General features: G+C 30.9%; 2 protein-coding genes across 3 annotated transcripts; one reads left to right on the forward strand and one right to left on the reverse strand.

The window, feature by feature from the left end:
• Window positions 1–2192: 2192 nt before the first annotated feature.
• LOC132747506 (nuclear receptor subfamily 1 group D member 2-like) lies at window positions 2193–6866 on the reverse strand. 2 transcript variants are annotated; one of them, XM_060736906.1, is made up of 2 exons: window positions 6669–6866; window positions 2193–4972 (listed from the first exon to the last, which is right to left on the reverse strand). In XM_060736906.1, the coding sequence occupies exon 2, from the start codon at window positions 4959–4961 to the stop codon at window positions 3075–3077; it is 1887 nt and encodes a 628-aa protein (XP_060592889.1). In that variant the 5' UTR covers window positions 4962–4972; window positions 6669–6866; the 3' UTR covers window positions 2193–3074. The 2 variants fall into 2 exon arrangements, with proteins under 2 accessions (XP_060592889.1, XP_060592888.1); XM_060736905.1 differs by having other exon boundaries at window positions 6659–6863.
• A 26152-nt stretch (window positions 6867–33018) lies between these two features.
• LOC132747507 (ficolin-2-like) lies at window positions 33019–42604 on the forward strand. The gene is made up of 5 exons (XM_060736908.1): window positions 33019–33354; window positions 36298–36431; window positions 37228–37324; window positions 37908–38066; window positions 42366–42604. Exons 1-5 carry the CDS (start codon window positions 33045–33047, stop codon window positions 42602–42604), a joined length of 939 nt encoding a protein of 312 aa, XP_060592891.1. The 5' UTR covers window positions 33019–33044.
• Window positions 42605–72089: the final 29485 nt, after the last annotated feature.

Genomic DNA, 72089 nt, shown 5'->3' on the forward strand with positions numbered 1-72089 from the left:
CATTTTTTTTCTTTCCGGTATTTAGGATGGGGGGAAATCACGGGATCAGGGACCCGGGACGCCCGGGATCCGGGATATATATATAGTATTAGATATATAGGGAAAAGGAATACATTATATTTGTGTTGATTATTGTCGTTTAATCTTTATACAGGAGATGATCATTATACCAAGCCCTCTTACAATATAATTCCCTTTTATGCTCACTATGAGCAAGTTGTGCTCTGGTGAGCATAAACAGGAATTGGGATCACTATTTATCTGTTGTCCCTAATGTGTAATTTTGCTTCTCTTTAAATGATATATCTGAAATCAAAGCACATAAACAACACTACAGGGGTCCTCTTTCATAGTTGTTTATATTGTTCTATACATAGGTCAATGACACGTCTTATATAGAAATACATACGCACACCTTTATACCTTATTAATGCATCAACCTTAAATATTTGGCATGTGGTATTGCCTTGTTTACCACTTTAAAATTTTGTTCATGTATCTACATCATATCGATTTGTTATACCAAGATGAAGTGGACATAATTTTTATTAAAATGCTTAGGGAAAATATGTGTAAGTCTTATTGATATAAACTTCAATGCCTCCAGCTTTAATATTGAGTATGTACCAATGCCTTGAGAACTTGTACAAATCTTTGTCTGTCACTCATTCCAATACTAAATAACATATTACAACTTAACTTCGTATAAGAGACTACCTATCTAAAAATATTTTGGTCAATGTCAACAGGCCATATATTAAATGTGCATAGACATAGGGACTTCATTCTATCTGTTTCCATGCATCTTCATATATACTCATATTCCTCTTTGTTAAACTGAGATAACTGACTTCCATAACTTTATATGTCACTTAAAGATTATCTTGATGTTCGCTGAAGTCTCTTCAGCTACCAGAACTGTCATTTTTACATTTAAACACACCCCTGGAAAACAATTACGAAGCGAGTCGCTACTAGCTTTTTTAAAAGCTAACTTTGTTCAAGACTCTACGATAAGTGATCAATGATATTATGAGCAGAATACGTTATCAACGAATGAATCACACATAACGCAGATAACTGCTTCGTTGTTTGGCGTGTCTCTAATTTGAGACATCCCTTGATATATAAACTATAAGTAGATCTACAATTTTAGATATTGTTATAGTATTTTGTATACTTCATAAAGTACATGGAAATGATACTTCTATTTTTCCATTACATTAAATGTTGAACATTGAATAACTGCTTAAGCCGATGCTAAACATGTGTGAGAGATGTCGTACTTTTCGTGATATTTCATAAACTGACCAACAAAAAGCTAGTCTATAATGCTAACCATTTATTATTGTTTTATTGCACGTGAGGAAACAATCTTCACTTTCCAGGAAAATTTTATTTCCGTTAGACCTTCAGGCCAGATTTTAACGTATTTATCTCAATATGTAAATAGAATTTGATCAGTCGCAATGATAGAGTTTCATTTAGTGTATCAGTCTTACGATGAATATCTTGTTTATTTTCTGTTTTGCTCCAACGAAAATATACTATTTATTCCCGTTACACTCCATTCAGCAAAATAAACAACAACAAATAATTTAGTATTCAATTTGACCAATTCCATTACTATTTTCATAGCGAAAACAAATTTTCAAAAAAAATAATCATCGCGCAATACGGAAATGAGCTTTGCTATTTCTCATTCCATAATACTTGAATGAAAACATGTTTAATATTACATATTTCAGAAAATTGGATATTTTCATCACCATAAAGAATCTTTAAAAAAAGATAACATTTTGATAAATCTTGCCTCTTATGAATCATTATACTCAACAATAAAAAACCATATGGGAGTGATGGGAAAATTCACGTCTGCGTGTAAGCGATACAATTCGAATCATTTTCAATATTTTATATAAGAATCTGATTTTCTATGTTGATGTACGAAAATATCGTGCAAGGCATTCACCATAACAGTAACTATAACACATCTAAATAGCTCTAAAAATATTAATTACGCAATCAGATATTTGGTTTCTCTAAATATTAATTACGCAATCAGATATTTGGTTTCTCGTGGTTCTATTTCGTAGAATTATATTATTTCTTTTTATATGTCAACTCAAATTACTGGAAATAGACAAACGAGTTATATAAATTTGGTTTTATCACAAATGATATTAATCAGATTCGCGGTTGTATCTTTTATTGACTTTATACGTGTTTTGAATAATATTAATATTCTAGTGCGATTCGCTAGACATTCGAAACGTTAATGTGTATCGATATATTTCTTAACGTTGATTAAAATAACTCAAATGCAATTATAGGAACCACAAAATAGATTTATTTATTCAGTAAGCACAACCGTTGATTTATTGCAAGCGAAACAAAATTGGAAACTTAACACATGTGATTAAATTGCGTCAGAAATAATTGAATTCATTTACTGTAATATTCTTATTTATACCAGAAAACTAGAAAATTAATGTTTTAAAGAATTTTTATAAACTATTTATATGAATTGATGATAGGTAAGAAAAAACTGTCAGTAAGTCTTTATAGTTTATTTAAAAAAACTTACTTTCTTCATTTAACAAAATAAAAATAAACCAATTTGCTTTACTTAATTAGAATTCAATCCGATTTTCGATAAGTTATCATACATTTATTCTTACATAAAATAAAGCGATACATGGAATATGAATCAAAATCATCATTCAAAGCTGTTTCAAAAATAACTTGACAGTTCAACGTTTAAAAATGTAATTAAACAACACAGCTAAACTCTCAATTTCTCGCTGCCGTATCCCCAAGCAAATGAAAAGTTCAACGCGTACTTTTTCCATTTCTCGATAAATACATCTAACTCGCGTTTGTCGATACTTTCTTTCCGATATTGCGGTAATTGTCTCTTGTGGAACTTTTGGGATAAAATACTTTTACTTATTAATGTTTTGGAAAAGTTCATTTGTACAATAAAACACAAAACGCCTCGTATATACCTACGATCGCACACTCTTACTAAATCAGTCACGTTGATAATCTTGACTTTACATTGGCAAAATTTTCTAGTCTTCGAATAAGAGTTCCGTCATAATTGGCACTTCTTCAATAACCATTTCATCCTGGCACAGTTCGCTGTATTCTTTCAGATACAGTTCGGAACTCTCTCGCATAATTGTCAGACAATCAATTATCTTGGTAAATCTTCTTAAAGCCGAACTAGGGCAAGTTCTTTGAAGTTGTTTTTGAAGAAGCTGTGTCAGCGAAAATTGTATCTGTTCAACAAGACTGGGGTTTTCTAGACTACATCGATCAGTAAATACCAGAGATATAGCGATTAGGAGAGCGTTTTCTTCTTTACTCAGTTTCAATTTTTGTAAACGGTGATACATATCACATACATTAATCACAAGCTTACGAGAGAAGAATTTGTCAGCAACTTCCTCCATATGAAAAGCAGCTCCATTATGTGCAAGAAAAACCTGTTTTTCATGTAAATATCCATCATGCATAAGAATCATGAAGAAATCGTAACGCGACGATTTCAGCAAGTTAGTTTGATCTCTGTTAGACAGACATGTAAAATTTGGAATTTGTTTCGCAAAATTGCAATATCGCTCAATGATATCCATCATTTCGTTGGCAGATTGTTTCAGGAACATCATTCTTTTGTCAATTTCTATTCCGAAACCTTTTAGAAGATTAAAATATTCGTCTCTTGGCACGCTTCTTAGATTACCGAAGATGTCTATTTTCAGCTTATATGATTCGTAATGGGAAAGCAGCGTCTGCATTATTTGCTCTTTAGACGTAATGTCCTCGCCGTAAGGTTTAATTCTTTCCATATATTCTACCAAAGTCTTCACAAGTTTATATGAAAACCCAGAGGGAGCTTTTAATTTAAATGAAGCAGAATGAGTATTCCTCACAGGTTCCGCTTGTTCTTGGTGATCAGTTTGAATCTTTCCCGAGTTTCTACTTTCAATGTCAGTGTCAATGATTGGCATTTCATTCATATGTTTACCATTAAAATCTTGCATGAGTGTCTGATTAACTTGATCGTCGTTTTGTTTTTCTAATTCATTTACTTGCATAATTGTTTCCATTCGTCTAGAAAGACTATACCGACCAAGTCTTGAATTCTTCCTTGCCATGCCAAGAGCTAAGCATTTTTTCAACCGACACGCACTACAATTCCCCCTCAAACGATTAGTTATCGGACAATTATTATCTTTTGCACATTTGTAAACCTCTTTCTTCCGTAGGTATCTTGTGAAGAATCCCTTACATGGCTCACAACTATTAACGCCGTAGTGTAGCCCTGATGCTGTTCCACCACATACACTGCAAGGGGGGAATCGTAGAGCAGTTTTTGATGTACATTTCTCATATTTACCTGCTTCATCAGAAAACTTATTGTCAACAACTCTTCTTTCAGCGGATGAATAATTATGAATTGCCGATGAAGGTGTGGAATGTTCGTTGGGTACGGACGCTGATAAATTATTCTGTTTCTTCTGGCGCGACATAAGAACGCATTTTAGTCGCGATGTAACTGATATACCATCTGTCACTGTTTCTGGCGACTCAGTTGGAGAGTAGGAGGAAGATAAAGCTTCTGGAGAAGAAATGCCACTACTTGTATATCCAGAATTGTCGTTTGACGCAACAGAATATCCGTCCAATGATGTAATGACATAATCATCGTCAGCCTGGAGAGTGACCTGCGGAGAATATGTTGGAATTGAATAAGCGCCATTATCTATTGTAGTTGTACTTGATATATCATGCCATTCATTGAGGTCGTCATTTATTTGTGTGCATGATGACAGCAGCAGTGGAGAAAGTAGGGATGTTGACGGCATTTCTTCTGTGTAATCTTCATTGAAAGCGGGAAAGGGCCTGAACAATTGGAATCCGGTTTCTCCAACATCACTTCCGTCCGTGTGCATGTTTTTGAGTCCTGAAAAAGAAATAAATTAGTAGGACCTTCAGTAAAATTTGAAATATTATTTTGGAATCGTTCCTTAAATAATAGAAAGTTAATACATGGTAGATGTTAAATATAACATGCATGAATGTACATGATTTTGATGCAGTATCAGCATATTTGTATGATCAACAATTTAGGAGAGAGATCTAAATAAATACGTTATTGACTCCATTCTGAATTCCGTTTCTAAATTGTAGTGTGACTTGTTTAAAAAATATTGTTTAAACTTTAACAATTCAAGTTCTAATGTTGCAGTAATTTTAACCACAAACTCGTTGTGATAATTCGGATATTCACTTCTACATTCGCAAAAACAATGATATGTTGAAAATCTTATTGCAAACGTTTTTGCGATGACAAAATTCCGTTGCCATTTTCACCCAACCAGTTTTGCAATAAAATACGTGTTTTGCAATACAAGCATAAAAGCTGTGATTGTTTGAATATTTTATTGCATTTTACGATCGTTTCGAGGAAATTGTAACCAAATTATATCACCGCAACGAACTTTGCAATCCAATCAATTTTCTACATTTTTCTATATTTTATTTTAATTATTTTTTATCATGACATGATTATGTATGTGTCACAGCGGGTTAAGCAGCAAAATGTTAGTGCAATGAAATACACGGATTTAGTGTTTACTAGCACGAATAGAAATGTTGAGTAATACATGTTTTCTGAATGAAATCACTGTAATAATAGTTAATGTTTGGAGTATAATCTTAACCCCAAACTTGTAATTTGGCTTTTTTAACTAGCGTTTCTGCAAAACTGGCTTCGAAAGAAAAGCTGTAACACAATCAAGATTTTTTTTCCAAAACTCGTTTTATTGTAAAAAACTTTGTAACATACATTAGCATGTCGCAATAACATTATAATATGCTCTGTGGAATGTTTTTGATTACTGTTATCACACAACTATTGTTACAATAATAACTTGTGATGTTATTTCACTGTAATAAAAATACTTTTGATGGCGTTTTATTCTCTCAGTGCAATAACATCCAACTAATGTTGGTTCTTCTGCATGTTTATTCTTTATTTTATTAAATCAGGCTTTCTATGGCAGTGTAACGGGACAATTAGTAGAAATCAGCTGTTCCTATGTGCATTGCGTTCAGAACAAGCTAGATATTTATAATATTAATAATAATAATAATAATGATGAAAATAATGATGATGATAATGATGATGATAATAATAATAATAAAATAATAATGATGATGATGATTATAATAATAATTGATATGTTAAAGCGGCGTGGTCTACAATGGGCACATTTATTGTAAAACTTTAAAATACTGATATAAACAATATAAATTAATTATTGTGATATTATTCTTATAAAAAATTTATAGAAAAAAAATGGTCTCAGTGAACTAGTTTGAAAGTTTATATTTGATGAATGTATTACATTTACCTTAAACTTCATTCAAACATATTAAAAACATATCGTTGTAAAACATTGCTACTGAAACGTGTTCGCAAATATTCAATAAGCATTTAAAATACCAGAATATCCGCTTGTAAAGGGCAAACAGTTACCAAATACTTATCAAACAGTTACCGAACAGTCACTCATTCTAAATTTTGCGCAATAAATGCGTTCACCATATATTATTATAGCTAAAGTAAATGTAGAAAATAACTTACCTTTTCTTACTTTATAAAAGAAAAAGGTATTCCTATGTCACTCAGCAGAAAACTGTATGTTGATACAGTTTACTTTGTACAATTTAAGTATAAAGATAATAGGGAGACACTGTTAGCGGTAAAGTCGTGTAACTTTAAACAAATTTCAGCGTTAGATAGTTCACTATAGCCAGTGATTGTACTATCAATGTAGGTCAGTCTGTGTCAACATGGTGTGTGTGTGTAAATAAGATTAAAACCCTCTCAAGATACGATGATTTAGCGGGTTATCAGTTTTCACACAATCATACGTCACAAGTTGTAATGACATTGAATACAATGTAGGGTAGAACAATATAAAAATTGATAGCTACTTTAATTCTTTATAAAAAAAACAATGTTTTTTTTTCTATTCATATATGTAATTAATGAAAGTAAAACACTTTATATAAGTGTGCATGATTGCTAGCCGTGGTTGGCTAGATATAAGTGTGATTTAAATCACGTGACTATGCAAATAAGTTAAAGTTTATGAACAGTACTAGTAGTTAAAAGGAAATGTAGCCGTTTTGAATATTTTAATGAAATTTCAAAAAAGAAACTATTCAGATTATGATGTTATTATTATTATTATCATTATTATTATTATTATTTTTATTATTATCATTATTATTATTATTATTATTATTATTATTATTATTATTATTATTATTGGGGAACATTTCAAAATATGACTGTCAAGCGAACAGTGCTGTTCATGTTCAGACGACACGGGTTTTTTATTAGCACATAAATCTTCCCTTTTCACATTGATTTATTATATTTTCCGTTTTAAGTGGTTGACCATCTTGAGAAAAATATATATTTATAGTTTAAAACATGCATAAATATTCACAATTCATGTGGAATGTTAAATGTATAATATGCGTAATATGACCGAGTTTATTATTTTTGTCACTACAATTCTTCAACGTTACTAACGGGAAAAAAGAGAAGTTTTCCCAAGTAAAGTCTTAGGTTAGCTTAAATCACGTATTACATTACACAAGAAAGATATTTTCATAAACATAACATAGCATAAACACTAAAACAAAGCTGAAGGATTGCTGTTTTATTACACAACATTTCCGGTTAGGTTTACAGACTACGTATGCCAACCGGCGCATGATTTTCGGCGGCACGTGCATAGAATATTGCGCTCCTGTAACGTCGACTTAAGCTTTCAACCATACATATTGAGAAAGAAAGTTATCAAATTATATCAATATAAATTTAAATTATAACTGACGATGACGTTAAACAATCAAATCTTCTAGTTATGAAAGGGTTGTCATTATTGTATCAATATCATTCACACCAATATCATTAATATAAGCATACACAGGTTTAACATACTGAATAAAATAACTAATTTTATACAACAAACATTTATTTGAAATAAATTTGTGTGTGTTTTTTATAAAGGAAATATCTCCTTAATTTGTTTTGATTTAATATGACTACATTTTTTTGTTTATTTCATATTTAAGGTACCTTGTAATATTTTAATTTATTTTTCAATAAGTAGTTTCCTTTTAACACATATTCGCAACTCGTGTAGTTTTTTTGTGTTTTTTTTTGTGTGTTTCTACTTTTTAGTCTCTTATCAATCTTACAGATTGGCAATGTGCATCCATATTGTATTTTATATGTATTTTAATTGTGAACACTGGTAAATGACTCTTATAAACAAATGTAAATACACACAGTGACTTCTAAACCTATATTTTCGACAACCCTATATGTTAATATCAGTAATGCTGCGCAGTTTCTAAAATATGTTATTTTTAACAAACACGCATATCTTTTATCATCATCAATATATTTGCAGAGAGGAAAAAAGGACAGAAACATTTCATGTTGTAGTTTTCTTTATCATTTCCTTCGAAGCCTTCTGAGAAATCTGCGGGAAAATGAATTTCCGATGAGAACTTATTGAATGAGAAAAATCGAAATTAACTCAGAATGAGGAGTGTGCTTGTTGCTGGAATTAAATTTCTCATGGAATAAGAGTTGGTAGCTTCAAGGCAAAAATATTTGTTCATAAGAATTCCCAGTCATTTTGGTGCAAGAATTTTTTTTTTTGTCATTGAATGTAATAGTTCCAGGTTGAGAGGAAATAGCGAGTAGTTCTTTGACCATTATGACATAATGAGCAGGCAGTTTTTAGTATTAGATATTTAAGATATCGAATAAATCTATTCAAACGGGATAAATTTGACAACACTTTGTTTTTATTGGTAATTAGATTCTTGGATTCGACCAGTTTGTGCTAGTCGTAGACATTTTTTTTAAATCACTATGGAAGCAATTAAAAAATAACTATCTATGCCAACCTCCAACGTTTCGAGACGTTATACTCAACATAGTATCAGATAAGACTGAAGATAAATATATGCTGTATATACTAAACAGCAAAGTTCTTGAAAATGAGGGGTTTAACCCCTCGAAACGTCGGAGGTTGATATATATAGATAGTAAAATAGTTTATTTTTATAAAGTTTCGAAAGGTAAAAAGGTGATCATTTGCATGTTTGTATTTAGATAATAAAGCTGACTTATGTATTCTGTTATTATATTATATGTTATAAAGATATTTTATAGGACCCTATATAAAAGTTCTTTGCTACTATTACACGAGCCGTTAGTCGATGGTAATATTGCAAACAACGGTTTATATACGACATATATATAGAACCATATAACCGCTTAAGAATATTTTAACGAATTTAAAATATAGCAAACTTTCTTTATTATCGGGAGAGAGGAATATAGAGGATGAAAGAAGTTACTTATTTTATTGACAGCTGCCGTGTATAAAGTTTATATCATAGCCAAAATTCCTCTAACGACGTAACAAATTTGCAGTATTATAAATTTATGTGTTTTATATGTATAAGATATCCACCTCACTGCACTGTAATAAAACGACACATAATGTACTCAGTCTAAATTTATCGTCATCGATTATAACAGTATATTATACAAAAGAGAAATGTCTTGGGAAAAGTCTATAGTAAGCAGATTTTGCTTCCTTTCTGCTTGAAGTCCACTTTTGATGATTGTGTTCTGGCGTTTCTATTATCTAACTTATATAGAGAATGTCACCTTGTCATGATGTATAGTTCGATTAGATGATGCCATTCATGCTCCGTTTGTCAGTTGTCAGAAAATGTCTTTGACCAAATCATTTGACTGACAAAACGTCCTTGAGAAAAGGCCGCTTAATGTCTCTGTATTTAAAGCTGCATTTCTGCAGGTGGACCAAAATATTTTAGAAATTGCCTTGAGAAAAATGTACTAAAATGCTGAAAAATGTAAAAAATATTTTCACAATTCAAAAAATTATTTATGTTTTATGTAATTAATGACTGATTTCTCAGTTTTTCATCAACAATTTTCTGCCGCGTGATTTGATTCGCAGTAAGGGCTACTTTTGCATATTCTGGCATATTTTTGGAAATTTTTGTAGTAATTTTCTAATGCCGATTGCAATATGTAAATTACTTTCTCAGGCAACTTGACAATGTTTACTCTTAAATATATTTTAAAAATCACGAAAATTAGCATGAATCTGGAGGTATTCTGCTTAAAAATTATTTTCATACAAATTGATTACAAGAAAAGCATTGATGCAAAGCATCAAAAGGCGTCCAAGCATGCATGAACTAGTAGACATCTGATGACCAGATATTCTTATAAACTTTTCAATGGTTAATTGGTTTTTACCAGAATTGTATATCATTTATGAATGGGCAGAAAACGACATTGTTTATCATGAACTTTGGTAGGCATGCTAGAGATTAGAATATTAAATGTTTTTTTCCACAGGAACTTGAAATTCTATCAATATTAACCATAATATCCAAATATATACGTATATATTATCCAAAATATACCCCCTATATGGTATAAGTTTATTTATATTGTAGAGAGGGTATTTTTAGATATTATTAATATTGGTTATTTGACAGAATTTCAAGTTCACGTGGTATTTTCTTTGGAACATACAAAATAGTAGTCAAAATGAACAAAGTCTGTTAATTGATTTATTGGGAGGTCAATTTACTATTTTAATGAATTACTTCAGAAACCTCGTCTGACCCACCTGGGTGTTTACATTGCTATCAATCAACCCAAAACAACTCATGTTAAAATTGCAGAACAAAATTTCTGTAGTTAAAATGCCACAATATTCGGCGAATGAACATTCCACTCAAACTACAATAAAATCGATAGCCTTCAAACGAAATATAGAATAGTTACCTAATAAAGAGACTTGAACAGCGAATAGGTTTTATATTATACTACTGCTAGACCTGTTAACTGTCGCACAATGTCAACATAAAAGCGGCATTTAAAGTTATGAACTAGGTCTTTTTAAATATTCACGGTAAAAATGTCATAAGTGCAATCTAGGCCTTAAAAAAGAAAACCGGAGAGACCTATGGAGACGACAATTTCAAAATATAACATTTCGTAAAAATGGCCTACGTAGATATTTTCTATAGATTTAAAAAGAGTGCAAGTAATTGCTTGAATATGTTTCTCCAAATTCTCTTGTTCGTTATTTATTACTATAGCGCGACACGAATGACCGTTTCGTTAAACTAAAACTACTTCTATAAATAGACAATGTTAAGGTCATCATTCTATTCATAGGTACAGCAGTAACATACACAATTCCCCAAATTTATTGACGGATAAGATAACTTCAAATATGTTTGCATTGCGAAATTCTCCAGTTTGCTATTGTACATATCGCGACATTTCACTTTTCCTCATACCAGTCGGAATGATCGGCTATTATTAAAAGGCCCGAGAAGTTGCAATTGCCCTTTCACAATCGCGAATTTGAATTTTTTAAATTACGAGCAGAACGAAACACGCTATCAATTGACGGTTAAGAACGACACTAGTAAGGTTTATGATATACACATTTTATTACAGTAACTGTAGTTAATTTATGATTATGTTACATGTATAAACCATATATCACATTTGTAGCTTAAAGCAAGTAAAATTATTTTATTTAAGATGTGAATGGCATCTTATAAGTAAATGAACAACAAATGGCAAATATTATGTCGTACATTCAACTGATTTTAGCTGTTAACTCCTGCCAATTACATAATTGGAATTCATTTTAATTACAATTACTATCTCTGAGACAAACCTTACAGATCTTAAATCTTTATTACCAATTATTGTTTTTAATAATACAAGTTATTTCTATAAAAAAATTAACATTACTTTATTATTATCGTATTGTTTTGACACTTATATGATTCTAATGTTGAGAAATTTTCCACAAGTTCGTATCACTTTGTCTAGTATAAAACCAGAATTATAAATTATTGGAAGGATTTACGGGTATGTGAAAACTGTAGTGGATTTGTTGTACTATAATTTGCCACTAGAAAATTCGCTAAGGATTTTAATGTAATTGAATTGAACAATGTATAAAAACCCGGGTATATTTTACCCGATGATGTATGCATTGTTATCCTGAAAATATGACTGTAGAACAATTTTTATATGATAATCTTGAATAAACAAATTGTATAGAAGCAATTATGCCACAAATTAGAAGCTCGGCTTCAGTAACGTCCTTTTTCTTTCCTTTTCGTTTTTTAAATGGCGGTGCAGTCTGATTTTGCATATTTTCAATATTTATGAGTAATATGTGCTTTTCATAACTTATGATGTTGTGAATGATTTCATTTGAACATCAAAATTGTCATATAATGCTATTAAATTGTTGAAGCTGACAAGTATCTGTAGTATTAATTTCAATGAACAATAAAACAAGAAAACTAATATATATTAACTAATGAGCGCATTTGCGAATATTCTAGATTCAAAATTGCACCATTTTTTGTTTAAATGTTGGGTTTTGCTTAAGCAGGTGCTTGAGCCGTGGACGGTAACTTGCACTTTCCAGTACCGTCCATGAACAGGCTCAATCAAACAAAGCCTGCAACAATGTCAATTTTGCCGTGTTAGACTTCCTTTAGGAATGCTGTTTTATTGTTTTTTATTTAATATTCACAATTTAAGCCGACGTTACAAATTATATAAATATGTTCTTAGCATCTGTTTTATCATCTACGTATATGCTATTACTTTATAAATTAGACTGGATAAAAACCTACTTGTAAAGCTTAAGACAAGCCTAATTGCTAATTTGCCTATATTTTCTGCAAGAGAAGCGGCTTATGTCTTACTTACGTGTTGTTGAGACAGTAAGAATGCATACACTATATTTTTTTAAAGGAATTACGTAATTTGTTATGATTTCAGCTTCCCTCCAGACATTGGCTAAATACATCGTCGATCTTTCTGGCAAGGCTAACGAAATTCAGATAACCCTGATGTTTATTCATATGATCAATTGCACTTTGTTTAGTTTTTTATTCAAATAAAAGAAGAACATATATTCGAAACAAATATATTGTACGATGTTTTATTTTCAAAACAAATATTATACAAGAAAGGTATGTGAAGTCATTTGTACGACAAATTTGTGCAGTGGTGTAATCTAAATACATTACAACTATATGTTTGGGAATTCCATGGCTAAGTGGTTAAAAGTCGTTGGCTTCATACTTTTCGCACCTCACCGCTGAGGGTTCAAATCCCGTCTGAGTCTTTGGAGAAGCTATCCTGCTACATGAAACGTCAATGGTTCTACGCAGGGGCCAGTTCTTGTCTGATATAAAGCACAAAAGGGCACTTGAGGTCTTACTCCGCCAGAAAAGCTGAAAAATCGCTATTAACCTTTACTGCATTGGTGCGATGTAAAACCCAAACAAGAAAGAATTGTGATATATAAAAATGATAGTAAGAAAATTGTCTCTTACAGCATGTTAAGATTTTAACTATCAACACTATAATAAAAGTCATACGTCTGCTAAGTCTATCGGATGGCCTTTTTAGACAGTTATCCGCTTTGCTTTTTATTGATTTTCGATTACGTTTAGTGATGTATGTATAGTGATGTAATATATCACTTAGCTGTTGTAGAAAGCTTCTTTATCTGGCTTATAAAGAGTGTTATTTTTTGAGATGTTGTAATGTTTTACTAATAAAGTGTTATGGTTTATAATGCTTTATTCGTGTTTTTTTATCCCGTGAGAAGAAGAAGAACGCAAATTCACTTTTGATTACACCTCTAGAAATAGTAAAAACTGTAGTTGAATATTAGAAAAAATGCAAGTTAGGTTAAAGAAAGCAAGCACATTTCTATAATAAATATACAGCAGGTTTCATTTACTATGCAAAGTCGGTCTTGTTGTTGCTGCTTTCTGATTTTACGTCGCACGATCACGTTATAGGTGATGTGACGCCTTCTCAGCTTAACTGGTGGAGGAAAACCTCATGTGCCCCTTTGTGCATTATTTCAGTCAAGAACGGACACCTGAGTAGAACCACCGACGTTCCGTTAGCTAGCTGGATAGCTTTATCACATGAAAGAATCCAAAGTCCCTATCGGGATTCGAACCCGCAGCGTTGAGGGGCAAGTGATTTGAAGTGCAGTTCTTTTATGAGAACACAAATACAGTTTTATTTCACATATTTTTCAGCAGGTTACAATGGTTCAAAAATGGTAATGACGAATGAAAAGCCGGAACAAATGACAGACCCGCACCGGAAAAGTCTCTTTTTTACTTTATAACTAGAAAGAAAGTAAATGTTTTAGACAAGGCCAAAGAGGATACTTATTTAATGGACAGTTTGACCTCATAAATTTTAGGTACTATAAATCAGGAATGTATTATTGACTGATTCTACAATGTTGTACAAGAGTACACTAATTAATGTCAAGTACATCGTATAAAAGAATCATTTGTACGGCTTTGATACGTATAACAGTAAGGAGATCTCTAATTCGTGAAACCTATAATTACGTTGAACATTGTAATTTTTTATATTTAAGACATGTATCGGTTACTTATATTGACCATTTCAAAAATTTAGACAACTTATCAAATTTTCCATGACTTGTTTCTGCTTTCAATTGAATATCAAATTGCCTTTCTGAATTTATTTATTTTATTATAATTATTTATTTATTTTGTTCATGTTAGTGGTTATTAGTGTTGTTCCTCTTATAATTATTCAAATGGTTGAGAAAAAAATCACATTGAATAGTTCTACGCGCGGGTGCAAAGTCTCCGCCAATATCGCATAAATCAAAAGATGTCTTTTTCTTAATAGGTGGCATCACCTCTAAACATGTCAGATTGGCCTAAATGTTATTGTCATTAGCAGAAAACAGAACCGCGGTACCCTAGGGCCCAACCTATATAATCATCTATGAAGGATTGTCCTGTAAAATGATTTTTATAACTATTAAACATTTCATTAAACACCAGTTTTTGGCATTCATGATCAATTTGCCAATTATTTACAACTGTAACAAGACGCGATAGTTTTTTTTGTTTTTATTTTTGTCATATGGCAACGTTTCAGCTTTACATGTGGAGGAATACCTCAGGTGCCCTTCCGTGCATTATTTCAGGCATGAACGGGTATCTGAGTAGAACAACCGACGTTCCGTAAGCTAGCTGGATAGCTTCCTCACATGAAAGAATCCAAAGTCCCTATCGGGATTCGAACCCACAGCGGTGAGGGGCAAGTGGTTTGAAGTCAACGACTTTAACCGCTCGGCCACGCAGGTCCCATATGCTTTATGTACAGATTAAAGAACGAATGGTTGTCAAATGTACCACTCCAATGAATGTTATCGGGCAATCATTTGCTTATTCTAAACCTTATAACATTGCAATGTATACAATAAGTGTGAATGATTGCTGGCCGCTGGTGGCTAGATATAAGTGAGATCTAAATCATTGACTATGCAAATAAGTAAAAGTTTATGAACAGTAGTTAAAGAAAATGTAGCCGTTTTGAATATTTTCATGAAACGGCACAAATGTATTTAAAATGAAATTTAAAAAAAAAACACTAAAACTAAACTGTATTATTGAATGTATTTTAACAACAAGGGTATTAAGACGACTTACCCTTAAACGTGTCAAGTATCTTAGATGGACTTGTTCATCTTTTATCGCTAGACTTCACAGAATTGTTTATTGTTTATAATTTTTAGGGATTTTTTAAAAATATAAATAGATGTTCATGAACAGACGTAACGGCTTTTTATCAACACATAAATCTTTCTTTTTCATATTATTATTATTATTATTATTATCAATATGCTGACCTGCAAACGATTAAGATGCATATTAAAAAAGCACAATCATGAGACAATGCATTTATAGATTAAAAAATTGAATTAATAAATCACAAACGTGTGAAATGTTGAATATATGATATGAATATACTGTTTTTGTCACTACAATTCTACACCATTACTAACGGAAAAGTGAAGTTTCTGCAAGGTGTTGGTAATTTATGTGCCTTAGGCTAGCTCAAATCACGATATTTATACACTGCATAATAAACTCTTTTGTTTTCTTCTTTTTCCTTAAATAATGTTTTATTACCCAGCTTGCCGTTTAGGTTTACAGGGCTTCATTTCAGACAGTCTACGCATGTCCATTCGCGCATGATTTTTGGCTAGTGCGTAGAAACATGCACTCCTTACATAATGAGAAAGTTATTAATATTAGTTTAAATTTCATCTGACAAAGAAATTAACAAATAAAAACTATTTGTGATGAATGTGTTACCATGACTGTTTCAATTATTATGAATTATCATTTACATTCGTATAATCAAACATGCAGTTATTACATTTAGTTTATATTCTTGACAACCTCTTAGAAATGCTGCGAATTTTCTGCTTTTTTACCCTTTAAATATGTTATTTTCAACAAACACGCCTATCTTTTATTATATTTAATATATTTGCAGAGAGGAAAAAAGGACGGGAAACATTTCATGTTGTAGTTTTCTTTATCATTTCCTTCGAAGCCTTCTGAGAAATCTGCGGGAAAATGAATTTCCGATGAGAACTTATTAAATGAGAAAAATCGAAATTAACTCAGATTGAGGAGTGTGCTTGTTGCTGGAATTAAATTTCTCATGGAATAAGAGTTGGTTGCTTCAGGGCAAAAATATTTGTTAATAAGAATTCCCTGTTAGTTCAGTGCAAGATTTTTTTTTTTTTTTTTTTTTTTTTTTTTTTGTCATTGAATGTTCCAGGTTAACAGAAAATAGCGAGTTCTTTAACCATTATGACATAATGAGCAGGCAGTTTGTGGTATTAGATATTTAAGATATCGAATAAATCTATTCAAACGGGATTGATTTGACAACACTTTGTTTTTATTGGTAATAAGATTCTTGGATTCGACTATTGAGTTAGTGCTAGTACTAGACATTATTTCTGTTTTTAAAATTACTCTGGAAATAATTTAAAAAAAATATCAATGCCAACCTCCAACGTTTCGAGACGTTATGCTCAACATAGTATATGATAAGCCTGAAGGTAAAGAGTCGCGTCAAGACAAAACCAACATAGTGCGTTTGCGACCAGCATGGATTCAGATCAGCCTGCGCATCCGCGCAGTCTGATCTGGATCCATGCTGTTCGCTTACCAACCCTATTACAAGTAGAGAAACTGATAGCTAACAGCATGGATCCAGACCAGACTGCGCGGATGCGCAGGCTGGTCTGGATCCATGCTGGACACAAACTCACTATGTTAGTTTTTCGTGACGCGGCTCATTAATATGTGATTTATATACTAAACAGCAAAGTTCTTGATAATTAGGGGTTTAACCCCTCGAAACGTCGGAAGTTGATATATATAGTAAAATAGTTAATTTTAATAATGTTTCGAAAGGTTAATAGGTTATTATAAGGCTGCATGTTTGTATTTAGATAATAAAGCTGACTAGTGTATTCTGTTATTATATTACACACATGTATGTTATAAAGATATTTTATATGACCCTATATAAAAGTTCTTTGCTTTTATAACTCGCGTTTATATACGATATATATATACGGTCATACAAACGGTCAAAAACATTTTAGCGAATTTAAAATATAGCAAACTTTCTTTATTATGGGAAGATAGAGAGAGATAAAGGGTAAAAAAGAAGTTACTTATTTTATTCAAAGTTGCCGTGTATAAAGTTTATATCATAGCCAAAATTGCTCTAACGACGTAACAAATTTGCAGTATTATAAATTTATGAGTTTTATATGTATAAGATATCCACCTCACTGCACTGTAATAAAACGGCACATAATGTATTTAGTCTGATTTATCTTCATCGATTACAACAGTACATTATGCAAAAGAGAAATGTCTTGGGAAAAGTCTATAGTAAGCTGATTTTGCTTCCTTTCTGCTTGAAGTCCACTTATGATGATTGTATTCTGGCGTTTCTATTATCTAAGTTATATAGAGAATGTCACCTTGTCATGATGTATAGTTCGATTAGATGATGCCATTCATGCTCCGTTTGTCAGTTGTCAGAAAATGTCTTTGACCAAATCATTTGACTGACAAAAAGTCCTTGAAATAAGGCCGCTACTTCTACAGTCAAATAAATGTCTCTGTATTTAAAGCTGCATTTCTTCAGGTGAGCAGAAAATTACCTTGATAAAAATGTACTAAAATAATGAGAAATGTAAAAATATTCACAATTCAAGAAATTATGTATAATAGGTTATATGCAATTAATGATTGATTTCGCAGTTTTTAATCAAACTTTTTTCTGCGTCGTGACTTTATTCGCAGTAAGGGCTACTTTTGCATATTCTGGCATATTTTTGGTAATTTTTGTAGTAATTTTCTAATGCCAATTACAATTTGTATGTAAATTACTTTCTCTGTGAACTTGACAATGTTTACTTTTAAATATATTTTAAAAATCACGAAAATTAGCATGAATCTGGAGGAATTCTGCTGAAAATTATTTCATACAAATTGATTACAAGAAAAGCATTGATGCAAAGCATCAAAGGGCGTCCAAGCATGCACTATGAGAAGATGAACTAGTAGACATCTGATGACGAGATATTTTTATAAAGTTTTCATTGGTTAATTGGTTTTTATCAGAATTGTATATCATTTTAGAATAGGCAGACCAAAGACATTGTTCATCATGAACTTGGTAGGCATGCTAGAGATTAGAATATTGAATGTTTTTTTGGGTTTTTTTATTCACAGGAACTTGAAATTCTATTAATATTAACGATAATATCTAAATACATAGGTTTATAATATCCAAAATATACCCCTTATATGGTATAATTTTATTTATATTATATAGAGGGTATTTTTAGATATTATCATTAATATTGTTTATTTGATAGAATTTCAAGTTCTTTGGAACATACAAAATAGTAGTCAAAATGAACAAAGTCTGTTAATTGATTTATTGGGAGGTCAATTTTCTATTTTAATGAATTACTTCAGAAACCTCGTCTGACCCACCAGTGTGTTTACATTCCTATCAATAAACCCATAACAGCTCATATTAAAATTGCAGAACAAAGTTTCTGTAGTTAAAATGCCACAATATTCGGCAAATAATTCCACTCAAACTACCATAAAATCGAAAGCCTTAAAACAAAATATAGAACAGTTACCTAATAAAGAGACTTGAACAGCGAATAGGTTTTATATTATACTACTGCTAGACCTGTTAACTGTCGCACAACGTCAAAATAAAAGCGACATTTAAAGTTATGAACTAGGTATATTTAAATATTCACGGTAAAAATGTCATAAGTGCAATGAGGGCCGTAAAAAAGAAAACCGGAGAGACCTACGGAAAAGACAATTTCAAAATCATAATACTATGAAATAACATTTCGTAAAAATGGCCTATATATTTTCTGTAGATTTAGAAAGAGTGCAAGTAATTGCATGAATATGTTTCTGCAAAATTGTCTTGTTCGTTATTTATTACCATAGCGCGACACGAATGACCGTTTCGTTAAACTAAAACTACTGCTATAAATAGACGATGTTAAGGTCATCATTCTATTTATAGGTACAGCAGTAACATACATAATACCCCAAATGAGCGCCATTAATTGACGGATAAGATAACTTCAAAATATGTTTGCATTTCAAAATTCTACAGTTCGCTATTCATTGTACATATCACGACATTTCACTTTTCCTCATACCATTCGGAATGATCGGCTATTATGACAGACGAAAAGGCCAGAGAAGCTGCAATTGCCCTTTCATAAAATTCTGATTTCATTTCATAAAGGGCGTCGCGCTTCGGCGAATTTGAACTTTTTGAATTACGAGCAAAATGAAACACGCTATCAATTGACAGTTAAGAACGACACTAGTAATATAAGGTTTATGATATACACATATATATACATATTTTATTACATTAACTGTAGTTAATTTATGATTATGTTACATGTGTAAACCATATATCACATTTATAGCTTAAAACAAGTAAAATGATTTTATTTAAGATGTGAATGGTCTCTTATAAGTAAATGAACAACAAATGGCAAATAATATGTCGTACGTTCAACTGATTTTAGCTGTTAACTCCTGCCAATTACATAATTGGAATTCATTTTAATTACAATTACTATCTCTGAGACAAACCTTACAGAGTTTGAATCTTTATTACAAATTATTGTATTTAATAATACAAGTTATTTCTATAAAAAAATTAACATTACTTTATTATTAACGTCTTGTTTTGACACTTATATGATTCTAATTTTGAGAAATTTTCCACAAGTTCGTATCACTTTGTCTAGTATAAAACCAGAATTATAAATTATTGGAAGGATTTACGGGTATGTGAAAACTGTAGTGGATTTGTTGTGCTATAATTTGCCACTAGAAAATTCGTTAAGGATTTTAATGTACACCAACAAATCAAACTTAGGTTAATGATATATATCAATAAAACGATAGTTCGAAATTATGGTTCTAAATCATGTTGACAACAATTCCACAAACATGAAGTTAAACTATAAATGATGACTTTCATGGCAATTTTGGTAAATCAAATTAATAATTTATGTCAAAAGTCAGAGTGATAGTGATATAGTTATACAACCCTGTTTCGAATAACTGCTTGACGCCCTACCCAGGGCCGATGGAGTGGCTGAACTATGCTCTAAAAAAATCCAATATATGTAGCTTACTTTAGCGATCCGGAGAGTAAACTACAAGCTGAACAATTTCATATTCATAGCAAGTGATGGTTTTCAGTACCATTTTTCGTTTTTCATGAAATATGAAAAATACGTCACATAATACAATTCAACATATATTCATTCACTCGCCGTTTCGGTTGAAATATATAAACTTCATTGTGTTACGCGAAAATTTATGAAACATTTCATTCAAACGAAAACTGGAACCTCGTCCTCTATAGGTTTGACAGCTGTTAACTCGTCCAATAGAATTCAATATTGAATTGAACAATGTATAATAACATCATAACATTAATCATTCATGGTATAAATCGCTAAAGTCAGCATAAAATTATGTATCCCCTGAGAAAATTACGCCCGTGTCATTTCGTTTCTTAGATTAAGAGACAACGCTCCCAACGTCAAAGTATTATCGGTAAAGCAACCATTATATATTGAAACCAACTTGATTACAAATATCATGAATAAAACATTTTTGTCGTGATAACACAGACACTTTCAATAATGTAACGATTTTCTTAGTTATAAATTTGCTTATTTAAAGATGACGTATAAAGTGTATATCAGAACGGACTTTGCAAATATTTATATCTGGTTATTTTACCCGATGATGTATGCATTGTTATCCGTAGAACGATTTTTATATGATGAGCTTGAATGAATAAAATGTATAGAAGCAATTATGCCACAAATTAGAAGCTGGGCTTCAGTAACGTCTTTTTTCTTTTCTTTTCTTTTTTTAAATGGTCATGCAGTCTGATTTTGCCAAATAAGGTAAATGCTAATTCGTATAGCTGAAATCAGAGTACGATAAATATGCTTGAATAAATTAAGTTGAAATTCAGAATGTTAAGTACAGTTTACTGAAATTATATACACGAATATCAGTTCACATTAATTATTACTTACATGTAACATACAAGAATTTGTTATGTTTATGGTGCACATTCTTATTATAGATTACGTTATACAAATTATATTTAAATTTAAATGAAAACTTGGCATAGACTTTACCAAAATATATTCATAATTACCTCCCTTTATTTTAATCAGCTTATAATTTCTGTCAAATCTTAGTTAATCTTAGTAAGATATGCTTTTCATAACTCATGATGTTGTGAATTATTTCATTTGAACATCAAGTTTGTCATATAAGGCTTTTAAATTGTTGAAGTACAAAAGCTGACAAGTATCTGTAGTATTAATTTCAATAAACAATAAAACAAGAATACTAATATATACTAACTTATGAGCGCATTTGCGGATGATCTAGATTCAAAATTTCACCATATTTTGTTTAAATGATGAGTTCTGCTTAAGCAGGTACCTGAGCCGTGGACGGTAACTTGAACTTTCCAGTACCGTCCATGAACAGGTTCAATCAAACAAAGCCTGCAACATTGTCAATTTTGCCGTGTTAGACTTCCTATAGGAATTCTGTTTATTTTTTTATTTTTTCTATTTTATATCCGCATTTTAAGCCGACGTTACAAATTATACAAGTACAAATGTTGCTGCAATGCAGCAATTGAGAAGCTCCGCGCAAAAAAATGTGTTCATTACAGATACCTTACCAAATTATTCCTACGCACAGGTCATGTTATATTCAGATTAAGTACTATTGTAGATTTTTTCCGAATGTTTTATAAACCATTTTTTTTGCATAATTATACTGTTCATAATTAAAAAGAGGGGAAAGATATTTAATATAAAAAATGCTTTCACTGACTCCTACCTGGTAATGAAAGTATTTCCATTGAATACAAACAAGACTTACAAGAGTTGTAAATGTTATGTGACATGACTGTACTGTGTTCTGTTTGTGTCACTTCTGTAGTCAGTAACAGAAGATGATAAAAATATCAAAGTCTGTTATAATTGTAACAAATATACAAATAGTAACAAAAGGGACTAATATTATAACATAGTAATATTACATGCATTTTTTTATGTCAAATTAAAAAAATGGTTTCTTTCAATACTGAAAGTAGAACACACATTGGAATGAAAAAAAATAGGATGTATTTCAAAAAAAACGAATTCATGTTTTTTTTTTTGTTTGTTATACACGCGTTACATGGTGATACAGTATTTATCAATATAATAGAAGACTGTTACCTGAATTTTAGGTAGGTATGAGGAAATTCACTAACGTCATATTCGTGCGAGACAAAGATATGAAAGCTATTTGACATTGGTAATATATATATATATATATATATATATATATATATATATATATATATATATATATATATATATATATATAAAACTATTGTTAATTAAATTATTGGGAGATCAATATATATTTTTTGTTGAATTGCTTTAAAACCATTCATAAAAAACATTACACTTCATGTTCAAACTGCAAATCAAAGTTTCTGTTGTTGTTATGATATCTATCTATAGCCTATGCTTAAGGTGATTCCGCTTTGCCAGCCATGTTTGTTTTCACTACAGTCTGTCCAAAGTGAAAGTAGGCCAAAATTCATATAACAAGAAAGCTCTTATTGTAAAATGACGAACCATTTGAAAATACACTTCCAGGTTTATATTTTAAGGACAATTATAAACAAAAATAAAAATGATAACAATAAGAATATTTACCTTGAATGTGCTACATTTCTGAAGACCAAAAACATTCTGATGCAAAGTTTTATTTCATGAATGGCAAAATCCTTTTTAAAGTCTGTTTTAGTGCCAACAAAAGCTTTTTTTGCAGCAAATACAAAATCTTTCAAAACTTAACGCCAAATAAATCAGTATCTCATGTCCTTCTAAGCACATGGCTGCCATTATTTTTTGTAAAAAGTAGTGCCAGAAAACAATCATCAATTATAGCCTTATGAACTACAATTAAAATGAAAACACAATCAAACTTTAAAATCTAACCTTTTTTATGTGTAACAGTGAAGTGTGTCTGTTTGTCATGTACACAAGAAATAAGGTAAATGATGTTTATTTTCATGGTACTACGTTTTTACACATGTCATGGAGGCCATGTTTTTTTAAGGTCAGATAAACTACTTTACTAAGATTTATGTTTTTTAAAGATTTTTTTGTATTTTCTGCAAAAAATAGCATTTGTTGGCACTAAAAAAGACTTTAAACTGGATTTTGCCATTCATGAAATGTGCATAAAACTTTGCAACAGAATGTTTTTGGTCTTCAGAAATGTAGCCTATTCAAGGTAAATTTCTTAATGTTATCATTTTTATTTTTGTTTAAAATAGTTTTTAAAACATTGCAAATGGCTCATCATATAACAATGTGAGCTTTGTTGTTACATGAATCTTGGCCTACATTCACTTTGGACAGACTTTGTGAAAACAAACATGTCTGACAAAGCGGAATCACCTTAATGAGGGTCCATCCGCTCGTAAGGCTTCAAAACTGCAGCTTTCGCTGTCGAGTACGGACCCCCAACTAGTCACCAGTCATACCATTTTTCACAAAGTGGTATGCTGCACTATCTACGTATATGCTATTACTTTATAAATTAGACTGGATAAAAACGTACTTGTAAGCTTCGGCATCCCTAATTGCTAATGTGCCTATATTTTCTGCAAGGTAGCGGTTTATGTCTTATTTACGTGTTGTTGAGACAGTAAGAATGCATACACGATAATTTTTTTAAGGAATTATGAAATGTGTTATGATTTCAGCTTCTCTGCAGACATTGGCTGAATACATCGTCGATCTTTCTGGCAAGAATAACAAAATACAGATAACCTTTATGTTTATTCATATGATCAATTGCACTTTATTGAGCTTTTTATTCAAATAAAAGAAGAACATATATATTCGAAAGAAATATATTGTACGATGTTTAATTTTCAAAGGCTGGAATTTTGATTAAATATTATACAAAAAAGGTAATTGAAGTCATTTGTAATGCAAATTTGTGCAGTGGTGTAATCTAAATACTTTACAACTATATATTTTGGAAGCCCATGGCTGGGTGGTTAAAGGTCGTTGGCTTCAAACTTCTCGCACCTCACCGCTTAGGGTTCAAATCCCGTCTGAGTCTTTGGAGAAAGCAATCCTGCTACATGAAACGTCAATGGTTCTACGCAGGGGCCAGTTCTTGTCTGATATAAAGCACAAAAGGGCACTTGAGGTCTTACTCCGCCAGTAAAGCTGAAAAAATCGCAATTAACCTCTACTGCATTGGTGCGATGGGAAACCTAAACAAGAAAGAATAATGATATATAAATGATAGTAAGAAAAAATGTCTCTTACAGCATGATGCGATTTTAACTAACAACACTATAATGAATGTCATACGTCTGCTCAGTCTAACAAATGGCATTTTTAGACAGTTATCCGCTTTGCTTTCTATTGATTTTCGATTATGTTTAGTGATGTATGTATAGTGATGTAATACATCACATAGCAGTTTTAGAAAGCTTCTTTTCTAGCTTATAAAGAGTGTTATTTTTTGAGATGTTGTAATGTTTTACTACATTAATAAAGTGTTATGGTTTATAATGCTTTCTTCTTGCATTTTGGGGTGTTTTTTGTTGTGTTATCCCGTTTTATCCCGTGAGAACGATGAAGAACGCAAATTCACTTTTGATTACACCTCCAGAAAGAGTACAAACTGGAGCTGAATATAAGAAAAAATGAAAGTTAGGAAAAGATAGCAATCATATTTCTATAAAAATATACAGCAGGTTTCATTTAATATGCAAAGTCGGGCTTTTTGTTGCTGCTTTCTGATTTTACGTCGCTCGATCGCGTTATAGGTGATGTGACGCCTTCCCAGCTTTACTGGTGGAGGAAAACCTCGGGTGCCCCTTTGTGCATTTTTTCAGTCAAGAACGGACACCTGAGTAGAACACCCGACGTTCAGTAACTGTAACTGCAGTTCTTTTATGAGAACACAAATACAGTTTTATTTCACATATTTTTCAGAAGGTTACAATGGTTCAAAAACGGTAATGACGAATAAAAAGCCGGAACAAATGACAGATCCGCACTAGAAAAGTCTCTTTTTTACTTTATAACTAGACAGAAAGTAAATTTTTAGACAAGGCCAAAGAGAATACTTATTTAATGGACACTTTGACCTCATACATTTAAGTTACTATAAATCAGGAATGTGTTATTGACTGATGTACACTAATTTAGGTCAAGTATATCGTATAAAATAATCACTTGTATGGCTTTGATACGTATAACAGTAAAGAGATCTCTAATTCGTGAAACATATAATTACATTGAACATTGTATTTTTTCATATTTAAGACATGTACCGGTTACTTATATTGACCATTTCAAAAATTTAGACAACTTATCAAATTTTCCATGACTTGTTTGTGCTTTGAATATCAAATTGCCTTTCTGAATTTATTTATTTTATTATAATTATGTATTTATTTTGTTCATGTTAGTGGTTATTAGTGTTGTTCCTCTTATATAATTATTCAAATGGTTGAGAAATCACATTGAATAGTTCTACGCGCGGGTGCAAAGTCTCCGCCAATATCGCATAAATCAAACGATGTCTTTTTCTTAATAGGTGGCGTCACCTCTAAACATGTCAGATTGACCTAAATGTTATTGTTTCTAGACATTTTCATTATCAGAAAACAGTACCGCCGTACCCTAGGGCCCAACCTATATAATTATCTATGAAGGATTGTCATGTGAATTCGAAAATGATTTTTAAAACTATTAACCATTATGAAGTTATTAATTTTACTTTCCATTAAACACCAGTTTCTGACATTCAAATTCAATATGCAAATTATTTACAACTGTTACAAGACGATAGTATATGTTTTTTTTTTTTTGTTTTTGTTTTTTTTTGTTTTTTTTTTGGGGGGGGGGGGGGTGGGGGTTGTGCTCTTCCGTGCATTATTTCAGGCACGAACGGGTACCTAAGATGAACCACCGACGTTCCGTAAGTTAGCTGGATAGGTTCGGCACATGAAAGAATCCAAAGTCCCTGTCGGGATTCGAACCCAGAGTGGTGAGGGGCAAGTGGTTTGAAGTCAACGACCTTAACCACTCGGCAACGCACGCCCCATATGCTTTATATAAAGATTAAAGGACGAATGGTTGTCAATTATACAACACTAATGAATGTTATCGTGCAATCATTTGCTTATTTCAAACCTTATAACATTAAAATAAATGAAGTAAAATGATTTTTTGTTGAATTGTATTACTTTATTTGAAACGTACGTTTATTAGGTGTATAGTCATAAACCTATATTTTTATACAAAACTTGTTTAGCATAATATCAACATTTACACAGCGATATATTTACTTTTTTAATTTGATTGATATTCATTAAGGTCTAAGTAATTTAAAATATAGTCTGATAATGCTTACATGTGAAAATAATTTAGCATTTTAAATATAAAAGATTCGCAATTCTTGATGTTTTTGCATTGTTAGCAGTGTATCCATAATAAGTTTCAAACACAATACTCTAAACAATTTTCAGATATGTAAATGTTCAAGATGTTTTTCAGACGGTGCTTTCAGGCCTTGACGATTTTAAGGGTTTCATTTTTAACATTATTATAATTGAAATTTCACATCAATATTTCATACGTTATAATTTATGTGCATAAACATGTATTAACAATCCGATGTTTCCCAATGTTTTGTTTTTGTAGAGAGGCGAGTCTATAATGCTGAACTATCATTTAATAGCTTATTTGAAACAGAGATAAAGTTAGTAGGCTGGGCTTATAAGTAATGCAACTTCACTCAGGAGTAGCTACTCTATCTACATAAATATTTATTTGACTTCAAAGTGAAACAGCATAAAAACAAGGTTCTGGTTAAGTTGTATCAAAACAATGTTTCTTTTATATGCATGCAAATTATACTTGATAACAGATAATTATTTTATTTAAGATCAGATCAGATCGGATAAATTCAAAGAAAATTACTGTGAAACATAAATATGCAAAATAATCATATTTCAGACGCAATTTCCATTTAAAGTTCAATAATCAAATTAGTATTTTGATTTCTACTCGAATAATGTAATATGAGTGCACTTGAATATTTGTGTTTGATTTAAGATTGGAAATGTAAATGAAACTTGAAAATCTACCCTTTTAAGAATGAAATAATTACAAATTGAAGCTAAAATCAATTTTCGTACCAATTACTTTCTCGTGAAAACAATAACACGACATTCTTTAATATCTTAACTTAAAGCTTGATTTCAAGTAATTAATTTCGATTCACTGATAAGGAATTGTTTTAAGGTTTCACTGCAATAAATTTGACTTAACAGGGCTGTTCAAGAGTTTCATGTTACAGATTGTATTTAATCAAACTTAACTAAATGTCTTTAACATTAACGTGTTGGGGAGGTTTTAATTTCCGGTCTGATGTTGTAAACCACGTGCGTTAACTTCAAATGTGATTTTTATTCTACCTTGTAATCTATAGTACAATGTGACAACAATATATGATATTAAACATTTTCTTCTGTTTTTTATGGAATGCCGGTAGGGACATGCCAATTTGCTTATTTGCCAATTGCTTAATTGCTTATTTGCTGATTGCCGATTTGCTTATTTGCCAATGGCTGATAGGCTTAACGACAAATTTGCTTATTTACCATTTGCTGAATTGCTAATTTGCTTATTTGTTAACCGCTGGTTTACGTTTTTGCTTATTTGCCAATTGCTAATTTGCTTTTTTGCAATAGAAATACTTTGCACTGTGCCGGAAATATATGGAAAATCTGACTACAGACAGCCAGTTGAGTCAGATCTGTTAACTTTTACCAACAGTATTCTTGTAAATTCAGTGTTTTTCCAAGAATACTGTTGGTCAATGAATTTAGTTGCAGTGATGCCTACGCAGATATATGTCTACAACTGATGGCTGACATGTCCTTGAGAACACAGACGCTTGGGGGTCGGATCCTGTACCCCAACGTGATACGTGCCCCTGTAAACACTCTATCTAAAATATTTTAATATTTTAACACGAATTGGACATCGTTAAAACTGGTTTTCAAGCAATTTTTACATATACCGGTATGAAAAAATACCATATACCACCAAGTCTCAATAAAGTACTTAATGGTTTTATCGTTGTAACAAATGTCCAATTCGTATTTAAATAAATATTAAAATAGATTTGATATAGTGTTTACTGACGCGTATCACGTTAGGGGCAGGGTCTGACCCGCCAGCATCTGTGCTTGAGGATGCCTTATAATGTGTTGCAGCTATAGATCTGTTTGTGCAGCTTAAGTCAGAGATTGATGGCATAATAAACACTTGATTAGTCATATATAAGTGAAATTTATTGGGGAAAGATTGAAAATAAAAATAACTTGAAAAAAAAAACTATTTCTTATTTTATGGCATATAAAATGTCGTTATTCTCAGCAGATTTGTCACAGAGGGCCTCATTGTAGTGGTACAAACACATAGTATCACGAATGATACATTTGGTGCATGCTTAACATGGGTGATTGTCTTTGCACTTAAGCAATAGGCTGCGTTTTTAGCTCTGTGAGATTTTGAGATCACTTAAATCTGTGTGTGCATCAACATTTTGCTTTGGTTCAATGTTTTTGAAATTTGGTCACACTTTTCCATTTCTTCATGTTGTACATTTTACATGCTATCAGGTGACCATGACCATGATCATGACCTAGGGTATAATGGTCAAAGCCTCTTTGAATATTGTGTATGCATGCTGCCTATTTAATGCTTATTTGAAGTTACAGTTAGATATAAGCAATAGTAACAGAGAAATGACAGAAAAACAAAGGCTTCTCAGTACAATACATTGGTGACCTTGACATTAAGTATATAACGGGCACAGCTTCTTCATGTACCTTGTTTGCATGCTGGTAACGCAAAGTTTATGCAAAGTTGCAGTAAGATGCATGCATGAATCGGCAAAAGTAACAGAGATATGACAGAAAAACAAGTTACCAAGAAAACCAATGCATTGGTGGGTAGAATAGCATCCCTATTCTCTGAATAGTGGAGCTAAAACTGAAAAAAACAACTGCTTTCTGAAACTGAATTTATTTTTTTCGAAATTGATTAAAATGTATCCATCTGTCTTTCTACCTATATTCTAGGTACTGATGGATTGATAATAATTGTCACAAATTATAATTAACAAAACTTTATAAACATAATAACATGATATAGGTTCATGAGCTTGAAATAAAGTCTACAAAGACTTGTTATTTTATATCAAACAAGAACTTCGCGATTCGGACGTGTCGCCTGACAATAGCATAAAAATTTATGTATATAAGCAAATAAGCAATTAGCAAATAAGCAAAGTGGCAAATCAGCAAATTGGCAAATCAGCAATTAGCAAATAAGCAATTAAGTAGTTGGCAAATAAGCAAAGTGGCATGTCCCTACCGGCATTCCATAGTTTTTTGTTTTATTGAAGTGCACAATATTTGAGCTTTTTGTGTAGTCTTTTCGTCTTTATGCGAATAGCGAATTTCATAACATAACAGAATATTAAAGAAATTTATTCAGTCGTAAAACGGAGACCCTTAGCTGTTGCACTGGCTAATTTACAATGGAATAATGACAATGGGTAAGTCACGCTTGGCACCGGAAGTCTGTGTTCTTTACAAAGTTTAGTAGTAAACTTTATTCAAGAAAAAACAAAATCGCCGAACCGGGAAATTCAAATTTTCACGTGTAAACGAAATCAAATCAGGCTTTGCAGTTTAAGCTATAAATTTACATGGTTTGATTATTTCATCTGTGAAATGCAAAGCGTCAGCTGAAACGAATAAAATACACACAAAAAACGACGAAAAATGAAAGAATTCGAGCGTTGTAATCTACAGGTTTTCAGTCAAAAGCACATTGAAATCCCGCACTATTTAATTGTACATTTACATATTTATTTTACTCTGGTTGCATTCGTATTGCCAATTTCATTACCTTTTGTATATATTCTAGTTTACGATAAATTTGAACAGTAAGAAATTTTATATTTCAATTCCACATCAAAGGCAGATATTATGAGCCCTATGACATGTTACGGATGATCTTTGTACTGGTTGCATGGATATCCACTTGCCCATACGAGCTCAGATTTAATCAATACATCCAGTTAACAATTTTAAATGTAAATGGTAACATGTCTTTATTCCAAAATGTTGAACTAATTACTTACAATAATCACATAAAACCTCTATACATTTCATCCTTTTCCTTGGAAAATATAATTCCCAACCTATAGTTTTTAGTTTAAATACCACCAATATTTAAATTATTTAAAAGCTCTGTGGGTTAAACAAATTGGAATCTAGTTAAATTGTGTTGCTGTTCATTGTATGATAGATTTTAGTGCAAGACGGTATCCAAACAAGTTTTGCTTTAAACTATCAAGAGTATTATATCCGTCAACATTTGTCTTCTTTAATTTTTGGTTTTGTGGAACTACATAAATGAATTCATTTAATAGCGTTTAATAAAGTTATCCTCTTTCCTGTGAATTAAGGATGTGAATTAAGATTTGTTGCGCGTCTGTTAAAGCTTTATTTTTGTTGTTTATAGCAACTTACGTTCTTATATAATCGAAGCATTATTTAAAGGGTAGGTTGGTTTATTTTGTGCGCATCAATAACAAAGTTATTACACAGAAGTTAACTAATTGCCATGCACACGAATTCATTGTAAAAGTAGAATCATTCGCGACGGAAGTTTGAATTTGAGTCAAAGTTCTACTGAAAAAAAAAACAACAATTTGAAATACTTGGCAATGGCTAAATTGCAAACGAAAATACGATCTATTTGAAATGAAAATTGGATAGTGTCCTTGAAGAATCTTTAAAAAGATTTAATTATCATATTAACTGAAACATCTATATCTAATAATCAACATGTATTGTGATTTTTTTCCTATCCCTTCAAAAAAGAAATAACTGTATGTGAAGATTACATAAGGAAGTAATTTTTTTATAAATATCTTTAGAGAATTGACGTTTAGATGTAATTCCAAGCAAATCCTCGTCTTAATCTAAAATAATAAATAATTAACTTATTTTCGCTGAACTGTTATTGTTAAGATGTGTCAAGACAGTAAATCTGACTTAACAATGACATTCAAGGACTTCATGAAACGTTGTTTACGCAATTATTCGTAACTTAATGTCATTTATATTTCAAGGGAATTAGAAAGTCTGTGTTGAAGTATTTAAATTTATTTTCTATGCCATGTTTAAAACATGGTCATTAAGTCTCAAATGATGTGTGGTTAGATTGAGTATGATATGATTTATCTATTTCCGGTCGGTCGGTTGGTCGAACATTCTAACAATTTGGTTTTTATGTGACTATTCTATTATTTAAAAAAAACACATAATACCAAAAAAGCCACATAAAACGTTACGGAATGAATAGGATCAAAGAAAATTTACTGTTTACTTACCTGTTGTTCCCGTTGCCATATTAACCCAAAATCTTGACTCGGTTAGTCGGTTGGATGGACGGTTATATAGGAACCATGCAATTGAAGCAACAAGTATTCTTTATCTTTTTATGACCTAAACTATACAAACATACGAGCAATTGTTGCTTGTAGTGTTTAAAAATCTTATATATATGACATTCCGACAAACAGTTGGATTAATCGTTTTATTTTCAACAATTGGCAGGTAACTTCTAGATTCATCATCGTACGAAAAAACTAACATAAAGGTAGCCGTCCAAATATATTTGAAACACTGGTCCGTACAAACTGCATAAATCATTTAATGTAAGAAATGACGACCGAACGATATTCAACTATAAATTAATCAGAAAATGTACCAGTCTTTTTTCTTTTCTGGCCACAATTTGCTTTGAATTGCATATTAAAGTATAAGTGGAATAAATTCTGATTCCAACGTGTTTCAAATGGAATGAATTTTTGTAAGAGTTCAAGTTATTATAGAATCACTGTCATATATTATGAAACTTGAGAAAATGTTTCGGATTCTTGGACCTGAACAGTTTCAATTATTCAACGCCACACGTGGAATGCGTTGCGTCCTTTTTACGATATGTGATACTGTTAAAATATATTACTAAAATGCATTAACAGTCATTGATGTGCCTTTTACCTGATATTGATATTGTTATGCAAGCTTGTTTACTTCTTTATACTTATGTTATTTTGAAAAAGACCCGCACTCTCACAATATTGCTTTTCCTAAGTCGCATTTCTTACCGTCATCGAAAGCGAAAATGTGCTTTACGACAGACCTTTATACAATGGTTCTTATGTTATTTACCAGCATTTTTGTAATTGAACCTGGCATGGTCTCAACATCTACGGCCATAAATTGGGTAAAACTTCAAGCTGAAGGACAATTCGTTGAAGACATATGCCCAGCGGAAGATATTCGGTTTGTGAAAGACACGGTTGCTGCCACAGTAACATGCGGTAAAATCTGTAATGAGGACAAGGAATGTAAAGCCGTTACGTATCAAGTGGATGATCATAAGTGCACTGGCTGTCGGGAGTTTTTGAAACCGTTTCCATCGGTTAACTCAGCTGGATTGCTAAAATTTGCAAAAAGAGGTTCGTGAATTTTGAACTATTTAAAGGCACTTTATGCCTCAAAATTAATAATTTTTTACTGTTTTAGAAAGGACAAACATTAGATTTATAATATTTAAATAACGGTATTTGAGCATGTTTGATGCTTATTTCCTAAACAAAAAGTAGCACTAAATGTGAAATAATTGATCTCGAAAGTAACAAAGTGTAAACAAATTAGTATTTTGACTTCCATACAAAATAATAAATCACTATAATTGTACTAATTGCCAAAGGGCATCAGTAAAAAAAGATGGATCAGGTAATTGGCCAATGAGTATCTTTTTAAAACTATTTAAGTACATTGAAAATGTAAACCTATTGAGAAATTAAAGTAAAAAGCATTTTTGGGGCATACTTGGCCTTTTAGAATGGGCACTTCGGTTGCTTATGTTAATTTTTTATTGGTCTGGTGTCAACACTGGCCGTTGGAAGTTGCAATTACTTAGAAATCCCAACTTCTCGAATTCCTTTAACTACCTTGGAACTGTTTTAACTACACTGGTAGCTTTAAATGAATCAGCAACATTTAGGACTATTAATGTAAATGTAATAAATATGATCTAAGTCCAAAACTATTACGTCAATTATTTAATGCCTGTTCTTTCTTTTCTGGACTATTCATGTGAAGATTAAAAGAATTAAATTTAAATTATTTAGAAAGATTTATAATTAAAAGTGATAAGGAATACATGCAATACATATGTAAATGGTGAAATGGGAAGGTCCCCATTGTATGTAAATAGATATATAAGAATAATAAAATACTGAATGAAAAGTTTAACACTGATAATATCTTATTGGAAAGTTGATATACTATTATGATGTACACAGATAAAAATGCACCACATGTTTGTTGTATGTTTGATGTAAAATAACACATGTTAAACAGGACCATGTGAAAAACATGTGTCAACAAACATATGTCAAACTCATGGTTATCACATGTTTTTCATATGAATAAGTTTTCATATGTTAAATATATGTGAACTTTCATGTGTTATTAATATGATAAATTTTTGATCATATATTCTGCAAGATTTACACTTTGAACAGTCTTCATTAGATTTTACATGACTGTACATAAATGCTTAAAAGATTCTTGGTTCGTGCATCTATGTACAACTTGTAAATGTAGCAAATATATGATGAAAAAAGTTACCTTCACTTCCAATACTTCTTATCATGTTGAAAAAAAATAAAATACTGTTTAAAAAAGATGAAAATAAATAAATGATAAATATCTTTTTATAGGGATAGCTGATTAAAGATTTAATTAAGGGGAGAACTGTCAGGGGAAAAAAAGTTTATTGGTGAATCGGCAGGGTGATGAACTGGTTAGGGGGAGAATAGTCTGCCATTCAGTTTTATTCTTTTTCACCTTTTGTATATGTTAGTGTTTACTAGGAATTTTAACAAACAAGAACCTAAAACGAAATGACCCGTAGGGAGTGACCTTGGGATTTTTATTGTTAAAATGTTCACTTAATAAAAAAAAACTTATACTGTTTTGAACACTGGGTCCGTTCTCTCGGTGCCTGAAATGGCGGATGGACTCTCATTAAGCCTAGAATACATACATACATGGTGTTGAACACTTAACACTTGTTCAACTCTTATGAATTATCAAGTTCAAGCAAACCAAACTCTGGAACACAATTAACCATTTGTAATGAAAAACATGATTCATGTGAATCCATATGTGAAAAACATAAATGTAACATACAGTGTCCTTTTCCTACCATATGAAAAACATATGTTATTCGTGTGTATCCACATGAAAAACATATGAAAAACATGTGTCTGCACCATATGTAGAATATATCGGGTACTTTTCTTGGAGACACCATAATTATGTTTCTATCATATGTGAAACATTTGTGAAGTATAGAAAAAAGTAAAAATTGAGATCCATTCATGACAGATGACAAGGGAAATTGAACTGAAATGGCAAAATACAGAAAAAATAATGAGGAAACATATTCAGAATATAATCGATTTTTTTTTCGCAATTGTTCGCACGCTTTGAGTGAATATCCATTAGGCACTTTTTATATTTTGACTCATTTTCAATTTAAACGATACAAGGTGTATTGGTCTGTCTCAAAAGGGGGGGGGGGGGGGGCAATCCCATCCATTCATGTCAAACCCTCTGTGAAACCCCTTTAAACTAAGTACGGATAACAAAATATTCAAATATACTATATATAGCATTAAGTACTGTGCCGGTTGTAAAGACTGAACATATTTTTTCGGAAAATTCAATTTGCACCATTTGATGTAGGTCCGAGCTTATAACTAGTATGCAAAATTTCAGATTATTCCCTCACACTGTTGTTTTTTTTTTCATGTGTTTTGTTATTTTTTATTTTTTTTTTTTTTTTTTTTTTTTTTCTCACAAAAATATAAATAACCGGGAATAAATCGCCAAAAAAAACAAAACAATTTTTAATTTAGGTCTGGGTATATTGACTATTTTCTTTATAATCTTTCGCAGAATTTGTCATTGTTAGTGTATATGCATGAATTTCAAAGTCTATATTTTTACGTTTTCAACCTCGGTTGAGTCCCTTTAATAAATTTTAAGTTATTTTTCATGTGAATTTTTCATTGTGAACTTATGGGACATCATAAACGTTAGAAGTGACTCCAGAAAAAGAAAGATGTGTGTGTGTGTGTGCGTGCGCGCGTGTGTGCGTGTGTGTGTGTGTGTGCGTGTGCGTGTGTGTGTGTGCGCGCGTGCGTGTGTGTGTGCGCGCGCGTGTGCGTGTGTGTGTGTGCGTTGGTGCGTGCGTGCGTGCGTGTGTGTTTTTATTTATTTCAAATTTTCTGGTGTGTTGGTCTTGATTTATGTTAAGTTTTAAGGTCTTAAATATATGTTTGGTACTTTCCGTATGCTATACGAGTTATTTTATTTGTTTTAAGAACACCTATTCGACTGCAAAGAAATCTTGGAAAGGGACAGGTTTGCAAAAACCGGTGTTTATACGATAGCACTTGGTGGAACAGAAACATCACAGGTTTATTGTGACATGCAAAACGGTATTGGTGGATGGACGGTATGTTAAATTGTTAAAATGATAAGGGGACTACACTTAATACCGTATTCCGGTAAATACCGGACAAAGCGCTTGAATGATTAATTAAATGTCAAAATCTCGCCTTTTCACCAAACGGAAAAAAAAATTTAACGTCTGATTCATCTCTAGACGATAATAAATAAAAAATGAAAGAATCGCAGAAAAAAAGATTGTGCTCATGATTTCTGCAAGCGTCTAGATGTACTGCTCCAATCCTGTTTGTTGACGTTTATATTTTACATGTACCTCAAACAAACGTCTTGATAATACAGACATATCTTTATTAACTAAGTGATTTCATTTCAAAATTATTTTACATGTATTCAATTTCATTTAAAAGCTTAAGATGAAAGAGAGAGAAAAAACGTGTTTCAGTCAGAAAATATAGTATGATTTTATCACATCTATGTTTTACTTCTGGTATTTTAACCTGGTTTTACGATAACTGTGGCTTACATTATATTGTCTCTCATAAATTACATTTGTAACCTCATGCACTTGTTGACCCCTATATGCTTGAACTGGAAGTGATAAGCCCTTGTCACTAGTAGATACAAACCAATGAGCACATAGTTTAATTTTTTATTTTTTTATTTTAAAATCTATAAAACTTAGCTTGGATTGTATCCAATTTTAAGCAGTGAAGATCCATTATACAAATTAATTAAGCCGGTATTAGATCGCTATTGAATTTAAGACGCTATACGTTCGTATAATCGGCATTGCTCTCAGTGAATTCTGATTTGTTTTTTGTTTTCCTTATATTGTATTGAAGGTTTTCCAACACAGATTTGATGGTTCTGTTAATTTCCAAAGAAACTTTTCAGCGTATGAGAATGGATTTGGGGACATCAATGGCGAATTCTGGCTAGGTATGTTTGGATTTTTTTATATATTTGTTTGATTTTTTTTTTGCTTGTTCGTTAGTTCGTTCATTCATTCATTCATTCATTCATTCATTCATTCATTCATTCATTCTTTCATTCAATCATTCATTCATTCATTCAATGACTTTATGTTATCTGCCATTGTTTGAATGACTGCTTGCTTGATTAATTGATTGATTGATTGATTATACATAAATTCATTCATTCATTCATTCAATCATTCATTCATTCATTCATTCATTCATTCATTCTTTCTTTCTTTCATTCATTCATTCATTCAATGACTCGGTACTGTACATTCTATGTTATCTGTTGTATTACTTGCTTGTTTAATTTATACATTAATTGATAAATTAATTAATTAATTAATTCATTCATTCGTTCATTCATATATTCATTCATTCATTCATTCATTTATTCATCAATTAATCGGAACTATTTTGGTACAATAAACTGATATCAGTCAAATATCAATGTAAAATAAAATGTTTTAGAATTTTTCTACCTGAGATCTTACAGACTGTTGTCTTAATATAAATGATAAATGCAATTCTAAATATTGTTGCAGGACTTAAATTCGTTCAAATACTGACTGAAATGCCGAGTGAATTTAGATATGAAATTACGTTTGATAGTGGAACGCCATGGATAGAAGAATTTAAACGGTTCAAACTCATTGGCGCTCGGTACGTGCTCTCCATAGCCGAAGAAGCCCACCTCAGATCAGGTGAGAGACAGTGAGAGGGAGGCTGTAACATTAAGCCTTACCATGCTGACAGCGAAATTGCGTATCGTTTGTCACCAGAAGAGATATCCAAGAAATGGCAGCTGGGCAAAGTTCAGTTCAGCAGATTTAATGATAAATATTAATATCATTTTACAATCTGACTAACGTTTAGATCTACTTATTTCTTTCTTGTAGATCTGATGACGACCCTATATGTTTCGCCTTTTTTTATAATTCGGATTTCCCGAGAGCGCTTTTTTAGCCATGCAATCAAACCGGTTTTTACATAGGCATTAGAAGAAATATCAAAATACCGTTATCACCGTAGGGAACGTGTTACAGTATCGCGTTTTTCGGTTACAGTATAGAATTTTCAAGATGGAGGATTATTTATGGGAAGAGAGGTAGGTGATTTTTATTCAGGTCCATACTACTAGTAGTGTAGTTTCTAAAAGATGTTTTTGTGCTTTGCTTGTAAGGAACATAATCCGGTATCTAGTCATATATTTCTTCAGACCCTGCACCGCAGATTTATCTCTATATTGTCTCATAAATGTGCAGATTTGACGGTTTAAAAATTTGAATCGAGAGACCAACGCATTTTTCTGCAATTTCGACATTATTTAAGCATGCCTAGATAAAGTAAATCTACAAAACGTTAGTCCTTTATGTTTAGAAACGTTTATAAAAGTAAATGACCAGTTCAACCTATTTTCCTGTTGGTAAAATGCATTTGAAAAAATAAACAATGTTACAGTATAGAGCGAGGTTAATTTTGAAGGGTTACAGCATAGACCTAGCGACTTTGATCCAATTTTGTTACAGTTTATACCCAGATTTCTGTTACAGTTTAGATACTTGCCAAATTTCAAACAAAGTTCGATTATCCATTATTTTTATGAAATAACTCATACCTTTCTATCTAATACATTCTTAAAAGGTTGTATTACTTTTTTTCTTCAGCAGAAAAGTTATAGTTTGCTATTTTTCTTACTTTAAGTTTCAGATTGAGACTTTTTGCAGAATAAGTAATGTCCTAAGTAAGGACTGTTTTCACGACAGTAACTTTTATCGAATTGTAATGAGAGAAGAAAGATTATTGCTTGATTTCATTACACATTATAATAATGCCTATTAGTAATAAAATAGAGAAAAAAGAATCCTTAACAGAAGTCCAACACGGAAAACATGAAAATGTTGCAGGCTCAGTTTGACTAAACCTGTTCATGGACTGTCGTGGTAACTGCGAGCTACCGTTCACGCCTCCTAGCACCGGCTTCAGCACAATTCACATTAAACATGAACTGGTACACTTCAGACTTTTTAACATCTGTGGATGTGTTCATATGGCGGTTATCATGGAACCTCAATGTGACACGTTATTGCCATTCTATGAAAAGCGGCATATTAAAACTTGTGTGTGCCTTAAACAAGAATACAATGAGTGAAACTAAACAAAATGAAATTTTGAGAGGGGATCGGGGGTTATGAAGCCTGCATACCATAGATAGACTGCCAAAAGACACAATAAACAAGCAGGCAAGTGAGCAATTCTGCAACCTTAAATTCTATTTTAAGTTGGAATTTCCATCTACCATAATGCATTTTGTAAGTATTTAAAAGGGTTTATGAACATTTTCAGTTTTGTTGTGTTGGAATTTCTTTAGCGATTCTGTTTAACTCTATTTTGTTACGTTTGGCTTTCTTGTATTTTAAGTTTCAACGACACCGAGGTCATGTGAAAACATTCCTGCTTTAGTGTAAAGAAAGACCCCGGATACCCTTTGTGAAACATTTTAGACACGAGCGCCTGACTAGAACCACCGACCTTCCGTAAATTAGCTTGATAGATTTCTCACATACAAAGAATCCAAAGTCATGATTGGATTTCAACTACAGCAGTAAATGAAGGATGATTTGAAGTCGACGGCCTTATCCCGACTCTGCCACTATTATGTACCTCCATCAGGCTCACTAGAGAAGATATTGCAATTGTCTGACCTTAATTTATACTCTATAACTTTCAATATTATTTTCTTTTTCAGAAACATGAAAACTGTTATACAGGATGTCTGAAATAAAAAAAAGCGACTTTTTATTTAACAATGACAAAATAATCGTAACTTCAACAAAGAAGCATTCGAAATGACGCCATGATCATGATTTGATTTGAATGCTTTTGGTCCGAGATGAGAAGGGTCTTAAAACATTGCCTTTTTTCAAAATCTATGTTCCCCGATTGCAACCGAAACCATTTGAACAACTTAATTGGTAGAAAGTCATGTAAATTTCATCACATTCAGTTAAGTAGTTACTGAGCGGATGAGATTGCACAAGCATGTGTACGATAGACGGACGAATAGCCATAGGGCCAATAAGCTCACAGATATTTAAAAGTCTATGTAACATTCATACATTTAAGCTAGTATAATTATATAGAAAATATCGAAGTCTAAACTGTAACCGAAATCTGGGTATAAACTGTAACAAAATCGGATAAAAATCGCTATGTCTATTCTGTAACCCTGCACAAATTACCTCGCTCTATACTGTAACATTGTTTATTTTTTCAAAAGCATTTTAACAACAGGAAAATAGGTTCAACTGGTCATTTACATTTATAAACGTTTCCTAACATAAAGGACTAACGTTTTGCAGATTTACTTTTTCTAGGCATGCATTAATAATGTCGAAATTGCAGAAAAATGCGTTGGTCTCTCGATTCAAATTTTCAAACTGTCAAACCTGCATATTTATGAGACAATAAAGCGATAAACCTGCGGTGCAGGGTCCGAAGAAATATATGACTAGATACGGGATTCTGTTCCTTACAAGCAAATCACAAAAACATCTTTTAGAAACTAAACTACTTGTAGTATGGACCGGAATAAAAATCACCTACCTCTCTTCCCAACAAATAATCCTCCATCTTGAAAATTCTATACTGTAACCGAAAAACGCGATACTGTAACACGTTCCCTACGGTGGTTATACGTGGAAAAAATGTTTATTTTAGAAAAAAAGATGTTTGAAGTAATTTTTAACAAATACTTGAAAAAATAGAGCCAAGATTGTTTTGCCAGTTTACCGTTATGGAGAATGTTTGGCCTCAAAATCATGAAAACTATACTCAGTATTGGTTTTAACAGGGTTAAAATTAGAAACCACATCCCTTTCAAAATTTTGAAAGCTCGCCGAAAATAACTTCGTATATTGTCACGGTCAAATCTAAAATCAACGAGTGTTTGTATTTGGTGAATTAACAATTGTATCATACTAGGGTTAAATCGTATACACATATATACATGTACAGTGCGTTAGCTAAAGCGCAGATATTAGTTTAATATACCATCACTCCAGAGCACGCCCATTGATTGGCTCATTTTTCCGGGGTTCACTTACTGTGACGATAGAGAAGGTGGTACCGACAATCGAAACTTCTCGAACACACAGCTAAGATACGATATTTAACCTACGCTAAGAAACTAAACATGTAAACAAAGAGTAATATTATGCTGGTGAGAGTTGTTGACAAGTTTTTTTTCCAATAACCTAAAATAAGTAAATAAAGTAACAGATATAAAAGTTAACAGTAAATTATTTATGTACTTATCATTATTATGTGGCTTTAGAAACCGAAAGTAAAAAAAAATGCCAACCTGTTAACATTCAGTCGGATTCGTTTATTATTATAAATCAGTGGGTATATTTAAATTAAATAAATTAAAAAAAATGATTGCCAGACATATTTTCAATCATAATTGTACTGAAAAAGACTTTATTTTGAGTTGGATGTCAAATATATACATTCGATTTACATTGTCAAAGATTACACTCTCTTTTTTTCTTTACATTTGAAAGCACATGGTAGAACTACTTTCAAACCGTATTAACTCCAGGGTTATTAGGAATAATAGCCGAGGACGTTCCGATTGGGGTACCGAAAGAAATAGTCATATGCTCGTTATTGCTTAGATTTTTTTCTGGGGTTTCATATTGTGACGACAAGGAACGTGTTTTTATTTTTGCCTGTGATAGAAAAGAGAAGAACATCAAAACACTCGACAATCGGATTTATACTCGGGTGGCTATGCCCCTTCGTACAAATCAGATATCCTCGTGTTTCGATGCTCTTTCTGTTGCATGGAAATTTAACTCGTGTCTAAGGCCAAATCATATTGTTACCCACGGTATATATTTCGTGCATATTTCATAATCTGGACAGTGTAGTATGTACTGAATATATGCCATTGGTGACCGACGATGAGGTGTATCTGTAAAATAATTTGCTCTTTTCAGGAAACAATGGGGAATCGTTCGCGATCTTCAATGAATCTCCATTTGTGGCGCTTGGTGAGGATTCTACAACGTCTTGTCTTAGTGGCGACCAAATGTGGTGGTGGTATGCCAATCAAAAATGTGACTACGTCCTCAACCTAAACATTTTGTACGGGACAAAGACAGAAGTATGGCGAGCGGCTGAACCAGACAACTACAGACTTTTAAAAAGTTCCAAAATGATGATCAGAAGAAAATGAAAAATATTCCAAACAGGACAAGTGAATTACAGGCACCATATTCACAAAGAAGATGTATGGATCAGGATTTAATGATTTTCAACCAACCTTTTTTCTTTGAGATTCATTTTTTCTCACATAAAATTGATAGTATTAGACTAGAATCAAAGTAACGTAGACAAAATATATGTAAAAATGCTTATTTGCAAAGAAACAACTTTATTTTATGCTTTTCAGTGGATTACTGATTTATCCGTGAAAATTATATTTGATAATTTCACGGTGAAAATTATCAAAATATAATTTCACACTTTTCAATGACGAAACTACTTTTTTAAGATTTTCCCCATGTGGTACCTCAATTTTATTTTTGCTGACAATTCTGACAATGTCAGACTGTTTAAAGAAAAGCAAACCTGAAATTGATTAATAACTTAAATGTCAAAAGTAATAAAAAGAAGAAAACTTACTTCTATTCATTCAAATTCCAATCACCAAATTTCGTCTCTAAATTTTTTTGTTTCATTTTTAGTCTGAAAAATATATTCTTTCCACATACAAAACTGCTCTTGATGACATTTGGGCATATTAAAGTATCCTACGAGCAATAACTGCCGTATGTTTTATGAAAACTTGAAAAGCAATGACAGCTTTCCCCGGAGAATAAGTAAACAACCGAGCGTTCCTGAGCTAGCCTTTGATTAGTTTGAAGTTTTCCATTTTCCTTGCTGCTATTTGAATGATTTCACATCTGTCAACACTTTTTTTCTGTATGTTACAACCCTCAAATAAGTTTTCTTTCTTTCAAAAAGGTGTATTACTAACAAATCCAAATGATATCCCTCTGAATCAAACACAATCATATTCCTCCCGTGAAATACACAACTTTAAATAATGGCTGCCACTTACATTTACAAAGCCAGGTCTAATATAAATTCGCAGTAAGTAACGGAAATATGGATGGATGGTTTGACTTTTTCTCCTACAAGAATTGTTTGTTTTTATTAGATTCTATTAAAACATGCGATAATTCATATTTTTTTAATAAAATGAATAATATCACCGTCATTTAACGTTGATTGTGGAACTAATTTTTTAGCTCAAGACTTCTTGTATTTAATGAGAACTTCCGACTAAATGGGGCTCTCAATGGGGAAAACAGATTTTAATATTAACGTTAATATTATAGAAATTTCGTTTTAACTGGTTTTAAGCATAAAATAAAAAGAAAATTTGTTTGTTTGTTGTGTAAGATGTAATTTTATTTCATCTCGTGAACTTTAAAAACAGTATTCTCACTCGTGGCTACGCCACTCGTGAGAATACTGTTTTTAAAGCCCACTAGATGAAATCAAATTTCATCTTACACACAAACAAACAAATATCCTCTATTTATTTTGGAAAACTTTATTTTAGAATAAAAATTGAGTAATAACAATACTTATAATATTTGTCATATGTTACGGTTCAGATCGGAATATTCGACCCGAGGTTAACACGCCCATTGAGCAGTTCCGAGGCTAACATTTCCAATTTTGCCGTGTTGGGCTGTCTTTAGGGATTCTTATTGTCTCTATTTTGGCAAGTTTCCGGCCATGGGCGGGTACCAGAGAGTGGTATATTTCGATCTGAACATGGGTGACCAGATATTTTTTTTCTTGATAATATCTGTCATATGTTGCGGTTCGGACCGAAATATCCGACCCAGAGGAGACCCGCCCATTGGGCGGTAACGAGGCTTGCTATGCAAGAATGCATATTCTGCCATATTCTGCCATATTCATTCATATTTAAAATGATTTACCATAATAAGATATATATTTCATCCATGATAACATTTACTTACAATAGCGCATAAATTTAGAACTTTGATAACAACAGCGAAATGACGTCATCCTGAGCACATAGTTCCTTTCTTATCTGCGTCGGAATGGCGTTAAACGCGGTTTATTCAAAAACTGCTCTAAAATGACGTTGTTGTATGGCACGCGACTCATCTAGCACCTCCGATGCCAGATGAAATTTCCGGTATGGGTAAAACTAACGGAAAAGCCAGACTGCTATGCAAGAATAATTATGTCATAGTTGCGGTACAGATCGCAATATCCTTCCCGAGGGGACTCCGCCCATTGGGCGGTAACTGGCCTTCCCGAGTTACCGCCCATGGGCGGGGATATTCCGATCCGAACCGCAAACATATGTCAGATATTTTTTCCTTGCATATTCTGCCATATTATTTCACATTTAAAATGGTTTATCTCAATACGATATTTGTTCATGTAACTTAATGTCATATCTTACAATAACGTACGAATTTACAACTAAACAATGGCGAAATGACGTCATCCTTAGCACATAATTTCCTTCTAAAATGACGTAAAATAAAGTTGTTGTATGGCACGCGACTCATCCAGCAACCCCCATGCAAGATGGAATTTCCGGCATGAGTAAACTAATGGAAACGCCAGTCTGCTATGCAAGAAAATAGCATCTAAATAAGGATCAGTTTTAGAATCAACATTTCAATATTTAGTTCAACTTTAGAATATATATTTATCATACACCCGTGCCGATTTTGCGACTCCGTAAATATGGTATTGCACGGCCGTGCATATATTTTGACGTGACGTCATTAGCGTTATACAAACATAGTGTAAAGACGCGCTAAATGTTAGCGTTATACTATAGGCGCGTCAATGAAATATGATTCTTATTTCACCTTAAACGGTCTTTATTTTTGGTATGTGATAAATAGAATATCAAATTCGTGTAAGTTCATTACTGAATTTATTGCATTCGTTGAATAAAATGATATTATGCTCGCCAGAGGCTCGCATAATATAATTTTATTCAACTCATGCAATAAATTCAGTATTGAACTTACACTCATTCAATATCCTCTATTTCTTGCATAGCAGACTAGCGTTTCCGTTAGTTTTACTTATGCCGGAAATTTAATCAGGCATATTGGAAAATGTGTGTAAATATGGAATGACATCGCTGTTGACGATCTCTTTTTAGACATGTGACGTAACCATTAAAAAGTTCGTCTCGCTGAAGATAAGTAGCGCAATGTTGCTAAATTGCCAGGTGCGGCATTTATTTGTTGCTGGACATCGTGTTAGAATCGAAATAATTGATCCAGAACAAGCTGTGATTTTACCGTTTGATAAAATCACTGTTTGTCATTCTGATGTGCAGCATTATACAGTATAAACATTATTCATACAAAGGCAATAGGAAACCCATCCTCTAGAGTTGTTCAAGGTCTACATTTTCTTTCGTCCAATGATATTTTTGTGGCCTATGCCATCTGCCCGCTTCTACCTCTAAATAATGTGATGACATTCTCAGTCTTAATAATGCTTTTCTAAACTTAGTTATTTTAACAATGTCTAAATATGGCTGATACCTAAAACATGAAAAAAGTATATATGTCATGGCTCTTGTCGAATTTTTTAATTGAGCGTTCCAAAGTTGTAAACAATTATCATACAGTCTTTGCTTAAATACATCTTTAAAAATAGTTTTGTTTCCAACTCCTTGGGATAGCCACACATGATTAAAACCTTCTGAGTCTAGTAAAAGTTTAATATTATATGCCCATTAAATCTTATTAGGATACATTTCTGAGTCTCTTAACATGATATCGTATACATGTCTTATATATGTTGTGCTTTCGCATTCTTATATTTTAAACCAGTATCTTACTATACATATTAGCCTATTAGAAAGTAAACTTGTTCGACCTAATTCTCAATGGGCACGTACTCCTAAAAGTTGTTTACAATAATGTAAATGTATTCTTTCTATAACATTTGTTTCTTTGAATCCCCATATTTTACATCCATAGTTTAATATAGGAACAACTAACATGTCAAACAGTTCTTAGGAGTACTTAACATCAATATTAGTTAATTAAACTAATTAAGACTTGAGTTTGTATATTGCCTTCAACGCCTGGCCCGCTAATGCCTCGTGCGTTGCGCTAAAAGAACCATCTGTGGTAAATGTATTACCTATAGCGTAATTTGGAACGACATTTACATAATTAGAAGATACTACAGGTTATTAAGTAATTATACAGGAAATATTCGTAGATAATTGAACATATGACGCACATATAAAATAAGATAAGGTAAAATATAAGAAAAGAAAATAAATTCATTTACTATAGTGACATGTGTAAAATTAATGATGTGATACATGTGAATAAAGAGTAACTGTATTGACATATAACCCAATGGACCTTTGAGTCTCCAAGTCACCTTAAATTGACAAATATCAAAGAGTCTTCATTTTTTTTATGAAAAAAAGTTTGCATTATTACTGTGCAAATGGAATGATAGTTATTGTAAATGTATATTTTATTATTCTATACGTGTTCATATCTTGAGCAATAAATTCAGATCAATATTGTATTGTTCTTTATTTCTCACGTGACTAGGCCATTTGATAAGTATAAATATGGTATTAAATTGGCATTATAATGCGTTTTAATGTGCGTTATAACGCCTTTTGGTTCGCGTTACTACGCCTTTATTTGCGTTACAACGCCTTTTGATTTGCGTTATTACGCCTTTTGTTTAACGTTATAATGCGAAAAAAGGCGTTATTACCCAAATGAGTGCCTGTTTTCAAAGTTTCCCTAAATTTTTAAAAAAGTATATTGGCTGATCTTGTAAAATATGAAACCCTTTTACCGTCTTGTTTTGATTATATTACTCTTTAGAAAAAAAAGGTACCATATTTATTACTATGTTTAGCATAATTCAGCCAATAAATACCTATATAAATTAAAAAATCAAAATTAAACACTTTTTTCTTTCCAAATGGGACATGAGAGATAATGTTAAAAGAAAAAAAAGAGTGAGAAAAAAAGTTTACCCTTCTGGGGATTGAACCCATGGCCCTCATTTTCAATGTAGTTAACAGTAGTTCTAGCCTATTTGAATACTCTTCAAAGCGGAGGTAATGCATTAGGGTGCTAATACCTTAAGTAATAAATCTACATTAATTAAAAACTCATTTTTGGACATAATCTGGCTTCTCCCTAAATTATGTCGAAAATGAGTTTTTAATTAATGTAGATTTATATATCAATATAATTCCTCACACCCTTCCTCCAAACAGTCATATATGATTTTGAATAAGACGCATTCACTGCGGAATGACACGATTTTTAGCGAGTCTTTATATTTCTAAATATAATACACCAAATATATCATGTATTCTTAATAAATTATGAATTATAGCACGATATATGCATTCCCTTAAAATATGATTGTTCGTTAAAAATCTGAAAAATCACATAGGGCAGTTTGTGCTTGTCCTGTCTACTTATATGTCTGTCTGTCTGTTTGTCAGTCCGTCCGTCTGTATGTCTGTCTGTCTGAGCAAAATATTAACGTTAGTCCTTACATTTTCATTCCATACGTCGACGTTTCTGAATATTTGTATATTGTACTGACGTGATATTGGCACATAGATAAGCATTATTTAACCAATAAAGCCAAATTCTAAAATTTAATCAAGTTCACTACAACCTCTTAATATATTGACAAGTTTTTGTTGGGAATTTTATTGTAAAAGTTATCTACTTTTCCAAGCAGCAAAGTCATTTAATAAGCAACTATTCTAAACGGTTTATTTGTAATGCAATATATTCTTACTTTGCAAGGCAAGTGCTTATTGTCACCACTTAACTTTGAGTATGCACGTGGTTGTGTAACAGTCTCATCTAAGTCTTTTGTGTTGAAGTTGTTCAAAAATGTATTTCATTATATAAAGATGAATGGATAGCTAAGCTTAATAGGAATGTTAGTCTAAATGGGAATGGTGGTAATAAATTAAGAACCTATAAATTGTTAAAAAATGATTATAAAACTGAAAATTATTGTAAACTATATTTGTAACGTAAACACATGTCTGCACTAGCAAAATTCAGATGTGGTTTAGCTCCCATAAAGCTTGAAACTGGTAGATATGAAAACATTGCTGTTGACAGTAGAATATGTCCAATATGTCAAATTACAGTTGAATGTGAAGAACATGTATTATTATCTTGTAATGCATATGAGCACATAAGGTTACCTATGTTAGAAAAAGCTCGTAACATATGGCCAGAATTTGTTGACCTCTCTGATGAAGATAAACTTGTATTTATTCCCTCCAACAATGATATTGTTAAAGTCACAGCCAAAACTTGTTACAATATTCTTCAACTCCAGTACAATATAGTGTACAAGTAAGGTTTTTCAGACCACTTAGTGTTTTAGTTTCTTTTTTAAATTTTTTTTAATATAGTCTTTTAACATATTTTTAGATGATAGGTGCTTATAGTACATGATAGTAAATTTTATTGGACAAATGAGATGATAGTAAATTGTATGGTACAAATGAAACATATCTGTTTTAAACATGATAAGTTGTTTTATCTACTAACGTATAGAATATCATCACTGACCAGTCATCCATGGTCTGACCACGGGTGATATAGTTTTAATAAATTTGTGGAATAGTGCCACTTTTTACAACACTAAGAGATTTATTATCAAAATATCTTACAGCATTTCTTCATTTATTTTTTATTGAAGGTCGGTGGGGATAATCTAACTTTTATGATGTAAAATGTTCTTATAATGTTGCTTTACTGTTATCAGTAGGAACTTTAACTATCAACTGTAAAAGGATAATGATACTTCAAGTATATACATGATATAGTCTCTTATAATTCTATTGTAGAATGGTCATATGTACTTTTTATCAATTTTTAATATGTTTTATGTTATATATGTATGCATATGAAAGAGACTGAAATAAACTAATAAACTACTTAACTCTCTCTCATCGCCAGAAAAAAAGAAATACGACTACGTTCTTTCAAAATATTTCAAAGCGTTTCATGTGTAGACTTTTTAAAGATCTTTTGAAAATGAAATTTCCGATGGGAATTAAATGCGAAATTTAGTCACAAATTTGGTTTGCTTGATTCTGAAACTGAATTAAGCGTAAAAGAGACTAAAAGAAATGGTTGTCGGGCATTTTCATGCGAACTTATTTTATGAATACTTAACGTTATAGATTTGAATGGGCTTTTAAGAGTAAACTGATATTAACAAAGTATATATACTTGATAGGTTTCCTGAAGATAAAGGGACAATTATTTAGGTGTAAGTTTAGTTTTTCTACGACATCTCATTGCATTTTGTACCTAGATTACATGTAAAAAGATACTTCAGAAAGTTGAAGCACCATATACATAGTCAAAATGGTAATGTTTTCAATGTGTGCTCTTCTAAACCTGATGACAGCAGAATTACTGAAATTTAGTTTAGAAAAAAAAGGAATCTTTCTATAATTTAACTTTTTTTATTAGTATTATTATTGCCTTATTCTTAATTTTTATGTAATATTAATTTTTTTATTTTAAGTTTATTTTCATTTATTTATTTTTATTTTATTTTTGTCACAAAGGTGGTCAAAGTTGCAATCGGTCAAATTGTATTGGATACGTGTACAAGGACTCGCTAAGACATATCTTTCTGACAATTATTCACATGATATAATAATAGTGAATTTTATGAGAGACACGTTGTTATACAATAAATTGATTATAATATGGTTTTCATGTCCTACTCTTTAGGGCTTTGTTTGATTGACCAATTTTGCAAGTTCTGAATTTTCAAAATTGAGCTTGATTTAACACATATTTGAATTAAGCTTGGTCGACACCCGTTTTGATATTTATTAATGAATATATGTAACATTCGTGTATTGAATGAACGAAAATAAGGCAGGAATTAAACTTTGTTCGCACGAACTCGGATCGATCAAATGCCTCCATAATCGCATCTTCTCTGCCCTTTTCGTCAAACTTCAGATTAGAAGCTCGAACACTATAGTCAGCATACATAGAACGGATACCGTGCTTCAGTCTAACCTATGCTCAGAAACTAAACCTGTAAACAAATAGTAATTTCATACTGGGAGTTTATGACTAAAATTAATTCCACTATTTCAAGTAAATATATCGAGTATTATCTCACCATAATTTATTAAATTCGCAGATAAAAGTAAACAGTATATTATATATAGAGAGCGTTCGACCTAAAAGACATATTCGAGCGGTCGTGTTTGAGCGAACGAAGTTTGACAGTACATGTAGTTATATTCTATTTATATTACAAAAAAATTCTATCACGGCTTATACATCTCTCAATATGTAAATGTTTCTTCATTGGTTTTTTTCCAAAACAGAGATAAACACGAGTAGAAATATTATGGCATCAAATTTTGTGACATGACATTTCGTCATAGTATATCATAATATGTTTTGACGGATATATATTATTTTTTTATCTAAATATTCCTCTTCTATAGCCGTATTATACAGATAATATTTATGTTCTGCTTGACCTTCACCTCTTACGATAGTGTTCTCACATTTTGACATTTTTGCGTGTATAGAGAATGTCAGATTGTCATGGTGTATAAGTTTGATTAGGTTACACCATCACCGCTATGTTTAACTATAGACAATTTGTCAAGAGATATAACCCTGTCAAATATCTTTGACAAATGTCGCCTGATTATTTCTTTAAATTCTTTCCACTTTTCTTCAAATAAAACAGAACGCTGTATGTCAAGTCTTTTGTGATTGCCCTAAGCAAGCTAAGGTTAAGTGTTCTGCTGTTTACAACAACCGGTTCAACAGTAATTCGTTTGCAAGAATCCATGGCCGAATGGTTTAGGTCGTCGTCTTCAAACAATTTGCATCAATGTGGGTTCAAATCGCGCAAGAGTCTTAGGAATGTTTTCATTCTGGGAAACTATCAAGCAAGCTTAAATAAGTTCAATGGTTTTACTCAAATATCGCTTGTGCTTAAAATAATACATAGAGTGACACCAAATACCATACAGACGTACGGCTAGCAAGTTGACCTATCACCCTAAAAGTGTCCAGAACCAACTAAAATATAATATTTAAATACATACATAATGATAATATCCTTGCACTTACATCATTAGATTATCAATTTAATAAATTTTGTAAAATAGTCTTTGTGTATTTGAAAGCAGTGAAATGATATGTTTGAAAAAATGTCTGGCTAAAACACAAATTTAATCCAAAACGCCTTTTCCCGCTAAACAATAGTTTCTATGATGTAACAATGCTACCAATCAGACGTTAGCTTGTAAACTTGATCATCCGATGAAAGCGTCTGATGAATGTCTAACATTTCATTAAGTTGATGTTAAAATACACATGTAATATTATAACGGCACATTACGCCTCACAAAGTCCTCTAAAGAAAACGCAAACCTGCATTATAAATATTGAATCTGGATCATATTAAAAGTTTATAGTTGGAAGAATGCAAACATAGCACGTTTGCATTTACAAGCAAAAAAAATAAATATCTTTTATAATTTTATATACCGCTTCATATAATATCCGAATATTATTAATCATATTCTCATTGATTTTCAAAACAATTTTAAATGTTTATATTTGTCTGACAGTAACCAATTGTAGTAATCTTTATTGTGTTAAACCCTATCATATATTAGAATAAAAATGTCACTTGTATGGCATTAATTGATTATCGTTCGAATAAACAATATTTCATTTCGTAAAGAAGATGGCGGGAAATTTGTAATGGTATGAAAATTTTAGATAATTGTAATGATATTTATAATACTTAAACCATGCGATATTTTGTTTTCAATCATTTTTCAAATCTTATCAGTTTTACAAGTTGAACTATAACTGATACACCAGTCAAGAGCAAAATAGTGATAATACGATTAGAGTACATGTTCCTTTAAATTGTTTTGCTCAGGGTAGACCTTAAATGAATCAAAGGCACGCAGCACAAAAAATAACCCGTTTGTTTGTTATAAATCTGATTAAGCTGTTTTAGATACTTCTCATCTTTATCAATAATTTATTGCTTTTTAAAGTAATACCTGTTTGCGAAAGGTTTACTGAATGATGCTATTTATGTAAGCATGTATTTGAACAAACATTTAATGGGAACAATTTATAAGAGTACTTCGTCTAGACAAAAGGCTGTTAATTAACATTTATAAAATAAATAACATTTATTTAAAGATACAAAATAGTTCACGCATATGTTAACCTAACCCTACATTAAGTGCAATGGCCTTATTATTAAATTGTTCGCCTCTCGAGTCTTCACCAAGTGATCTGAGGTTTAACTCTGATGGGGTAACGACAATGGTTCCTCTTATGAAACGGCCACCTGTTGGTTTCCGGAAGCTGACCTAATAATGGTTTTCATAAACTACAAACTTTCTTTCGAGATTAAGCTTAAATAATTTTAAACTACTTTTTCACATCATACATGGTGGTTGATATTCAAAGCGTTAAAATGGAATTGCATGTCCTGACATTAATAATGACCTTATACAACAAATTTGATGTAAAGTAAGATGCTACCTACACGACCTTTGATGCTATAATGCTGTTTAAATTAAATAGCAAGCATACAATTTACGTTATCTGAAACAGATCTTTCCCGAAACTAGTAAATTAAAAGTACATTGTAAGTATATGCAAGTATTTTGCACCGTTCTATCTATATAAATGAATTATTGGTGTTCAACCTATCAGCGAAGAAGGTCCGAATATCTTGTTCGCCACTGAATTAAGTGTTAATATTAAATAGTCACTTAATTCTCTTAGCAAAATATAAATAATTTAAATATAAAATTACTTCATTTATAATCTAACATTTGCAAGGAAAATGCATTCTCTGATTTAAAACAAACTGTCTAACTCATATGGTAAGACGTATTTATATAATAACACTACATTTTGTTTAAGTATATATAAAAACAAATTGCAAACATGTGTGCTATTTGTAAATTGCTTGTGTTTGTCCTCTCCAAACATATAATATTAAAGTTGAGTAGTTTTACTTTTTGCTAATTTATTTGGGAATCGTCCTGAAAGCATGAATCATCTATTGTTTTTTTATAGCACTATCAATGTCATCACGCGCCTACTTCACGTCTGCTTCGAAGGATTATATAAATAAGTCTGTCAAATGGTTTTTACAGACAGTTATTCGTTTTGCAATCTGTTTTCGATTGAAAATTGTGATACTTAACGTCTCTTTTAATATTGTTCAGAAAGCAACGCGGCTTGTATAATGGGCTTAAAAATACGATGTTTTGCGCGAGTCATTAAAATGTAATGTCATTAGTAATGATATTGTGAAACGGCAGTTTTATCTAAAATATTTGTCTTTATGCTGAAAAATAAATTTTGGTACTGATGGTGCTGATAATTAATGCTGATAATCTTATGTAAACTGATGATGATGATGATAATGCTGATGACGATGATGATGATGATAATGGTTATGTAGATTGATAATGATAATGATGAAAAAGATTCGCTTTATTTTTTTTCTACTTTTACTTAATGTTTTGTCACTTGCATGCGCTGTAACGTATCTATTTATTATTATTTTTGTTAGCTTCCATGAAATGTATATTTATTTGATTAAATTAAAATGTATATCTAATCTATATTAAAATTAAAAGAAAATAATTATACATTTCATGAAACACAATATCCATTTTCTTTATAATATTATATTATTACTGTTCTGAGTAAACTGCAAAAATTAATACTACATTAATGCTGATACAGCATTCAAAACATATCGATATAAGTCACAGACTTGTCTGAAGGAAATGCAATTTATTTGGCACAATGATCAATTTGTGCGACGCATCAATTTGACAAAGCAAATTTGTCTAGTTAGTGAAACACTCTTAGACGGAAAACAACATCAATTCGCCCAACATTTGAAAGAATTCCATGAAAATTGTAGATAATTTACTGTTTTATCATTCATCTTTTCTTTACAATAAAAAATATTTGAAACATACAATTCTTTTGTAAGTAAATCTTAGCAGGGTATCGTTTATATACATCACTTGTCAGCTTTTGATTGATTCGATTTCTTGATATCATCTCATGAACAGACCAAATAAAATCCAAGTCTGCGATTTCCCACAATTTGATGATATATTCCGAGGAATTTCCCTTCTCTTGAATGTAAGTTTGAAAACTCTAGAATGACATTACACTGTTAAAGCCCTTGCTTTCCTTTTTCGCCCAATGAGAATTTGATTTTTTTCTGCAAGCCTTTTTAGTACATTTTTAGTTGCTGTCCTAAACCCTTGACTATCTGGTTAAACGCAACCTTTGCATGCGAAAACTATTTCAACGACCTAGCTATTTGGACGCTAATAAGAAAAATGTCTTTAACAACTACAATCCCTCATATGTCTCTATTTTTGTTGTTGTTTTCTTCGTCGTTATCTTCTTTCTTTCTTCTTCTTCTTCTTCTTCTTCTTCTTCGTCTTCTTATTATTGTCATCATCATCATCATTATTATTACTATTATTTATTATTATTATTATTATTATTAATTAATTATTATTATTATTATTATTATTATTATTATTATTATTATTATTATTATTATTATGTACCTTTATTATTATTATTATTATGTACCTTTATTATTATAATTATTATTATGTACCTTGATTTGAAAAAGATACCTCTAAAATGTCAATTTTTGATAGTTGATGGACAATGCATAGTCAAAACAATAACGTTGTTTGTGCTTCTAAACTACATGCAACACAATAACTGTTAAGAAAATCTTATTATAAGTATGAATTCCTTTATTGTTCCAGAGGCAAAATGACTTCTGTCAAAGTGGTGGTTAAAATTACAAAAATACTACTTCGATGGAACCGAGTACAAGCACTCCCTTGGATACATTTGTCTGTCAATAATTCCCATTATCACGTAATGTTGATTTATTACGGGAAAAAGCTGCGATATAACAAATTGAATATTTCATGGTTTTCAATTCCTAGTGTCTAGGGCTTCCTGTACGAAATTTTGGCACGGATTCTGGGCGGAATTGGCACGGAATTGACACGGAATCAGTGATTTCTGGGCGGACCAGGAACGGAAACGCAAATTCCGTGTCATTCCGTCTCACAAGAAAAATATTTTGTTCACTTTTCTGGGCGGAAAACTAGAAAAATTCCGGCTGGAATTTTATTTGGAGCAGAATTTATACTTAAACATTTCATCTTGGACAGAATTTTCAACTTTGAAATTTTCTTGGGAAGGAATGGTCTTCACTATGGGCAAAATTCTATACTTAAACATTTTTCTTGGACAGAATTTCACATATAAGATGTCTAAAACATAATAATTGTTAACTCTTGTTTTTGCACTTGCAGACATTGAAATTTTACCAACTGTACTTATTATTTTTGTTGAAGCAATTGATACTTGACCAATAATTACAATAGTATTTTTAGAATAAATAGGGTTATTTTTTAGACATTAAAATATGCCTAAACAAATTGTTTTTAAATATTGTGGCAAATGATATATTGTCAGACTAATTTAGCAAATCTTTTTTGTACTGAAAAACAACTGTAATAATCTTAGTGTAGAACTTGAAAACATTCACCTCCAAAATGCTTAAGTTTATAAAAAGCAACATTGAAATAAGAATGCTGTTTAAATTTGAGTATCAGGACAGCCACAGGACAAGATAGTGTGCTTGCCATTTTAAACTCTAAGAAATCATGATTTTGTTATAAAAAAATAAACAAAATCAAAACAAAAACAGTGCATGAAATAATCTCATATATTATGCCCTTTTAATCTTTTATTTAGGTAAATAAATACTACAATGTATATCCACTGAGATTTTACACTACACAGATCAGAGCTCTGATAAAACTCAACTGACCAGCAGTTTCCCACCATCTTAAACTTTTGCATGACTAATTTACTCCACTGGTCATTCCATCAGGCTGTTCATTGAATTATTTTGGGGAGAGATAACATTATAAATTTCATATGCAGAATTTGTATAGGACAATTGCAAATTTTTTTTTTGTTCAGAAAATATGTAATGATTTTTAAATTCTATATATATATCTATTTGTTACTTGAATTTTTGTTACACTCAATGAATGGAGGTTGAGATGATGAGTAAATTAACCTGTTTTACATAATGATTTGACCTGTCCATGCAGTTATACAGTTGTGAATTTTGAATTCTAAGATATCTGGGTCAGCAAAAAGAGTGCAAATTAAACAGAGGATGTACTTGATATTTTAACAATTTTGGAGATATACTTTTGTTTAAGATCTCAAAGTGTTTTAGTATTGGTATGATAAATAAGTGTGAAAACATGGGACAAGGAGATGAACAACATAATCAGGTAATTATAAACCTTTAGTTACATTAATGCTGAAACAAGTTTTATATCAAACTATCAATGGTAGCAAACTAAAATTTGTAACAAGAGGTCAATGTTGTTTTTATATTTTCAACTTCATACATTTGTTTTTTTTTCTGATAATTGTTTTAAATCTTTACTACATGTTTAATGACTGTAAAATATAAATTATTCAATGATTCTATATAATGATTGTGTGTATTGAATAAATTAATAGCATGTAGTAGATTCTTTTTCATTTCCTGGAAATTAAACAAATTAAGTCAATTTGATTAAATAGGAATAAATGGTACAAATTCAGAAGTTTTGTACAGCTGAACAGGGTCATCATAATCATTTATTATTTTACATGTATGTGTTGTGTTTCCAATGGAACAATCTAAAATTACATTTTACACTCATATTTTCAGACTGGGAGTTAAGTGCTGACTGTGAGATGCAAGGTGTTTCAATAAAGATGTGCAGAATTAATCCTGAAAAGGTATATTTTTAAATCTCAATACTTTACTATTCAACATCTTTCCTTGAAAAAATACATAACCAGTAATAAATAGTGTCACAAATAAAGCAGTTAATTAATTCTTATACAGAGCAATTCTTAAACACTTGTGCACTGAAATAAGATACTTCGTAAGCTTTAGTATTTTTTAATATTCATAAGCACTGTTAATATTTAATACTGTTGAAACATAAAATATGATATTATCAAAAAAAATATGAAATATAACTGCATATAATTATGCAATCAAACATAATTCATTAATACATTTTTGTTTAATTAATTATTAATTTTATTATTAAAGGTGAGCACAACCACAAGAAGTTCTTGGAAACACAGGCAGTGGACTTAAAACAGACATCAATTAAAGAAATAGTAATTTAAATAATCAGAAACATTTAAAACAAATTTATGATTGAAAAACTCTCAGCAAAAAAAATTGCAAAAAAAACAAAGTGTTGGATTCTAAGAAAACCAGTACCTACCAAACCTGCAGGTAGAAAAAACTGTTTGTGTTATAGTGAATGTATGGTATTCTATTCTGTATTTGGACTAAAGGATATGTATTAAATTTTGTGAAAAAATTTAATGTGATACATTATTGATAATTTTATCCCAAAAAAATGTGATCATGTTAAACTCTGATACATTATTGATAATTTTATCCCAAAAAAATGTGATCATGTTAAACTCATAGAAATTCCGCCCCCATGAATTCTGTCCCAGAATTCCGCCCAGAATTTTGTTTGACAATTCCGTTCCTAAATTCCGTTCCGAAATTACGCCCCGAGATTCCGCTTCAAAATTCCGCCCCAAGATTCCGCTTCAAAATTCCGCCCCAACTCATTTGCATATTTCGTCCCAATTCCGCCCTGAATCCGTCCCGTTTCCGCCTGGAATCCGGCCGGAATCCGTGCCAAAAGCAAATGGTTTAACACTTGTATATTTGGGGGAGAATTTAAATTTCTGGGCGGAATCTGCCATTGAATTCCGCCTCATTTCCGTGCAGAAAATTTCGTACAGGTTTATTTGATTAACCAATTTCGCAAGTTCTGAATTTTCAAAATTGAACTTGATTTTTAAGCTTAATCGATACACATTTTGATATTAAATAGATATTTTGAGATAAAACCCTTTCAAATCCTGGGGATATATTCGTCTTCTACAGATGCCGTCTGCTTATTTATTTCAATGTTAACCAAAGTGTATCTCGGCGCCAAGTCTGTGACTAAGCTGTGTACAAAGTTTTTAAATTTGTGATAGCTCTAAGCAAGCTTATGGGTAACCACATATTGTTGTAACAGATCTTAAGTATAGATAATCTTTGGGCAACATAGTTTATCCAACAAACATAATATCATTGTAATGTGTGTTAATTTATATTATCAAAGACAAGCTATAAATAGAGAAATAACAAATAATAAATACATGTTTCTCTGTTTCATTACGATGTACTGTGCTAAACGTTGAGTAAAAATATTAAAGTCTATGCTATTTTTACTGGATATGTCTAAATTGAATAAGAATATGCATACACTATTTATTTGGGAATCTGCATTCCCTATTACTTGTCAAGATAGTTTTGTCCTTTTTAAGAAAATGCAACTTTTTAGTGACACAATAGATGTATTCATAAGGTGTTAACCTATAGTATATGGTGTTAAAAACGTAACATATCTTCTCTGTGTGTACTCAAAAAGGTTTAGATGTTTATATTACATTTAAAAAGAGACAGCAATTACTAGTATTTTCAAACATCGAGAATAATACATCTTTAAACTTATCTGATTTTTCATATAAAACAGCAACAAAACACAGAAATTACCATCTGTGGTAGTGTTGTGTTCATTTACAATACCTTGTTATTCTAAACTTCCCCTGAACTTTCTCTTGCATTCCATCGTCCAGTCAAATAAGTCTTTTGTTCGTTTATGATAAAAAGCATCTGTGTAAATGAGGTCAGAAGTATCCATAAAGATTACGATTCCTCTGGCATTGTCTGACATGTTTACTGTCCTTCTTGGCATACACATACACGAATACAATAATAAAGAAAAGTTGAGAAATTAACATGAACGCCATCAAATACAACAAACTTCACTTCATGTTGTATAATTAAATATTTTGAAATAAAGCATAAAATAAATAAAATATATCATGTTGTTTAACAAATAATAATTTGAATTAAAGTATAAAATAAATAAAATCTGACAAAAATAGATTCCGGGAGGACAATGAAAGCATAAGTAAAAAGATGAACATTGCAGACTGTGAAGAAGATCGATAACTGCTAAAAATACCTTAAGTTTAAATAAAAAAAATGGTTGAAAGAAAATAAATTCTGCTTTTGATTATACATGTACTTTATACATGTCGCAGATTCTATGACGGCTGAATGATATGCTTATTGAACAACGAAAAAGCAACAATTATTTTCATTAGTACAAAACGGTTTAAAGTGTTCATTTAATTGTTCTCCTTAATTTTTGTCAGCAATAACTTTTAAGAGGGTAGAGAAAGACAAGGATACGCGTCCGTGAGTAATTTCAGGCAGGAGCGGATACTTTGGTAAAGGATTTCAACCTTCCTGAGATGAAGAAATTTAAAATCCCTGACGGTTTCGAGCACATAGCGTTAAGGGACAAGTGATTTGAAGTCGACGATGTAGCACAATTAAATTTGGTTTATTTGTTTTATTTCTAATATCAAATTCAAATCTAGTCCTTGAGGTATATCAAATTGTTAAATTTAGTATACACGTCACTGAGAAGAAACACATTAAATGATAGGCGATGACTTTTTTCAAAGTGATTTATATGATACATTTCTTTTAAAATGCTGTGAAAGTCATGCAGGTTTTAAATAAACATTGTATATATTAAATGAAAACTAATATAAACTTTTAATTTAAATATGTATTTAACTCAAGCTCTACTATTCCGTAAAAGTGATAACTAATTTAGTATTTTCTATTACTGACTGAAGATGTTTAATAAAAGCAATCAATGGCAATATCTCAATTTAAAGAATTATATATCTACCAGTCAAATTTCGTAACTTATGTGAGGCTTAAACTAGAATAACAGATTTAGCACTGCTGTAAAGTTTACGCATAGGGATTCAATGCAATTAATTTTACTTAACAAGACATTCGATGGTTTTATGTTACGAAATTTACTTAATCAAACTTAACTCAGACAGGAATAGACGAAAGAAATGGTTTCAAGCATTTTTATAAAAAACATTACAGGGTTCCTTTTAAATTTATTATGTCTGTATATATGCACCCAGCCAAATAATATCCTTTTGCTTTTTAAAATTTTAAACTGTTAATTCGATATATATGTTTTCTGGAATGTAGGGAGACAAGCATAATTTATTGCAACAACTATTCTGTCTATATCTCTAGCATTGATACAAATATAAGTTCTTAATTTACATAAAGATTTTTAAAAAATTTAATCTCAAGATTTTTTTTGCTTTCAAATTTCCATAATTTTCCTTTACCAAATGAAATGTGTTTTTTCTGCACAAGTGATTGCATATAAACAACTCATAAATATTGTTATAAATGTAGAAATGATATTTAACACAGCTCATAGTTTTATGCTGTAATTTGTCTTCTTTTTCAGAAAGCAATATTCTCAATTACAACAATAATACAACAGTAACACAAGAAACAACAAATCAAAATATTATCATTCAGTACACATTTATTAGCATATAAAATTTTCATATCAGTGCAAACTGTTCTATATCCATATTTTCAATTTCTTTTTCGAAAGGAAATCATTTAATGTCATAAATCTAGTATTTTGATTCTAAATTAAATTTATTATTTAAATGGTTATAGAAAAATAAGGAACAACTGCTATAATAATATATTATCAGACTGTTATTATTATTTTGAATTGTTTAATAGGTCAATTAACTCAGTGAAGATTGTGATATTATACGAGACAGTATAAGAAATCCAGGATCTTTGTTTCTTTTGCATGTAAGATCAAGAATATAACGTATGCATTCTGTAAAAGATAAACATCTAATATGCTCTAAATTAAATATTAAAACAATATAAAATACAGGTTCGCTGTTTCCTTTTCTTTATTCAGAGACAGTTTTGAAGCTGTATGTACTTTTGGAATTGCTTTTATTAATTGGATCAAATAACCTGATGAAATATTAGATCTTTAATCTGAATGTATCATCGACTGATCAAGTTTACACGCTAACGTCTGATTGGTGGCATTGTTACATCATAGAAACTATTGTTCTGTTGAGAAAGACATTTTGATTAAATCTGTGTTTCGCCAGACTTTTATTCAAAAATATCATTACTTTACTGTCAAAGACAAGAAGACTCTTTACAAAATCGTATCGATGATTTGATGAAGAAATGTTAGTGGTATGATATGACCACGATGGTGTATTTATTCAGATATTATAGATTGGTTTAATTTACATTGACATTTTAAGGGAGTATATCGACTTTCCAGCTTTTCTGGTACTGAAATGCTTATTTGCTTTCGTTCATTATTTCTGGCTAAGTGGACACCTAAGTCAAATCCATGTATCATCTTTATACTACCCCGATAGTTTTCTCACATGAAAGACCACAAAGCCCCTGTAGTGAGACCACATTAATGAATGCGGTTCGAAATTAGCATTCTAGAACATTTTGGATGTCTTCTTATATGATATAAATATTTTTTCTTCTGCAAATGAATGTTAAACACTATAAATGATTATAATACAACTATGTTGAGGTTCTATTTAAATTTTATATTTTGATTTGTTTATATTGTAATAAGTGGTGGGGATCAAGCAGGCAAGCAAAAAGAAACATTCTCTGTGCAATACAGCTTTGGAAAAAGCACTTACTTACTGAACATATAAATCAATATACACAAGTGGATTTGTTTTATAAATGGTTTGACAAAATTGTTTTACTTCATGTCTTGACAGAGAACTTATTACATCGACATTCATTTATACACGTGTCCGTCTGTATGTATTTTGTATGAATTGATAAAGAATAAATGGAAGATTTATGAACAATAACAAACATTTATATTGTGTCACATTTACAATCAGTCATTCGCTATTGTAAAGGCAAAATAATTCAAGACACAAATATTTCCTTGATTTATTAATAAATATCCAAGCGTATGTCGATAAAGCTAATTTTTCTCTTTCTTGATATGGGAAATATGAACATATTCAATTGGAAGGGTTTGAAAATTGTGAAGTATTAAATTTGTAATATCACATTCAAGTTGTCTCTCGTAACAAAAGAATAGAATGTTACTACATCAAGTGGAATATTAGCTGACAGTTGTGTCTAATGCTTCAAACAGTGAGATATTGAATCACCTTTGTTATGACACACATATTATATTTCGGCAATATCACAGGAATATATTCTTATATAAAGATTATTAATTTTCTTTTCTTTAAAACTAGATGTTAATGACAATTGTGCCAACACCAACATATAAATTTCGAATATCCCTTTAATATGAATGACCTTGAGTCCTTGATATGCTGTTTCAAGTCAGATATACTGTCCTGAATAGTCATCCAGTCAGCAGAATAATAAAGATAAATTAATTATTTTAGATTAATCGGGGATTTCATTCGAATTACATCTTGCCAAACGTCAATTCTTATTAGATATTTTAAGAGCTACTTTTAGGGAAAAAGAGACATTTTTACTTATTGAAAGATTACATGAATGAATTTATCTTATTTTTTAAGGGTATAGAAAAATGATATTCACATATCATGTTTTGATCATACACGATTATTTTTAAAATATATGTGTTTTTTCATTGATAATCATTAATAAATTAATCGTTTTCCCAATTATTTTTTTTTAGAAACTGTCAAATATATTTTTTTAATTAGATTGAAATTTCTTTTATCAACTGAGCTCTCAATATGACTGTTATTACAGTTTAACTTTGTTTTAATGCAAAGGTCCCATGCAAATAAATCGGGTGTTCAATGGTTTTGGTCAACAATTTTGAACAATTTTGAATTCGTGTACATAACATAAAATTGACCAAAGACTTCTGTCAAAGTTTTGGGAATTTCATTTGTCTAAATGCAGTCGATGCGCAGAAAAATAAACCAGACCTACTGCTTTAATTATAATATGACTGCAAAAGAAGTTAAATTTCGATAACAGTACTGTATGTCGTATAATTATATTATGGTCTCTTTGAGCCAGAAATACCTCAAAACAACATTATAAGAGACGCAAAACATCTTAATTCCCGGCCATAAATCAATAAGAACGAGGATAACTGTCTGCAAAAGTCATTAAAAATATTAATTTATATAATTCAACAAATCAGAAATAAAGAAGGCAAATGCCAACGTGTGTACTACTCCCGATAGTTCAAAGCGGTTATTGTTTAAGAGACGGTCTTCACTAAAAGCTATTAAACAATAAATAGCAATTTAATTAGACTGTTTTCAAATTTGCAGATTTAAACAGCTTTCAAATAATCTATCAGCGGAAGTATCTAAACTTAAAACTATTTAAGAACATTGCCCAAAAGCTTTATATGATTAAATGTTAACAATAAATTGAAACGTAATATAAAATGTAGAACATTTATTGCAAATAAGCCGGCAAAATAGCTTGGAATCTATACTTTACGGCGATATAACCCACATGGCTCTGGCGCAAGAACCGTTGCCTGCATGACGTTTGAATTAGACTTTCTTCTTCGTCTGCTCGTTTATGAATTATAAAACCTTAAATGGGCGACAAATTTCACGCGGTCGTTACAGTAGGCTTTCTTTTATTGCCAATGGTTGTTTATTTTTGTTTTGTTTTGTTTTTTGTTGTTTTTTTTTTTGTTCTTTTTTTGTTTTGTTTTTTTTCATTATAGACCAAAACACATTCATTTATTAATAGAAGTATATATTGGCTTTCGTCAGCTATAACTACAAAATAGAACAGAAAAAAATGGAATTCCTTGAAGAGATAATTGAAAGCATCTTAAATACAATATTTAAGGGCACAGATACTTTAACATTACAGCATTCAGCTTTTTGTATTGTATTTGAATTGTAAAAGCTGCTTACCCTTTACTGCCGGCGTATTTAAACAAATGAAAGCAGTTTATATAGTAGTTATATTGACAGCTGACAAATAACTTATCCAGTATTACATGATATCGTTTTGCTACAAGCTTTAAATGTGGCGGTCATTTTTTTCTTGTGGTGGAAAGACATTTTGTATTGTAAATGTAAATCAGATAATAATCGGATTAAAAGATTGTCATGTAACAAATTAATCTTAGTTGTACAATACAGAAACATTAACAAATACATTAGTTTGTTTGTAGTTACACAATTATTGCATTACCACAGTGGGAATCAATTAAATGTCTAAAGTGCATTCAATAATACGATATGACAGTTAAGAGATGATTGATATTTTGAGAGTTATCCAAGAATTGCATAACTCACTTTTGATTACGAGTCAGATTTATATTACAAGAAAATTTAGCTTGCGTTATGTGATTGAAAAGTATAGTTTGTAAGTTCGCAATATCTAATTCAATATTTTCTATACTTTTTCAAATGAATTTAATGCCGTGAAGACTGTAAATTGAATTTATTACTCACTCAAGTTAAATTTTAATAGTGTTCGTTTATGAATTAATGATCGGTGTATGATTTTTTTTCAAAAATATCTTTCAAAACATATAGAATATATAACGTGGTTCGAGTCCCGGCTGCGGCGTGCCGATTTTTCGCGCAATTATACACCATATATATATATATACATCATACGCTTTATTTTTCGTTCTCAAAATAGACATGTAAATAACAATTTGTTAGTATTTGATTAATGTTTTGAATGGCATTACATTGCTTATTTTGTACTTTATCTGACTCTGCCAGACACATTATACAGACAGTTCTCTCCTCTAGGGAATCCTAAAGTGACTTTTTTCTACCTTAAACATGTTATAAGACATTCTATTTTCTATTATATTCCAATAATTTCATAAACTACGATTTAGACTTGCATCAAACGTCATATTTTCGTTGTTAAACAATACCCGTTCACAAAGGAGATTTTTCAGCATTCAACTTTATAACGGTATATAACGATGGTCTTATCTAGATTTGGTCTTCCAAAATTTCATCGGAAAACAAATCAATGTAGAAGCTATTGTATATGCAAGATACTTATAATCAACATAAGAATAAAACCATATTTGTGTTTCATAAGCGGTTCATATCAAATAGGTATAAGCTGATAAAATATAAGGTGGTCAAATTCAATTTTAGTTCAATATAGAATAATAGTGACTCTATACCTGCACGTTTAGTTCCATATATTCTATAGTATTCCCACCTAAATTATTAAATGCAAAATATGGTAGTCTAAAAGTTCCTATGCATTTACGTTTTATTTTATTTTAACAAGAATTTGATTATTGAATGGGGCATGGATTATTATAAAGATAAAGCCCTTATTTGCACTTTTCAATGGTTCTCAATCACATTTACATAATAACAAAACATATTTCAGGGTTTTATAAGAAATGAAAGCTAATGCTAAGAGTTCTCAAAAAGTCAATAGGTTTTATGCAAAGAAAAACACTAATTCTAACAGTTCATTAACAGAAACATAACAAAAAGTTCAATCTTCTGATAGTTGAGAATTATCTCTTACTAGAGCATGTCAACCTAATGCTAAATTTTAAATGTAATTCAATTTAGAATCCTGAATTTTATATTTCATTTGATTAAAAGCGTGATGTAAAACATTTCTTTACTGTGACTTTTCTTTACCTTAATGAAATTTTGCCAATATTTCTAATGTGTTTGTTTTTGCACCGTAGATTCTTCTTCTACAAGAAAGGGACTTTAAAAACCACAGTGATGTGTGAAAAAAGGAACTTATTGTTTAGATTCATTTTCATAATTTTGCGTTATTTCGAAATCAACAGTGCTGACAATTCGTTTAGTTTCATTTCATTTCATAAACTGTTTATTCTTTTACACGTATTTGTAAAGTCACAAAACATACAATAGAAACAATACTTTAAAAACACTGTTAAAGTTGCAGTTTCGTGGTATGGGTAAGTGCAAGCAACCATCGACCCCCACCCTACCCAAATCCTACCACCTACATTAGCATTATTCATTATTAATACATGACTATGGTGAAAATTTAGAAACAACTTAATTAAAACTTTAACACAGAGCGAATCAAGAACACAATACAAACACGCAGTTATATTAAGGCCTGTTGTTGTTTTATCCTTTCAAGCATTTAAAAAAATCGTAATTTTAAATTTTTTTATTTTTTTTCAAACAAGAAATTCTTGTATAATCATACATTCATATCCAAAACATATCATGGCTTTTGTAATGAACTCTTTTCAGTTGTTATTTCTTTAGTATTCATTTAAGATACTGCTCATAGTACTGCTAAATCTGTTTCTCTGAACTTTAAACCATATACTCTTCCTATCATTTAAGCTGCACAATATACTCAGGTTTGTTACAAAAATGATATAATTTTTTTTATTTCATCTACTGTTTATTTTTTTGTTGCAATATTATATTGAGAAAAAAAGAACGTAAATCATTTTTGATGTATGTAAAGAAGATGTTTCAATAACTTTATTGCATTTAAAAAATGAAATATAACATACTTAATTATATAACTAATTTAAAAAGAAAATCAATACATGCATTTGAACAGTTTTGTAGCTTTGAGAGCATTAAAACTATTTAAACTGTATGTAACTATTAAACATAAGTATTTGAACAGTCATGCTGAGAACGCAAATAGGAATGTTTCTTCTTTAAATAAATGGATAGGTTTAAATGGTTGCAAGATCAGCAATAAAAGACAAAATGAGTTTGTCTTAAATAAAATGTGATTCACAAGGAAATAAAAGACAAAATGAGTTTGTCTTAAATAAATGTGATTCACAAGGAAATAAAGATTTGTATTCAAAATCTTTAGTCAGCTGATATTTGAACTATTTCCTTATAATATTATTGAATGGTACGAATCTATTTCCAGATTGAATAATTGAATTTAAAGATATTAAGCAGGGTAAGTGTTAAATATACAAAGCACTAGACATATTTAAATAGCCTTACTTTCATTACTTTTTATACCATAAACCTAAACGAAATTGTGCAGGGTTATTTCTAACATGTTTTTTATTCACGTTTATAAAAGCATATGCATGAACTACTAGAAGAAACAGCTAGAGCGATTTTTTCTGCTTTATTCTTTGATATATTTAGGATATGTTTTAAGTTATATTAATATTGTACAAAGAAATCATAAACCAAATTAATATTTAGTATGTAAAAGATCATGTTTTATAACAGTACATAGATAACGCTTTGATGCAATACTATGATGTAATGATGCTACTCTATTAATATCCGTTGTTAATGTTGTTGTTATTGTTGTTGTTATTGTTGTTGTTGTTGTATTTATGTTGTCACTCGAACCTTATATCAAATGCTGGATTGACACAGGCATTTTAAATACAAATTATATCAAATTAATTAGTAAATTGATTATTTCTTTATCTTAGTTTAAATTTAATTGAGGGGAGTTTTAGAGACATTTGAACTGAAGTTTTGTAATTATAATACTATTGATATTGTTTCTTATAACATTGTATAAGTTATAAATGGTCTTTCATATCTCGGGAAAATACAAAAGGGTTATTAAAATACTTGTTCTCATATTTAAATGGTTTAATAACAATAATTTATACTGTTATTTTGGTTATATAACACAGCTTTGTTTAATAGATAAGAATAGTCTTTGTATCATGACTTTTGTACACGGGTGTGCACAGATTCTGATTCATTAGTATATTTTTAAAAGCCTTTGACGAAAAAAAAGTTGGCAAGATCGAATAAGGTAGAGTATAAAAAAATAACAAATACCGTTTCTAATCGAATTCAATAATTAGAATATTAATACTATAATAATAATAAATGACCTTATTTCAGATGATTGCTTTCTTTATAATAAGATATAATAGTGAAAAGTAAAATGCAAAATAACAAATGTTGAAGTATGTTTAAAACATGTTTGACTTCTATGATCTATTTAAGTACGTTGGCTTTTGGTTCTAAAAGCTAAATCGGCTTTTAAATTTCAACGATATTACACATGTCAACACGCGCCTACTTACCGTCTGCTTTGACGGATTACATAAATAAGTCTATTTAATGGCCTTTACAGACAGTTATCCGTTTTGTAATCTGGTTTCGATTGTAAATTGTGATGGTTAACGTCTCTTACAATTTTATTCAAGGCGCATTTTGGCTTATAGAGAACACAAGTATGGTGTTCTGAACCATCATTCGTTTCTTCATGATATAGACGAGTTTGAAATGTATTTACTTTTTTTATTCAGTTTGTTCGCTGAAAGTCTGCAGCCTTTAAGTTAGTAATTCTTTTCATTATTACGCAATGATGATTTATAATAATAGTGATGGTTATCAAAACGGCGGTGACAAGTTGTGTAATGAAGTGCGTCAAGTAGTGTTGGGAATCGGGAGACAAACTCATAATCGATTAATCGGAACAATCGGACAGGCTCTCCGATCAATTAATCGGAATAATCGGACTGAATGTTTTCCAGCATAACTAACTAGAAAATAGAAATCATTATAACTTTTATTTAATATAAATTAATGTTTTTATCTAATTGTCTATTTAACTTATTACAAAATACAAATTCTTCAGTCAGGACACAGTTTACATACATGTAATGATCTTCATATTCATATTCAGAAAAATCAATGTGTCCCTGTTGCCAGCATTTACTTATTTAATCAAAAATAAAGTTTTTATTTAAGTGCCTATTTCACAATCGAGCTAAAATAAATATGGTTAAACTAAGGAAAGTTTGAGATTCAGGGTTCCCATTCCTGTGGGAACTATTCATGGTCATATAAATTATAATAAATTAATTACTGCTACCAATAATTGATAAAATATATCTATGTGATTAATAAATTAATGTAATATGCATGATCAGGAATAAAAATGTAAGTTACCATTTCACATAAAAAATTTAATTATTTTATTTCATTTTTAATAACAGAATCGCCGTACCATAAACGGTGTCATGGTAAATATAAGTTTAGAAGCCTTTTAAATTTATTATTTAACATTATAAATGGACAGAGTAACGAAGATTGTTACAGTAAAATACAGTATCAGAATCCGATTTTAATTTAAACGGGTGGGGCACCTTTATTTGCATATCCTTTACCACAAAGCTTGCACACAACTTTAGCCATGTCCAAGTTATCACGGGTAGCGGGTCCTTCAATATTAAAAAATAACACTAAGCGACAATCGATTCTGTTCGACCACAATCGATGTCGGTGACATTATCAACATACCGATCTATAATCGGATAGCGGCGACAATCGGACCATCACTAGCGTCAAGCACCTTTAAATAATATTTATATAATTACGCGCTGTAACGTTGTAGTAGTGTATCAAGCGAGGGTTTCCTTAAACAATTTTATGTGATTTTTTTCTAGAGTTAAATATAGAGGTTACTCTTTTTTTCGTTATTTATGTATTTATTTATTTATTCATGATACAATTTTTTTGTGAAATATGGAATATATTTCACTCAGCATAATGTTTTTCTGAAACGAAGTATATACTTCTAATAATAAAAGCACATCACGTGATATTTACTTTTAAGACGCTATGAAATCCTTACACCAAAAGTAATACAACAAGATAATAAACATTATATTAACAAACATTATACGGTGAAAATTATTGCTTAATTGCTTAATTCATACATTGAATGCTGCGGACATGATAATTTTACTTAATTGCCAAAATACTCACTTTATTTTCACATTTTGATACAAACTCTGTAATTTTCTCAATTACATTTAGATGAGTGTCCACAATGAGATGCGTACGGAAAGTAAGCATTTTAGAAAAGACCAAAAGGAACATAATCTTTTATGGGCTCTTTCGACCCCATTTATAAAATATACTTTTTCATCATAAATAAGAAATTGACAAATATGAGAAATGAGAAACAGTTCAAAAGAAGTTCAGACAAGCATCATGGAATGATGTGTAAAATATAGGAGAAATGACAGTTCCATATTTAATACTGTTCTAAATTGTTCCATTATATTCTTGCATTGTAATATATCGTCAGTGTTGTTATATTTGTCTGGTCCTGCCGGATCAGTGATTTCAGCACGTAGGTGTTGAAATTTGAGTACCGCTCAAGCCGGTGCTAGGGGCCGTGAGGGTTGTTGCACATCATCCCTTCTGTACAGTCTCAATCAACCGTGTCTACAATTTTAAATTGTGATTAATACTTCCACGTGGGATCATGTTTTATCCAGATTTTTATTATTCTACATATGTTAGTATTAAATATTATATTTATTTCTACACCCTTCAACTGCTGGTTTGGCTGCACTATTGAATTTTATATGAAATATATGCAAATTAAGTAAGCCCAGGATTAGCTAATCTATTTTGTGTTCTCATGTCTGTTTTTATTAGTTTTACTTCTCGATTCGCTCCTTATGATCTTGAGAAAATTTTCATTTTGTCCTTCAAAACATAGACTCAATTTAATTGGGATTTCTAAAACTCATTTTTATTGAAAGCAAGGAATATTTTTCGAATATAACATTTTGTTTACACGTATTGCAAAAAAGGACCAACATATTTTATAAGATATTTATCAGAACACTTATTTGTGATTATAACTATTTTTGCAAATAATATTGTGTATATTTTTGTATTTGCCGTCAAGATTATTTAGACACTTTTCAATTAAGAACTATTGAATAAGAACGATATTTCTCACAAGTAATCCAAATATCATGTGAAAGACATTACAATATTTATCACGAATGTGGACATATCCGTCAGATCTAATTTTCTATTGCTATGCCTCGGTTGTTTTCCATTTACATTATTATATTTTGTCATGTTTCATTTCTTCAGATGTCAATATATTAATTAAGGATCAAAAGTTCAGTGTTTATGGGAAAATTGTAATACTTTTGTATCTATTATATGGCTATCAATTATTTTCGTAACTGCAACGAAACTTAGACAATTTTGCTTTTTAGTTGGCATTCCTAGTGATATTCGTAATTTTGTACTGTTTTTGTTTTTTTGTTTTTTGTTTTTTTGTTGTTTTTTTTTTTCATTCACTTTGTTTTATTGTTTTTATTGTTTTAGCATGAATTGAGTTATAACATTTAAATTTAAACTAATAAAAAAGAAAAATTTATCTTGAATCGTTTTGTAAACTTATACAAAAATAAGTTATGAAAAGATTTATATAAATCACATATATATTTTCTTTTCTATGTTAGCTTACTGAAAACATCAAAATTAGAAGAAATACAACATCAGATAAAGTTTTGTCTTGTAGAAGAGTGATTCAATGAGCAATTATTTTGCAGGAGATTAAGCTTGCAAGAACAACCTGATAAATTCAATAGATTATATTTTTTGTTGGTTTAAAAATGCACTTTTTCATCAACAAAGTAAAAAAGCAATTAAAGAAAATAAGAACACTTGAAATAAAAAGAGATTGACTTTAACTCACTTCGTTGTATAATGTATTAATGAAGATAACGATAATGT

Source organism: Ruditapes philippinarum, unplaced genomic scaffold (assembly GCF_026571515.1).
Source record: "Ruditapes philippinarum isolate M1 unplaced genomic scaffold, ASM2657151v2 ctg1242_1_1_1_1, whole genome shotgun sequence".
Taxonomy (NCBI): domain Eukaryota; kingdom Metazoa; phylum Mollusca; class Bivalvia; order Venerida; family Veneridae; genus Ruditapes; species Ruditapes philippinarum.

Excerpts from the sequence above, each read along its gene's own strand:
- LOC132747506 (XM_060736906.1), bottom strand. The coding sequence starts at position 4,961 with ATGCACACGGACGGAAGTGATGTTGGAGAAACCGGATTCCAATTGTTC.
- LOC132747507 (XM_060736908.1), top strand. The coding sequence starts at position 33,045 with ATGGTTCTTATGTTATTTACCAGCATTTTTGTAATTGAACCTGGCATG. Across the intron at positions 36,432-37,227 it reads ACGGTATTGGTGGATGGACG|GTTTTCCAACACAGATTTGA; the intron begins GTATGTTAAATT and ends ATTGTATTGAAG. Across the intron at positions 38,067-42,365 it reads AGAAGCCCACCTCAGATCAG|GAAACAATGGGGAATCGTTC; the intron begins GTGAGAGACAGT and ends TGCTCTTTTCAG.